We start from the raw sequence: 72089 nt of genomic DNA, 5'->3' as shown, positions 1-72089 counted from the left end.
TATTTGTATTGTGTGGTAACCGTATTATAAAAGCATTAAGGTACTCGAGGCTAGGGCTGTATCGTGAATAAGTCATCTTATTCACGATACAGCACAGCCTGTCGTACCTTATTGGTTACATACAGCGATGTGCATATCCGCAATAGTCACATTACAGGATGTGCGATGTCTAATACAGGGATTGTTTATCTTTATGGACCAATTGCAGAGTCTGACCATCATAACACAGTGAAAGTGTTCTCTTTTGCGTCTATTTGTGCCAGAACGGACATGCACACAAATGTCAAAAAGCCAGTCTCAGAAGGTATCCTTGTAATCGCAGTTGCTTATGTCTTCGTGTTTTAACATTCATCCCAATTGTTCTAGAATTATTCATTCTTTACAAATAGAGCTATTCAAGTCATCTCATGAAGTTCTTATCGCAAAATATATAAAATCACAATAAACATAATAGCAATAAATGTCAGCTTTCCAATATCCTACAGCCCTAGTAACAGATGTTTTAAATACTTACTTACCATGTGTATCAAGCGTTAACTGCCTACATTGTTCAGGCCCCTCAAAGATTTTAGCGTGCTGTATTGCCTTCATTAATAATCGGAAATATTCCCTGGAAGGACCTCCTTCATCTACAGCCCCCTCAGACACACCCTCCTTGTCAACGAAAATAATGTCTAATTTTCCACTTGGGTCAAAACGGCGTCGTTTAAATGCTTGCATGCTTCCATTTAAAATATGTTCTCTGCACACATTTATTTGATTGCTGGTGGGACATCTATTGAAATCCACTTTGCTAACCAGCTTCATTAAAATGGCCTGCAGATTAGCCCTGTAAAGAAAAAAGAAAAAAAATTCAGCAATGACATAAAATGTTGTAGCACTACTACAAAAGCCAATGTCATGAAACACATACAGAGAATCAGCTTCCTCAAATGTTTCATACACAGAATCATCTTCCTCAAATGTTTCAGAGGGAATGGATAAAGGGGACCAGTTTGGAGGTGTAGGAGACCAGCGAGAACCTGAGATGCCAGGAGATCCAGGAGGTGAAGGTCCAGGAGACCACTGTGCATGCAGGTGTGTATGGGTAGGCGAGGAAATTGACATGCGTAGAGGTGAGAGAGAATGTGAAGGGGCAGACGTGCGTGGAGGTGAAGGGGCAGATGTGCGTGGAGGTGAAGGGGCAGATGTGCGTGGAGGTGAAGGGGCAGATGTGCGTGGAGGTGAAGGGGCAGACGTGCGTGGAGGTGAAGGGGCAGACGTGCGTGGAGGTGAAGGGGCAGACGTGCATGGAGGTGCAATGGTGTAGTCCATCTGCAACTCCGATGGTACCTGGTGATGGGTAATAGAAGGTAAAGGCTAGTTTACAATACACAAAGAAATGACAACATCAAAACAGTTAAGGGTCCGTTTCACACAGTCTATTTTTGCTGTGCTTCTCAGAGAAGATTTACCCATTTAAAATGTAATTGTTCAGTTTATGATCGGTTTATGCAAGCATCAAGTTGGCATTTAGAATAAAAAAAAAGTGATTATCAGCTGAATCCGATCAGTGGACGTTCGTATTATAAGAAATGTATAATATAGGCGTTCATGCATTCTCAATATTTAGTACTTTAGCCTCACAGAAATTTCAAGGATGTGTTAATTTGCTTTTATAGGCAGGTATTTGTTCATTACCACAGAAAACCGCTTGCAAATCCACGTTGAATGCGCTTTGTGTAAAAAGTACCTGTACACAAGCATGATCGCAAGAAACGCTCGTAACTAAACATTAAGGCTTTTTTTATAATCGTTAAATTAAATGGATACTGTTGTTGTCGTCAAGTCAGCTTCAGTTACAAACCTATGCACTGCTCTATTGTGCAAGGCTGCCCTCGCGAGTGACTTTCACCTTCTTTGAGCCAACATCACCCCATTTGGAACATTTAGAACATCGATTTTAGAAGTTTGTGAATTTATTCAAATCGGCAGAAGATAGAATCACGATATAATATGATTCATATGTGAATTATTTGTTCAATCAATGATAAAGACACTGCAAATAAAATAAAACAAATCAAACACTGTACCTCTTCCTCAACTGCGGGAGTCCATTGAACATAGAGAGTTGAGAAACCCATTATGTTATGGTCCTCAATTGATCCTGACAGGACATTACTGTGAATCGGGATGCCTGATGTGACTTCTCTTATGTTAAAATGTTCAGTGGATGAGTCTTCTTGCCCCACAAAATCAAACAATGTCTGGGGGAAAATAAAATTTAAATAGAAAGAAAAAAAAGATATTACCATGAAATCAAAATGGATAGTTTTTGAAGTAATATTGTAATATTACAAAAACAGTAATATTGTCAACTTTTTAATAAATGGATGGGTGCTGAGGATTGAACAGGTTGTGAGAAGGACAGGGGGATCACCTCTAATAGTAAGTCTTTGAACTCTTCTAAAAATGTGCTGAAATCAGTAGTTTTATGTAATTTCAATGTCAGATTGGTGAATTTTTCAGAGATGTTTAAGTACCACAAACAAAACATCATACTTGACACATTACCTGAATTGATTCCGACATCATAAATTTTCTGGTTTTCATAAGTCCATTTGGGAATTTTAACCGAAGAGGCACACCATCAGAAGGCTCTGGGAACAATACCATCCTCTGTCGTCTTTCGGCGATTGCCTTCAACAAATCAATTATTATATTTTACAGCTTTAAGAATTAAAGTTTAAGACTGAATTACAAAGAAAACGGTTCTAGGAAACGGTTACCTTTAGGCGTCTTTCTTCCAGGGCCTGTAAATGTTGCCGTCTCATCTCCTAATGTAGGAAATTTAGTTGATAATGCGTTCTTTTAAATTAATTTATTTGAATGTACCATGTAAAATCATACCTTTTCTCTGTCTGCCAATAATGATGCGTTGTATTCAATATCCTGTTGCTCGCAAATACCCCTACGTTCCTCAATGGTCTAAAAATAAATTCAGTTTAGAAAGGAGTACTTAACTTTTTTTTAAATAACTAATGTTATTAAAATCACCTTGTCAACTGCTTATTAATTATAAATAAATGTATTTTAGTTACCTCAGTGATGCATGCGTGTTGTCTTGTTTCTTCAATTTGCTCTGAAGATGCAATGTCATCAGATCCCAATTCCTAAAGAAACATTGCCAATATTGGACCGTTCATAGGAGCAAATCACATGTTAAGAGACTACAGTTCCAACACAACTTGCTTGACATACCTGATATACCTCAGCCAAAGGTATGATATACAGTCTACTTTTACCAATGGCTACCTTCAGCTCCCTAACAGAGGCAACTTGAATTTTTTGGAGTTTCTTGCATCTGTCTGCCCTGGCCAACTCAAAGCCTACCAAATTTAGGCTTACTTGTGGGTAACTCTGGCAAATGTATTGATTAAATTCAGATAGACTCCAATTTAGATTCACTTTGGAGAACTGATTTTGCTGTGTTTCATGAAGCGGCCTCCCTATTGAAAAAAAGAACATTCATGAAAAAGAATGCTAAACCAACCCACTAGTCAATCCTCTTGAATTTATAAATACTGACAGTTTAGGAGTATGTCTGAGGAAACATTAAATTGGACATTTAAAGTCACATTATTAAAAAGTAATTTAAAGGCTACAGCTCAAATATTATACATAAATACGTAAAGGTAAACAGATTGCTCCAGGCATATATTGCTACAAAACCATACAACAAGCAAGTAGTAATAATTAAAGTTACCTAATCCATTTTGTGATTGTTGAGCACATTCACTGGCTGAAGGTAGTCTGAAGATGTCAGGTCCTGGAAGCAGAAAAATACTCACATGCCATGTCGGCCTCACCCTTCTTCCAGCAGGCTGACCTACACAACATAAAAATTAACCACAAACAAATATTTCATTACACCACCATGAATAATTTTAATAAAGCACACAACCATACAGTATCTTCAATTAAAAATTAAACTTAAGTAGCAACCAGACCGCCCACACCCTGGACATGCAAGTTATCTGGACATATCATAAACTGCAAAACTTCTGTCATCTCTCGTCTCATTCAATCACATAGGCACCTGTCATCATCAACCTTAAATCTGCAAATGTAACGGGCAGCCATCAGTCGCTGTGCAACCTCACTCCTCTGATAATCTCATTGAATTAAAGAGATTTATAACATCCTTTATCAAAATGGTTAATTATAAAGTACATTGTTGTTTGAATGCAAAGAGATGGACACACGCGGACGACATAATACGTTTTATTTATATAGCGCCTTTCCAGGGCTCAAGGACTTTTTACAATGAACAGTAAAAGTACAGTAAAGGATAATTATGTATATTACGGGGCATACAGCAGAATACAACCAGACACAACGAAATGTAATACAACTTAAGAATGGTAATATTCAGAAAAGTATGGGTGGAGCAGATTACAGAGATAGTACTATATAAATAGATATAAACTCAACCAGACATAGACGTGTGCTATCTAACGTTACATTACAGATAATCCATATTAATTCAAAATCAAACCAATTATTTAATTATTGCAGTCAACCAATAAATAATTATTGATAGGCCTATAGCCTACTTGTTAAAAGGGCTTTGTGTTTCACGTATTAGGCTATAGTCTACATTCACTAATAGGAAAAAAAAGAATGAACGAATTAATTAAAACGAATTGAATTAATAAATAAATAAATAATAATATTGACGCACATGCTTCTCTCTCTCTCTCTCTCTCTCTCTCTCTCTCTCTCTCTCTCTCTCTCTCTTTCTCAAAGCCGGGGACACACTTACTGTAAGGCCGGTTATATGAATGTAATTTGATCATAACGTTACTTACGTGACTGATCATGCACGCGTTTTCAGCGCGTTCAGTCTGTGTTCACAGCGGTGTTTAAAATCTGCTGCATTCACAGTCAGAGAATGTTTCTAGTGGTTAAGTGTGTTCCCAGCTATCAGTGGCTCAAACTTCCGTTACTAACTCTAAAATTACGTTTTGGAATTAGCAACGGAGCATGGGTTTAACGTTAGATGCCTACATACTTGAAATACATCATCTGAACAATATTTCAAGGTGTGGTAACTGTAGTATAAGGGGAATAATTGACGACATGGCCGTTGAATTATTAGAAAAATAATGCAGTGCACACCCGAGGTGTAACGTTAACGGCCCGGGTGTGCATTACTTTTCTAATAATTCAACGGCCTGGAGTCAATTATTCCTTACATATTCTAGGATTGATAACATTCATAAATAAGATGTAACGTTAATAATGTTTCTGGCTGATCTAAACAAAATCAGAAGTTTCGATCATCCATCAATTTTGACAGTAGGCCTAAGTTACTAACTTTAAGTGTACAGATTGAAATGTAATACACCACTAATGCTTTAGCCAATATAGCCAATGGCCTATAGAAAAGCGGGAGCCTGATCCTAGTTGAAAACATATGAATGAATCATGTTCCTACAGTTTAGACAGCACTGAGGGAACCATGACGTTTTTTTGTTAGTGTTGTTGCATCGAATTTTACCTCCACTTCGGGATCTGCGAAACAACTGTCTTGTAGATGACAAAATATTAGTGTCACCTCCTGACTGCTGCAACTCTTGTCGAACACGCGAAACTGCGCTTAAAACGCGATCAAATGCAGATAATGCAGCCTGCTGTGTTCCGTCGCCACCTTGTACTTCGTCCATTTTGATAATGTCTGTGCGCCAATTTTTCCCGCCTGCCTATTTATACCTGCCAGATGAATAAACATGAGGCACTATTATCATAATGAGATGGCACTGAATAGTGAGCTCTCTAATTCAACTGTTACTAGTAGGAATAGCTATTGTAGAGCTCTCTAACTGAATTGTTACTAGTAAGAATTTATTTCGAGAGCTCTCTAATTGTAATTATTACAATTTACAATTAGTAACAATTTAATTAAAGAGCTCTGCAATTGAGTTGTTACTAGTAATAATTGAATTTAAAAGCTCTGCAATTGAGTGGTTACTAGTAAGAATTTAATTGGAGAGCTCTCTAATTGTAATTCTTACTAGTAACAATTGAAATAGAGAGCTCTCTAATTGAATTAAAGACCTCTGCAATTGAGTTGTTTCTAGTAAGAATGCAATTGCAGAGCTCTTGAATTCAATTCTTACTAGTATCAATTACAATTAAAGAGCTCTACAATTCAATTATTACTAGTAAGAATGCAATTGTAGAGGTCTTCAATTAAATTAGAGAGCTCTCTAATTGAATTGTTACTAGTAAGAATGCAATTGCAGAGCTCTTTAATTCAATTCTTACTAGTAACAATTACAATTAAAGAGCTCTACAATTCAATTATTACTAGTAACAATTACAATTAGAGAGCTCTCTAATTAAATTCTTACTAGTAAGAATGCAATTGCAGAGCTCTTTAATTCAATTACAGAGCTCTGCAATTATACATATCTTTAATTCGTTTTTTTACTAGTAAAAATTCAATTAGAGAGCTCTGTAATTGCATTCTTACTAGTAATAATTGAATTGTAGAGCTCTCTAATTTTAATTGTTACTAGTAAGAATTTAATTGTAGAGCTCTCTAATTGTAATTTTTACTAGTAATAATTGAATTTGAGAGATCTCTAATTGTAATTGTTACTAGTAAGAATTGAATTGGAGAGCTCTACAATTGAATTCTTACTAGTAAAAATGAAATTACGACGAGTAATGCTGGGTACAATTTAAGCTAAAACGGCTTGCCATATATGTCCGTGGTGCTGAACTTGCTTCTCGTTTGATGACGCCCAACAGTCTTAATTTGTCGAGGAAAATAAATATTAGTACCTTATATATATATATTTTTTTTTTTGTTGTTGTTACTTTCAACATTTGTAGACAAACTGTACATTATATCTGCTAGCTTTAATAAGACTTCCAGAAAGCTAAAGTCAAAAGAATTTTCATATTTTTTCCATTTTCCTAAAATATATATTTTTTCTATGTAAACGTGTATCTTCACACGATGTCGCTGCACTAATGCTATTCACTTTCAGCGAGCATAACCCATGCTTTGCTTTCACAATGCTGTTGGACAGAGACTGTCAGAGCAGCAGTGAAGCTCAGATGAATCTGATCAGCGGGCGGGATCCACGGCACGGCGCTATATGGCGATGCTCTGCTGGATGCTTTTAAGATGCTTTCCAAATACCCGCTAACCTCCATTCGTTTTCGAAAACATTGCTATAATTCTTGCGAAAGACAGCGAAAGCATTGACGTGCGCTCTGCAATGGATCTAAGGAGGAGATGGCGTCTCGGTTTCGCAGTCCTCTCCGCGCTGTGGAGTCTCGCCTCGGCTGTGACAAGATACTCCATCCCCGAAGAAATGCCAGTGGGCTCCGTGATCGCAAATATCGCCTCGGATTTGGGCCTCGACGCGCACAGCCTGTTGGAACGAAAGGTAAAGCTGGATTATATTCATAGCAAGAAATACCTAGAAATAAATAACGACACCGGAGAACTGTTTATAGCTGAAAAAATTGACCGGGAGTATTTATGCCCGGCCAAAACATCATCGTTCTGTTTCCTCAAGATGGATGTGATAATCGAGAATCCAATACGCATATTTAATATCGAATTGGAAATTATGGACATAAATGACAACGCGCCTCAGTTTAGACGGGAGAGAATACCGCTCGATGTTTCGGAATCAGCAACACCTGGAGAGAGATTTTCTTTAACAAACGCGGTGGATGCAGATGTTGGAGAGAACTCGATCGAGACCTATTACCTGAGTGAAAGTAACGAGTTTACCATTGAAATCCAGACTGGAAGTGACGGGACTAAATATGTCGACCTGGTGCTAAAAGCTAGTTTGGACAGAGAAAAACAGGCCGTCCACACACTAACCCTCACCGCTGTGGACGGTGGCATACCTGCGCGGTCAGGCACGGCCAGCATTATCATTCAAGTGCTGGACATCAACGACAACGCCCCTCAGTTTGATCGACAAGTGTACTCGGTTGACCTCATTGAGAATGCACCTATAGGGACGCTGATTATGCAGCTGAATGCCACCGATTTGGACGAGGGTGTCAATGCGGACGTCATATACTCTTTCACTTTATACACATCTGAGAAAACACAAGAAAAGTTCTCTTTGGATCCTAGCAGTGGAGAAATAAGAGTAAAAGACGTGATCGATTTTGAAGAAGTGAAGAGTTTTGAGATGTACGTTGAAGCCAAGGACAAGGCAGTGAATCCGCTTTCAGGTCAGTGTAAAATATTAGTGTTCATCACCGATCTAAACGACAACCATCCTGAGATTACGATAAAATCTTCACAGAGTCTGATTAAAGAAAACGACCCTGTAGGAACGGTGATCGCCGTCATCAGCGTGAGCGACAGGGACTCTGGAGACAATGGCAAAGTTGTCCTCTCCATCCACAATGCTGAGATGTTACCTTTTGCACTTAATAAGTCATCGGAAGACTTTTTTGCGTTAACGGTCACCGAATCACTTGACCGTGAGCGCGTCCACAGTTATGACATCACTCTTCTCGTGACCGACAGAGGAAGCCCTCCCCTGACCGACAACGAAACGATCAGTGTTACAATTCAAGATGTCAATGATAACGGCCCAATGTTTCCTCAAACCCTCTATACCATTCATCTGATGGAAAACAACGAACCCGGAGCGTTGCTAGCCTCTCTAACCGCTCATGACCCCGACCTGCATGAAAATCAGTATCTGGTTTACTTCATCATAGAAAAGGAGATAGCCAACACCTCAGTGTCCATGCTGTTTTCCATCAATCCTGAAAACGGCAACCTCTACGCTTTACGCACGTTCGACTACGAAAGGGAGAAGGAGTTTCTGTTTCACATTGAAGCGAGAGATTCTGGGCTCCCTCCTCTCAGCAGTAATGTGACCGTACACATCATCATCCTGGACCAAAACGACAACACGCCCCTCATAGTTTCTCCCTGGCGCCCGCAGGGCACTGTCATAGAGCAAAAAATCCCAAGGTCGAGCGATAAAGGATCCCTGGTCACCAAGGTCATCGCGTTGGACGCCGACTCCATGCAGAACTCTCGCATAACATATCAGTTCCTGCAGATCACAGACACACCACTATTCAGCCTCGATCAGTACAACGGCGAGATACGAACCACGCGGATGTTCAGTTACAGAGACCCCAAAGATCAACACCTGGTCATCATAGCCAGAGACAACGGGGAACCGCCTCGGTCCGCCACGGTGACCATCAAGATCTCCACAGTGGACCAAGTGGTCACGCATTTAACCGAAACCACAGAGGTGCCTCTCGAATACGACCTGATCACCGATCTAAACCTGTACTTGCTGATCGGTTTGGGGTCGGTGTTGTTTATGCTGCTCATCACCATCCTGGTGATCATCGTGCTGAAATGTCAGGAGCCGAAGCCCTCACAAGCGGCTCCCCAGGGTAGGAACAGCATCCTCAGCCAGAGGAACTCCTCAACCATCGCTGACTCTACTCTCATCTCAAGTGATGCCTACTGGTACAGTCTGTTTCTGGCAGAGACTAGAAAAGGGAACGTGGTGGTGCGGCAGCCCCTTCCTAACGGAACAGGGTTTATTGTGTCAAGTATCCCAGGAAGTGCTGCGCTGACTGAGACCAGTGCATCAAGGTCTTCCACTCTACAGGTACTGGAACCACTATACATGCATATACAGTGACCCCAAAAAGTAATGAACACATAAAAAAGTCTGCATTAACATCAAGCCAAGTGCATTTATTTTAAATAAATATAGCTCAAGGACACTTTTTAAGCAAAACATTTAACCCTCTGGTGCTGTTCTGTCATTTTTGACGGAAACATTTAATGTTTTGTTTTTTTGAATTATTTTACTTCATCAGAGTGGTACGAAACTTGGTAAAGGTTTTGGCATTTGCTGTGTGAACAGAAAAAAAAAAAAAAAAAAAACATGGACATGATTCGAAAAGGTTAAATTGTCCTGAATAAATAGTCACACTTGTATTGGTTGCGCTCAAAAATAATCCCATTGGAAATTAATGATAGATGACTTTCATCTATTGGGTTCTGCGCACAAACAAATTCGTACTGAAAGCTCATTTTTTGGAGATCTCAAACTCAAATTTGGAATATATATTTATTTGGACTTTTTTAAGTTCACCTTTTTAAACTTCAGCAATAATCTGCCAAGTGTCTTCTTTAAAAACAGACCAATCTTTAAGTCTGTGCTCCAAAGCATTCAAGATCGACGAAAATTTCTAATTTCATTTTCAGGTCCATGCTCAAAAAGTGAATAAATGGATTATAAGTACTGCATGAATATGGTTTAGTACCACAAACCCCAAAATGGTAAATAAAAAACGTTATCAAACTAAAATATAGTACAATCATTTCATTGAAATCATTTTTGGGGTAATTTTTGACCCACATGCAAATATTACCATAGGGTTCAAATTAATAAACTAATATTGTTCAAAATCACTAAGGCACATTTTGAAGCCTTAGTGATTACAAGTGTAAACATGACTTCAAACATCCACTAAAAATGACTTTGGGCCTGTTTGTTAAAGTGTAAAAAGTGTAAAAAGCACTGTAAACGATAAACAGCAACAAAACAGATCTGTTTTTTTATATTTATTATACATAAAGTTGTTATATAAACGCATCAGTATGTGTCTAAATTTGGATGTGAGTGGGAGAACGAGTGACATGCAGTGATGGAGCTGTGAAGTAAAGAAAGACTGAGGCACTGACAGTGAGAATTTTCCACACTTTTAGGTTCCACACAAACCTAATGCTCCATGTTACTATAACATAAAAAAAAAAACTATTCAAGAGCTAGAGAAATGCATGATGTTCTGAATTCCTGTAGCTCAAACTAGCAATGGCAATGTTTGATTTCCAGGAAGTGCACAAACTTATAAAATGTAGATCTTTGAATGCAATGCAAGTTGCTTTGCCAAATGTGAAATGTAAACATTATGTTCTGCAGTCTTGACTGTTGGATTCATTGTGTTTCCTTCTATTGACAGGAGTCAAGCAGTGATTTACCGTGATCTGGACATGTTGACTGATGGTTTACAACCTTCCACACCAGGCTCTGTCCAAGAGGGACAGATTGAACTTCAGTTTAACCGTTTATCAGGGTTTCTTTAGATTCAAGACGTTGTGGTCAAGGATCTAACTTGAGTTTTTAAATAGCAACCTGTGTGTGTAGCTTCAAGAGAGCATTTTGAATATTCGTTCAAGTTTTATATTCGTTTATATAATTTGTCATTTCATTTTTTACCGTAATCACTACCGTACTATCACTTCTTCCTGTTCTTCACGTTGCCTTTTGGCCTAATTGAGGAATTAACTTCAATTCAAATTGACAGTTTCGGAGACCAAGACCAACATTGTGTCAGAGAAAGACATTAATTCAGCGCGGCTGGATCTCATATTTGTGGTGATTTAATGGTCTAAGAACTATATGCCAGCCATTTGTAACCACATTGAGCATGATTTTGCATGGCTAAGACAAACAAAGATGGACTTTTTGTATCTAAAATATTTCTATACAGACTCTTTGGCAGAAGAGAGAGAGAAGTGTTACTTCACGACTACCGGAAGAACCTGGACTTTCCCCCATTTGTGGTTCCAGTAAGATATGAACTTGACAAAGATGGATCAAGGTTCTGGTATCAATTATGCTCTATTTTTGTATATTTAAACGCGCCGATGAGAAATGCTGTGATCAGATGAGCACAAGCGAATGAGCTAGGCATTGTCTATACCTCAAAACATTTGGTTTGACATCTATGTAGTGCACATGTACACATACATTAATGTTTATTTTTCTCCTGCCCTGTAAACGGCTTAAAATGGATTTTCTCTGGCAAGAGCATTTTGAAAATTAAAGTATTTTAAATCAGACAAATGCTACAAAGTAATAATTACATCAGCATGGCAATTGCCATAGTGATGTGCCAACATTTTTACTGAAAACCAAGGAGACAAAAAATGTTCAAATAAAAAACAACAACAAAAAAACAAAACAAGTTACAAACAAGTAGCTTTTCGCAGACATATAGCCAGTGCCAGATTATTATCCTGCCACAAAAATGAATAACTGACAACAATAATATACAAGTTTTTTTTGTGCGAGAATCAACAATTGTATTATCAAATTGCTATTCAGTGTCATTTTTGGCCTTGTTTACTGAAGTTTTTGAAGTTTATATTGTTTTGTATTATGAAAACATGAAAAAAAAATGCTTGTTAATGTATTTAATGCTGCTTCTTTTATGATGACAGTGCAATGTTTTAAGAAATGATTATATGTGGTGAGATATTTGGCAGTTTCGTTATATATCATTATTGTGTAGACCTAATTATATCATTACAGAAATCAAAACTACATCCCTTTCCTTATATTGAAACGATTTGTCGCAGAAGGAGTGGGAAGGTGGAAAGGAGTGAGGATAGTGCAAGAAAATGTGGTGTAGGAGGAACAAGGAGAAAAAGAGAGGGGGAAAAAACAGCAATATAGGTCACTTGAAACATATAATCTGTATTTAGATTGACACATGCTGTGACCAGAACACAGAATGACACTCAAAGTTACCATTACAGTATTGAAAGCCACGTAATTCAGTTGAAATTACTTTGCTGAAAGGTGACAGCTCAAATTGGAGTTAACAGCAGATATGAGAATTTAGAGATCAATGACAAGTAAAAAAAAAAAAAAAAAAAACTCCTGGGTGCCTTAGGGCAGAGAAAAGTGTGCCTGAAATTTAAAACAGCAAAAACTGAATGAAGTTTAGTATTGTAATACTATTAGCAGACTCATACGTCACAATCTCATCGACATGCCTTGGGTTGCTCGTTTCGGTATTTGTATTTACTTTCTGTTGCCTTACTTGCGAAATGTCCTTATGCAAACAAAGTAAACAATGCCTTTGTGTCCTTGCTGGACTTTATGATTTGCCCTTTGCTTGTAAATTCAGCTGTAAATAAAAGCTTTTACAGTATATTTCTGGAGTTTCAGACTCGCTGTCCTGAATTGTGAGAGTGTGTGTGTGTGATCACATAAGGACAAAACGCACCGTCTCATTGGTGCTGACCTAGGCAGCACTGCCTCCATGGAAACCGTCACCATGACAACACCTCCATCTCTTCAGATTCAGAGAAGCGCACGGTTTTTTAACCTCCCCAACACATACCGTCAAACTGCCTGTTTCTCCCTCTGCCCTTTTCTTTCTAAAACACACATGCAGGTCCAGGCCTTGTTACGTGATATGCTTATACTGTGATTCAGAGTATAGATCTGAGTATCGCATCAAACATCTAACTGAAGCGATAGTTATAAAATACACATATTTATGTTGGTGTGCTTCTATAATTTGTCTGTATTTCTTCAGGATTGAGATCTTTTTGACTTGGGAAGTCAAGGATATACACACAACCTAATAAATGGTGATCTAGAATTGAATAGGCAGGAGAGAAATACTGCTGACACTGTCTAGATGCGTTATGCATATTTCTGCCACTAGTAGGGGTTATTTAGCACGCAAAAGCTTGACACAGCAGTTCTGTCACACAGTATCTCACCACAGGCACACTTCAGCTGGTCTGCGGCTTCTGTACTGGAGCACGTAAAGTCTCTTACTTGACGTGACAGACAACATAGTGTTTTTCTTTGTTAGAGATATAATACCACCCGAAGCTCCAAAACACAGGAATGCCATTTAAACTGTTCTAAAGTTTCATTTTTCATTCCTACATTTTTAATTTAGACAATCCTTTTTAATCAGACAAAGGCTACAAAGTAATAATTACATCAGTATGGCAATAGCCATTGTGATGTGCCAAAATTTTGCTGAAAACCAAGGAGACAAAAAATGTGCAAATCCTTTAAAAAAAAAGAAGGTATGAATAGCTTTTTGCAGATAGTCAGTGCCAGAATATTATCCTGCCACAAAAATGAGTAATTGACAACATTATTAATAAACACTTTTTTTTGTACGAGAATCAACAATTGTATTATTAAATTGCTATTCAGTGTCATTTTTGGCCTTGTTTACTGACGTTTTTTAAAGTTTATATTGTTTTGTATTATAAAAAAAAGAAAAAAATAAGTTTTTTAATGAGTGCACAATCTCTGTTCTGAGGGCAAATACACATTTATATATCTATAAAATGTATACATCTCTTGCCCTTACAAACAAGAATTGCATCCAAGTGTGAATTGGTATACGTCTTCTGAACTAAAAATAAGAAAGTATACTTTCAGTCTACTTTTTATGTTCACTACCGTTCAAAAGTTTTGGGCCAGTAGGATGTTTTATTTATTTTATTTTTTTAGCGGAAATAATAAAATAAATCAATACTTTTATTAATCAAGCATTAATTAAATTGATCAAAGGTTACAGTAAAGACATTTATAATGTTACAAAATATTCCATTTCAAATAAATTCTACTTTCTATTCATCAAAGAATCCTGAAAAGAAATTGTGCACGACTGTTTTCAACATCATAATAATTAATGTTTTTTTTAGCATGAAATTAGCATATTATTGTTAAATTGTTCCTATACTTAAAGTGAAAAAATAATATATAACTAGTAAACTATAAGTATGATGTTAAGTTCACTTAAAAAAAATATAATATAACACTTAATATACAGTAATACAAAATATAACACCTTTTGTTGCAAAGACACTTTCAGTTCATCCAAGCTGACATTTGAAATATCACACAGTAATTTCCCACTAAGATCGGATGTTTGTTGTCATGCAAGCACATACATTACATGAAGTACAATTATTTGCCGTGCACCACCTACTTTAATTCACTTATTTTTTGTTGTTATAATTGCAGTTACTTTTTTCTGCATGGATGACACATTTTAAATGAGTCTGGTTTCATCACTTCAAAGCTTTATTTTAAAAAATGCAACATTACAAAAACATAATGTCAAATATACAAAAGCAAAGTATTAAAAAAATAAAACACGTCACATGTATGTCATCGTGTTGCAGAGATAATATCCTCTATTGATGTTTACATTGTTCCAAATAAACATATATTTCATGTAAAGAGTTATTAGGGAAATCTTTTTAGAAACATTTTGCTTCTGCTAGTTACAAGGCAGTTTTTTGGACTCTCCAGACCTCCATGTCCTCCATCACCAGATCAGCATTAGACTTTCATTGCTGTGTGAGTTCTTAGATGATAATTAACATTATATAGGCTGATGGCTTCTCACTCATTTGAGGTTGTACTGGTCATATTGGTTTTGGACTGGTTTGTTGTCTGGTCTATCTCATTCTTGAAGTTGCCAATCGTGCTCAGTAACTTGTTTTCATTATCTTTGAGTACGGACATCTCATTTTTTAATTTATCTCTCTCTTTCTCGAGGTCTGTATTATTCCTTAGTAATTCTTCTCTCTCTTTCTCAATATATGTAGTCTTGTTTAGTAATTCTTCTCTCTCTTTCTCAATATATGTAGTCTTGTTTAGTAATTCTCCTCTCTCTTTCTCAATTTTTGTATTATTGTTTAGTAACTCTTTTCTTTCATTGTCAAGGTCTTTATTCTGGTTTAGTAACTTTATTCTCTGTTGTATGAGGGTTGTATTATCCATCTGATGTTGGTGAGTCTCTGCATTGAGCTGAACGCGTAGCACTATGATGACAGTCAGCAGAAGAACACACAGCAGCACCAAACACACCAGACCTGCTCCGTGCATTCTGTTCCACACGGAATCACTTCCTAAACATGACAAATATGACATATTTTTTTAGCTTACAATTTTCAACATGTTCTCTGTGTGTGTTCGTGTTCGTTATCATAATGAGGTGAGTGTGTATACCTGCGCACGGAAGTCTCTTTGCATCTGAGTCCTCCGTCCCTGTTCTGACATCATCATAGACGTCTGCATTGGCATAGATCACACTCTCTTCTTCATCGGCTCCGTTCATCTCTTGTGATTCAGTGAGGTTCATATTGAAATAAGCACTTTATCTCAGATGAATACAAGTGTCCCTGTGGTTGTCTTCAGGAGGACTGCACTACTCTGTGCTCTTCTGCCTTTTTATGTTCTATAAGAAGAAGTTGAGGTCTAAGTGTCAACTTTAAACACGCAACATCAAGTACAAAAACTGCATTTTAAAACATTTTTTTGTTGTTGATTTAATGACTCGATTTGAAACACCAAGCCTTGTAAACAAGTAAAAAATATATTATATATTTTTTTAAACATACTTTTCTTCACAAATACATTTTTAAAAAAATCTAAATTTTTGAATAAATCTCATTTTCTTACTCAATTTTATCTCTCTGACAAGGGGGCGAAACTTGACTTGTGTCGGGATCTGAACAGAGGATTCAAACGCAGAGGTAATGTGAACAGTTTATTAGAACCTTGGGAAATACAACCTCCAAGGTTAGTGACAAGTGCTCAAATGTTAAGGTGAAGTGAAGGATCTCACAAGTGAAGCTAATGAACTCAAAGGAGACAACCCTGAGAAGCGAGAATCCAGCAAAAGACTCAATATAAAACTCCTATTGCTATATAAGAGTAAATTTATAAGAGTATAAGCTGTAAGTGTGTATATTTCACTTAAAAAAAAAAAAGTATGTATAATTTCTGTTACAGGTTAGTTCTGTGTAAAAGGTGACTATTTAGTGTTTGGGTCAAACACCATAATGTTTTTATGATAAAAATGACATTGCAAAGTAAGTTGTTGAACAAAATGTTCAGTTCCGTCTGGTGTTTTTAGCACCTAAACCGAGTGATGAAACCATCTGAATGTGTGAAGTCCAAGATCACACAACACACACAAGTTCTAGAATAGTTTAGATAATTCATTAAGAAGTTTTTCACAGTCCACAAAACATTTATTAACAATTGCATTGCTTTCACTCAATCTTTCTCTATTGTCTGAGTACGAGAATACTATTATGTGGGAGGCATAAGATATGATTTATAAATTGTTTTAAAATGGATAGTCATAGATTGAATGTATAGTCATAGATACTGAATAGATAAAAACAATGAAGCTGGAAGCCTCCAGCTTATTAATTATTACAACATTGTTCTGATTTGACATTGCATGCTGAAGAGAAATTCTGCAGCCTCTTCAATATTAGTAAAGTAATACATCGCACTGGCACTAGTGGGGGCTATTTAGCAATCTTTAAATGGCAAATTCTGTCATCGTTTATTCACCCTCTGAGTCTGACTCTCATGTAGTTCCAAACCTGTATGACATTCTTCTTATGTGGAACAGAAAAGACAATATTTTATAGAAAGTCTCACTCTTTTTTTTTTTCAAAATCAAAGTCAATGGGGTCCGATGTTATTTTGGATCCAACTGTCATGGATTCAGCCAGCACACCTCAGCACCAGGTATAAGCACCACATATAAGCACCCAGTTCACATGCACTCGTTGTCTGTTCTCGTCACATGAGCACACGTCACTTACCTGACGACTCACCTTCGTATGCCTACCGTCATCGTTTGCTTCCAGAGACTACCTTGGACTTAACTCTCTAAATCGTGTTTGTCAGTAACCCTACAAGCTAAAGACCCCATCAGCAAAGTGTGACTGTCAAGTGAACTGCTTATGATCATCATTCATCTGTCAAGATAATCACCAACGCTTTAATAAATAGCTGTTACTTTTACCTTCGTGTCTCCTCTCCTGTGTTGTGACACTGACATTGTAGGCAAACTTTTGATAATTTGCTTTCTGTGTGTGTGTGTGTGTGTGTGTGTGTGTGTGTGTGGACAGTAATGATAACCAATTCTAATGGTTAATTTTTTGTCCTCTCATAAAAAAACATTTATAATGTTTCAGAAGCTGACAAAGTAACAGTATATTTCAGCCCGATCTCACGAAAGTGCGTATCTATACCACGAATGTTATTTCTCGTGCCATTTATATGATACGCACTTTATGGCGTGTAATACGCACGCACTCCCCACCCCTAATCCTACCCAAGGGTTTTCAGTGCGTAGTAGCCTATATGCACCCAAAAGCCATTTTTTGGCGTATAAATGGCAGGATAAATAACATTTGTGGTATAGACACACACACACAAAATATGTGTACAATACAAAACATACTAATACCAAAATTAATTTTAGATAAAGAAGCAAATTTATCCAAGCTAATAAACACATTATGTGACTTTATCAGCCCACCATTTAAAGTAGCTGTGAACCCATTGACTTCCATAGTAGAACATAGTACTATGGAAGTCACTGGGGGCCAGCAACTGTTTGGTTTCCCACATTCTTCAAAATAACTTTTATTTTCAACAGACAAAACTTATTTGGGTTTAAAACAACTTGAGAGAGTAAATTATGACAATTTTCATTAGTTCTGTCCTAATCAGGAGTTGAGCAGGTGAAGCTCCTGATGCTAATGGCGTAGTTCTGTAAGCCATACATGCTTTGTGAGGATCCTCACCTTTACTCAGTAGTGTTTTAACAGTTCTCACTGCTCTTTCCGCTTCTCTGTTGCTTTAAGGATAGTGCGGGCTGGTCAGGGATGATGGAAATCATAGTTTTTTGGCAAAGTCTGATGCTGCGAACTGTGGGCCATTGTCTGTAACTAGGACCTCTGGGACCCGGTGGGGAGCAAACATCGCTTTGAGTTTCCCCATCACATTTCTTGATGTTGTTGAAGTGAGTGAAGAAACCTCTATGTAAAAATAGAGTAGTCTATTAGCTGAGCAGCAAAGTATCAGCAGAAAGTCTAAAGTAGCAGAACATAATTACCCTCGTTCCAATGGAAAACATCTGCTGCCACTCTCTGCCATGGTTGTGAAGGTAAAGGAGTGGTCAACAGGAGTTCTGGGTGACTGTAGCTGTTTTGGACACATGTTTCACACTGACTTACTTTGTCTTTGTTATATGGCCTGACATTTGTGCTCTTGCCAAGCATTTAGTGATGCCTTGATGTCCCTGGTGCAACTTAGGACTTCTTTTTGCATACTGCCAGGTATCACCAGTCTTTTTCCTTTCATCAGCAAACCCTCTGCAATGAGGTCATGTCTGTCTTGCCAAAATGTGCTAGGTGTGGTGGAACAGTCTTTTTTTTTCCATCTCAGCCTTTGCGCACAAGAGAACTTAGCTGGCTGCACACTTCGGCCTCTTCCTGAGCCCTCTTTATTTGAGCAAGCTTGGTAGGTGTTGCTGGCAATTGTTGAATGACATGAACAACACACACTTTTACCTCTTCCTCTCTTTTTAGGTCTGCTTCTGATGGGTTTTCTTTGAGTGGAGCTCCGGAGAGTGTGTCTGCTATGATCTGATTTTTTCCAGAAATGTACATGATCGTGTAGGACAGGGGTGGGGAACGTCGGCCCTGGAGAGCCACAGCCCTGCAGAGTTTAGCTCCAACCCTGAAAAAAAACTCACCTGATTGTAGCCTTGATCCTAAAGACATTGATTTGCTGGTTCAGGTCTGTTTGATTAGGGTTGGAACTAAACTCTGCAGGGCTGTGGCTCTCCAGGACCAACGTTCCCCACCCCTGGTGTAGGAGAACCGCAGGAGTCGTAGATGAAATCTTAATATGCGTGGAGTTAGGGCATCTAGCAGTCTCGAGCCTAGTAGACTTACTAGTGGCTTGTGGTCAGTCCTGACCACAAAATCCAGTGCAAAAAGATAGGTTTGGAATCTTTCACAGGCCCAAGGTATTTCTAGGGCCTCCTTCTTAATTTGTGCGTACAGGTCTTCAGGTCTCCATTCACCTGTAGGCTGCAGCTGAGATAGTACTCCTCCTAATCCAAAGAAAGACGCATCAGCTGAAGCTTTGGTATGTCGATCTGGACAGTATTGTGCTAATACTGCCGAAGAACTGAGTTATTTGAGCTTTGAGCAGGTCTCTGATGGGTCCAGTCAGCTCTGCAATGTTGGTTGAAAATGTTCTGACGTAATTCATGAGGTGATGCCGAGGCGTGTGATGGAGGACAGAGGTGGAGCCGGAGGGAAGGAGAAACCCGCTGAAGCCATAGGGGTGGAGAGCGGAAGGCTCGTAAGTCCGTTGCGTAAGATGAGTGACAACTGACCAGGGTGGAGCTAAGGGAACCCAGTGGAGCCGCAAGGCCGAGGGTCTCTGGTGGAGCCCAGGGTGGGAGCAGCCAAAGTGGAGTCTACAGATTGATGGGCCGAGGTGGAGTGAAGGGATCAGAGGCTTGAGGCAGATTCAAAGGATCCTCTCGGTCAGGCGAGGTTGGTGGTGGTAGCATGATCTGAGGCTTCACGTCTCAGAAAGTCATCACCGGGGAAGGTGAAGGGCTGCAGGCTACAGCTTAGGTGGGACTGGTGAACTGGCTAATAAGATGGGACAGTGAGGTATTGCATCCCACTCTGAATTAATAGTTTCTTCTTCATCATTGCTACTGATGTCGCTGGCTCACACCCCAGGTTAGACTCACTCTGGGGCTCCGGCTCTGGGGCGATGGTCGGCGCTGTCCTCTCTTCGTTGGCCTCTGGCTCACTCATCGTGGTGGACGGACACTCTCTGTGGGGGGCTCTAGCGAAGTCTCCGCGGTCGAGGTTGGTGGTGGGCTGGGCTCTGGGTCTGGCTGTGTCCTGAATTGGGGATAGACACTCTCCAGACACCTGATGATGGCCTCCCTCCAGTCTAGTCCTGAAGGTGTCTGGGAGGTCTACAGGACAGTGATAGTTAACCCCGATCCAGAACAGTGATTTGATGGTCTTGTCGTCAAGGCTCGTCTTCATGGTGATCCGGCAAAAACATCTGCATAATCCAAAAAAGTTAAGCCGCTATGGGCTAAAGCAGTAAATATGCGCTGTGTAATCCATATCTAGGTCCGGTCTTCTGTCAGGAGGAAGGAAGAACTTAAGTAGTGGTGGAAACAAGGTCATTAAAGTAACACAGCTGAACTAAACAAACTAATGGCATTAGTAACCATGACAACACAAGAGAGTGGGAAAGGAACAAAGGAACACAGGAAACTCAAGAATACAAACTAAAAGTACATGAAAATGAAACTAAGAGCAAACACAACTGATAATATGTAACAGTGATGGACACTTTATTATCCCATGAGGCTACAGGAGAAAATTCGTAAATGGCAGTAAAGTGACGTAACCGACGCTGGTAGGTCACATTATAATTGGCAGCATGGCAGATGTAGTATGTCCGAATTACGTTCACAGTACACCCATTCAATCTTTTTATCGGTTGTAAAGTAATTATTTATTCAAAATAAGTACTTAAAGGAGCATTTCACCCGTGGGAACATTCCATTCATCTTTATTGAAAGTGGGTCATATATGTAGTCGAACTGTAAAATAATTTTCGAATTTGGTGCCTTCTTGACCGAGAAAAGACAGAAAGTAACTTTAGGGCGCGTTTGTATGAAAGACAACAACTCCCGCAATGCACCACATTGCAAAGCTACGGAAGCCACTCCCACTAATCCAGAACAGCGCGTATGAGGTATCCGCCTATCAGAGAAATCACTCTTCCGTCTACAAAGCTAGCTAACCACCAGAGCTTGAAATAAATTTCACACAAACATTAAAGTTAGTTGGCGAACTCATTACTGAATTACTCCTTGTTTGTATTTCTTTCGAAATGGTGAATTATTGCATGGTACCGGGATGTTCAGTCAGAACATATGCGGTGCGGAACTATGATGGTTCACAACACAATAGTCCATGTCCTCGTCTGATTTAGAGATTTCGTCCAGGAGAAATTGGCATCGTTGATTTTCTTTGCAGCAGACGGACTCTATCTCTGTGTCCGATATGCGCACAGGCACCACCAGTCCGCCCCAGCTCGAGCCAGTCCGGGCTTCTCGTCCGCGACAGGCAGGTCTTCTGCCTCGGCTGCAGAAGCCGCCGGCGTCTCCTGTTCCTCCATCAGCCTCAGCTGCTCTTCGCTATATTGCGGCTCGTAAAAGTAGCCACGAACTTTCTAAATCCTCTTCTTCCATATCATATTGAGTAAGTTACCTTCCGCCATTGTCGTAACTTCACATCTGGCTCCATAGCGCCTGTTAGCTTAGCTTCCAATCAAGATGGAGGATATTGCTTTTAGTTTCTGCAAGTGAAGTCCCACCTACTGATCTGTAATAGGTCTGTAGCGTGAGTGGGTCCCTCCCCCTGGATAAACGAGGAACGAGTGTTTGTAGTCTCAACCACTCTACAAAGATATTTGACTTCCTGCTTAGAATGACGCAAAATGGCGATTTTTACATCATTATAAGCAGGAACTGCAACACTGAAATCCTTATTTCTCCCTTCTCAGGGGAAAATGAGGGAATAATGCATGACCATTCAAAAATATGACTGGGTTTCTAACGATACAAAGCTTAATGCAAATGGGTGAAGTGTCCCTTTAAGAGAGTATGCAATTTCAGATGGAGCCTCTGAGTGTTCGACTTGAAGCGTCGCTGTGCAGACCGATCTGTGTATGACATCAGAGAACTGCTTTCAAAGTACAAAGTACTATCAATGTACATGACCCCTTCAACTAAGGCAGTATGAAAGTTCACATTTCAGCTTTAGGATGCATAGAAACTGCCTCTAGAGGGGGGACGGACATAGCATTGTGCCAAGGTAAACAATTTGTAATGAAACTCACTTGAAGGGGTGTGCATAAGACTGACATGACACCTTCATAATAATGACATGACACATGTCATGAATATGAAGGAGGTTTTATGCATTTTATGACAACTGTCATTAAGTGTCATTCGCTCAATTATGACATTTTTAATGCAAATTTGACATTGTTTGAAATGTCTTTGTTATGACAACTTGACATAAACCAATACATCATAACCTGTCAGTGTCTTGGTAATGACAACCTGACATTACCAAGACAACATAAATTGTCATAAATATGTCATAAACATGACATAGCAGATTAATTATCAAACTTGAGAAACCACTCAGCTTTATGGGTTAACATTACATTAAACTGTCATGTGGTTGGTTTTGACATTGGCTGTCATGAGGCCATTATAACTGTGTCATGAATGTTTTTTTTTACCTCAACTACAGTGGTACAAATTTAATTTGTCATTACAATGTTATAATGGCTTCATGACAGCCAATATCAGCCAACTAAAATATACATACACTTTTAACATGCATACATAATTGTCATACAATTGAAATAAGGCCAATCAATGGATAGTTGTAATTAACACACCAAAGTATGTGATTGAAATTAACATGATGTGGATGACAATGATTTATGTATGAAGCCAATAGTTATTCCAGTATGGCTTTAACTTTACATGTATGCAAAAAATCACAGTTATTTACGTAATGGTGATTGTACGTAATGCACTTCTATTGTCACTGTCTGATTTGATCTCTACAATTTGACAAAATAACATGAGCAAAATGGCCTTGCAGATGTTTGATCAACAATCCAGCTGAAGTTATGGTGGAACAGGTTGCTGAACTCAATATGATCGCGGGTCTTTTCTCATCTAAATGGAAAAACTGCAAGTGAGACACTTTGGAATAATTTGAAGCTTTTTTAACAGTTGAAGTTTCAGCAACTTTCTCCAGATCACATTATGTTTTGGTATTGATCATGGAAGTTAGCTTGCATTTAATCAGTCTATTAATTATTTGGCATCAACTGTCAACATCTCAGGCTGATAGAAGACTGTTTGGGTACCAAAAAAACAACAGTTTGTTAATGGGTGTCTTCTGACGGGATATGATAAAGAGACTGGATCTTCTGGGTTGGAGATCAAAATAATTTTATATAGCCTTCTTTTTTATATGTTGGAACACTTAATTTGTTATATCATCTTACCGTTTGTTTGTTTATTAGCTTGCATTATTGACAAACTGTAGCCTTATGTTGCCTTAGTCACTTCAGTACCATGGACAGCGGTAATGGCGTTTTATATTTCTTCTCATACATAGTTGTTGTAATATACAAATCATTTTTTTTTTAATGACTGTGTAGTTAATGGTTGACTTTATGAAAATGGTGATACGTTTTGTTCACTTTTTGTTTTTATAGAGTAACATTCCATGTTTTGTCACTTTTACAACACGTGGTGGCACTGCAGACCAGGACTTTGAGAGTCATGAGCTCCTCCTTTACAGCAATAGAATATCCGTAAAAGGCTGCAAATAACCAAGGCTTGTAGTAGCTTCTGCGTCGTGATTTCGGATTGTATTGAGAGAGGTTTATTTAGTTGCTTTAATCGCGTTAAATCGTAGGACATTGACTGCACAATCATGGATGTCACAGAATATTATGGTTTCTGGATCATTTTATTTCTGTCTTTATGGAAATCTTCGCTTGGCCAGATTGTCTATTCCGTCTCCGAGGAGGTAAATAAAGGAACCGTGATCGGGAATATTGCAAAAGACCTCAAGATCAGCGCTCAGGAACTGGAATCACGCATGTTTCAGATTATGCCTGGATCAAATGCAAAGTATTTTGATGTTAATGTGAAAACGGGGTCGCTGTTTGTCAAAGACAGGATTGATCGCGAGGAGTTGTGTGGCTCTAATCAGAAATGCACATTGAATTTAGAGGCTCTTGCTCAGAATCCGCACAGACTTTATCGGCTTGAAATTATAATTGTGGATGTGAACGACAATGCTCCGTTTTTTATTGACACGACGTATGTTATCAATGTTACAGAGGATGCAAATGCGGGGGAAATATTTCCTCTTCCAATCGCAAAAGATTCAGATGTCGGCAGTAATTCTCTGAAAGATTACAAACTCAGTTCAAATGAATATTTTTCTTTAGATGTCCATAGCGGGCAACAGAGTATATCTGCTGAGTTAGTACTACAGAAAGCTTTAGACCGAGAGAAACAAGCCGTTATTCACTTAATATTAACCGCTGTTGACGGAGGAAAACCTCCCAAATCTGGAACATTGAGTATTGTTGTTGACGTCATGGATGTAAACGACAATAAGCCTATTTTCAGCAAACCTTTATACAAAGTTAAAGTGAAGGAAAACACACAAATTGGAACCAAAATAATTTCTGTTTCTGCCACTGATATGGATGAGGGCATCAATAGTGAAATTCAATATTCATTTCTTGGACATGGAAATACAGATGATCTGAACCTGTTTAGCATTAATTCTAACTCCGGGGAAATTGTTGTTCAAGGACACATTGATTACGAAGAACAGCCTGCAATTGAACTCCGTGTTCAGGCAAAAGACAAAGGAAGCCCTCCAAAAAGTGCACACTGTAAAGTTTTAGTAGAAGTTGTGGACGGGAATGACAATGTGCCACATATAGTGACGACTCCTCTGTTGGAAAATGTGAAAGAGGACGCAAAGTCAGGAACTGCAGTTGCTTTAGTCACAGTGTCTGATAAAGATGGAGGTAAAAATGGCATTGTTCACTGTGCGCTGAAAGGCTCGTTTCCTTTCAAACTGGAGACGTCATATAACAATCATTATTCTCTAGTGGTAGACGGACCTCTGGACAGAGAGAGTGTTTCTCAGTATAACATCACAATTACAGCTTCAGATGAAGGAACTCCGGCTCTTTCCAGCAGCACTGTTATAACTGTACATATCTCTGATGTTAATGACAATGCCCCACATTTCCCAGCACCCGTTATTAACGCTTTTCTAAGTGAGAATGGTCAAGCTGGAGGTCTCGTGACAAAAGTGACAGCTGATGATTCAGACACTGGTGAGAACGCAGAACTTTCATATTCACTGTTAGACAGTTCCAGCTCCAGTGTTCCTGTAACAACACTGATCAATATAAACTCTTTGAGTGGAGAAATATTCAGTTTACAATCATTTAATCACGAAGAAACAAAAAGATTTCAGTTTGAAGTGATGGCAACAGACTCTGGTGTTCCTCCTCTGAGCAGCAATGTGACTGTTAATGTGTTTATTCTGGATGAGAATGACAACAGTCCAGTTATTTTACCGCCTTATTCTGATCCTGGATCAGTTAATACTGAGAACATTCCCTACTCTGCTGAAGCGGGATACTTTGTAGCCAAGATCAGAGCTGTTGATGCTGACTCTGGATATAACGCTCTTCTGTCTTATCATATAAGTGAAGCCAAAGGAACGAATCTCTTCCGCATTGGAAGCAGCACTGGAGAAATAAAGACTAAGAGACGAATGAGTGACAATGACTTAAAAACTCACCCACTTATTATTACAGTGTCTGATAATGCAGAGCCATCACTCTCAGCGACTATGTCCATGGATGTTGTGGTTGTTGAGAGTCTGGATGACATAAAGACATCATTCAGAGAAGTTCCTGTTAAAGAGGAGAGTTTTTCAGATCTGAATGTGTATCTGTTCATCGCTATCGTCTCAGTATCAGTCATCTTTTTACTGAGTTTCGTGGGTTTGATAGCTGCTAAATACTACAGGACAGACGGCAGTTTCAGCAGGTACAGCGCTCCAGTGATCAGCACCCATCCAGACGGAAGCTGGTCCTTCTCTAAATCTACTCAACAGTATGACGTGTGTTTTAGTTCAGACACAATAAAGAGTGATGTAGTCGTTTTCCCCTCGCCGTTTCCACCAGCAGACGCGGAGTTGATCAGCATTAATAGTGGAGAAGACACTTTTACGCGCACCCAAACACTTCCTACCACCGAGAAGGTAAGACACTGGTGATTTCTCCTCACGTAATATTATTTATTTGAAAGAATTTTTCAAGCAAAAATAAATTGTTTAGTTCTCATTACATTTGTTCTGGAATTTTAATTATGTCCATTACTCTATGCATTGTATGTTATTGTTTATCAACTGGTAGAAGAACAAATATGCGCACACATAGGCTACACTTTCTTCCATCGGAATGAAGATACTTATAGCTATATCTACTTATTTGTGGTAAAAGCTCACTGTTGACTTTTGTATTACCTTTGAAGATATTTCAACATCCAGAGCCACTTGTTTAATAGTTTCTGGAATCCTGATAATCCACGTTGCATTTTGCTACTGCATATTCAAAGATGATCATGTGCTAACATTTTGCCATGGAGGATTATTTTATTATTATTTCCATTTTCCATTAATAATACAAACTAACTTTCATTAAAAATTAAGTCTTTTTTTTCTATTTCAGCAAATAGTCCCTTTTTGAAAATGTAGACCGTTAACCTCAAGAGGTCAAGCTACATTTTAATGTGAGCTGTTATATATATATATATATATATATATTAAATTGTATATTTAGTTTGCAACCTAAATGTAGGACTTATTCACAAAACCTATGCAAAAACCGATTCACAATGATGGTGATGGTGATTATTGTTATTATTATTTCGTGTTTGATCTTTTTTGAGTATCAGGTCAGATTTCCTAAAGCAGAATTTCAGAACTGGACAGCGACGATTGCGCTTATTGAGTGTAACATTCCTTTTATAGCTGCCATTTTTTTTATCATAACAGTTTTGTTAATGATTCAAACACGAAGTTAAAGTCTTTCCTCTTTACGAATGTGCATTTATTTTTTCAAAACATCTACACGAGATTATGTGATGGCTATTAATTGTGGAATGGACATGGATATTCATTGTGGAATGTGATTAAACAGTTTATCTGATATTTAAGATATAATGCCGCAAACCCTTCCTCTCCTCTCTGTTGTATTTTTTTCGTGGAAGTGAGTTTTAAAAATCTAAATCACACATTACAGAGCTTTTATTTCCTTACATTTAGAGGTATTCCTGGAGAAACTTTAATATTGTACTGCGATTCCATTATAAACCACCTGGAGCCGCTGTTAACCGTGAAAATTCAGAGCACCATAAATACTCGCGTATTTGTATATCTCCTCCTTCCAAAGCTCCATTCTTTAACCATATCATATCAGCAGTGTCGTCTGCGGTTGTGTAGTGAACCACAATTCAGCTGGTCTCATTTTTGATTAAATATTTGTTTGTTTCTTTTAGATTTTGAATTGTTGGTTTTGAGCAGAGATGAATCAATATGTTGGATCTATATGGACTGCGATTCTGCTGTCTTATTGTTGGACTTTATCCTCCGGTCAGATTGCCTATTCCGTCTCAGAGGAAGTGAATGCGGGAACCATTGTCGGTAATGTAGCAAAAGATCTTCAAATCAATGTGCTGGAACTGGAACCTCGTATGTTTCAGATTGTATATGGAACCAACAAAAGGTATTTTGGGGTGAATTTAAAGACTGGCACTCTGTATGTGAATGATCGAATTGATCGAGAATCGCTTTGCTCTGCTGATGAGAAATGCACGATGCTTTTAGAAGCGATGGCTCATAATCCACTCAGTCTATATAGAATAGAAATAAATATAATTGACATCAACGACAACGCGCCATCGTTTCCGATTAGCAGTCAGGTACTGAACATAACAGAAGTCTCCTCTCTTGGAGAGAAATTTTCTCTTCCTTTGGCTGAAGATCCGGATTCAGGCAACAATGCGGTTAAATCCTACAAGCTTAGTCCCAACGAACACTTTTCTCTGGATGTGCAGAACGTGGAACAGAGTGTTACTGTCGAACTGGTGCTGATTAAAGCTTTAGATCGAGAAAAACAGCCTGTCGTTCATCTAACACTGACTGCTGTTGATGGAGGGAAACCTGCAATGTCTGGAACATTAGAGATAATAGTCAATGTTTTGGATTTTAACGACAACTCTCCAGTTTTTAGCAAATCTCTTTACAAAGTGAAAGTGAACGAGAATATCGCTCTGGGGTCCCAAATCATCTCCCTTTCCGCATCTGATTTAGATGAGGGAATAAATAGTGATATAACATTTTCTATTGTCAAGCAAGGCAGTAGCAAAGCGTCAGATTTGTTTTCAATTGATCCAGATAGCGGACTTATAACAGTTAAAGGTAATATAGATTATGAAGAAAATGCTGCTGTTGAGTTGAGGGTGGAGGCTAAAGATAAAGGCCAGCCTCCTAAGAGTTCACAGTGTAAGGTGTTAGTTGAAGTTGTGGATGTGAATGACAATCCGCCCGAGCTGATGGTGACTTCTTTGGCCAGCACTATTAAAGAGGACTCAAAAGTCGGAACAGCTGTGGCTCTGATTACAATCTCTGATAAAGACGGAGGTAAAAATGGAATAGTGCACTGCAGTATTGTAGGTCAGGTGCCGTTTAAGATCGAGTCCTCTTATAAAAACTACTACTCTTTAGTTGTAGATGGAGCACTGGACAGAGAAGAAATTGCCCATTTTAATATCACAATAATAGCTTCAGATGAAGGGACCCCTTCACTCTCTAGTACCAGTGTTATCACAGTTCATATATCTGATGTGAATGACAATGCGCCACGCTTCCCAGAAGCTGTGATGAACGTGTTTCTAAAGGAAAACAGCCCAGCAGGTGCCGTTATAGCGACAGTGACCGCGCAGGATCCAGATATCAACACGAACGCTCATATTTCCTATACTTTAATTAGCAGAGACAAAACTGTGATTCCATTGATCTCTATGATTGACATAAATAGTGAGAGTGGAGACGTATACAGTAAACAATCATTTAACTACGAAGACCTTAAATCATTTCAGTTTGAAATTCAGGCGACAGATTCTGGTGTTCCATCACAAAGCAGCAGCTTGACAGTAAATGTTTTTATAAAGGATGAGAATGACAACAGTCCAGTTATTTTACCGCCGTATTCTGATCCTGGATCAGTTAATACTGAGAACATTCCCTACTCTGCTGAAGCGGGATACTTTGTAGCCAAGATCAGAGCTGTTGATGCTGACTCTGGATATAACGCTCTTCTGTCTTATCATATAAGTGAAGCCAAAGGAACGAATCTCTTCCGCATTGGAAGCAACACTGGAGAAATAAAGACTAAGAGACGAATGAGTGACAATGACTTAAAAACTCACCCACTTATTATTACAGTGTCTGATAATGCAGCGCCATCACTCTCAGCGACTATGTCCATGGATGTTGTGGTTGTTGAGAGTCTGGATGACATAAAGACATCATTCAGAGAAGTTCCTGTTAAAGAGGAGAGTTTTTCAGATCTGAATGTGTATCTGTTCATCGCTATCGTCTCAGTATCAGTCATCTTTTTACTGAGTCTCGTGGGTTTGATAGCAGCTAAATGCTACAGGACAGACGGCAGTTTCAGCAGGTACAGCGCTCCAGTGATCAGCACCCATCCAGACGGAAGCTGGTCCTTCTCTAAATCTACTCAACAGTATGACGTGTGTTTTAGTTCAGACACAATAAAGAGTGATGTAGTCGTTTTCCCCTCGCCGTTTCCACCAGCAGACGCGGAGCTGATCAGCATTAATAGTGGAGAAGAAACTTTTACGCGCACCCAAACTCTTCCGAACTCAGATAAGGTAAGATTGCAACTTGCTTGTGTATTGCAATGACTGCTTGACTTGCAAAATTACAATTTTAGAAACGATTAAGTTAAATGTTTGGCTTTTATAAACTCTCATTACAATTCATTTTCCAGTTTACATGTCTATGGGAATAATATAAAAAAGGAAATATAGTTTTTATTTCATGTTCTATTTTATTACGCGCATCCTATATAGGCCTATATGTACTCAATATAATACTTATACTGGACTACTTTGACAAATTGGAAATATTATTTAAATTTCTCACTTGTTAAGATGATACATTTTAGTTTTGCAAATTAGTTCATTATCTCGTGACTTTGGAAATACAGCACTGGAATAATGACCTTATCATACTGTTTGTATTGTATTTATTTAAGGTTTAACTGTAGCCTATTTTGTATTTAAAGAGCAAAATAACTTCAGTACCATGGACAGCGTTATTGGCGTTGTATATTCCTTCTCAATATTTGTATTTGCTGGAATACACAACACACCATTTTTTTTTAAAATATATTTCGTAATGATTGCGTAGATGGTTTAGTTTGGAATTTATGAAGACGCAGATACGTTTAGTTTGCTCTTTGTTTTATAGGAAAGTGTATGAAGTAATATATCATTGTTTCATCACTGTTACAACACGTGGTGGCACTGCAGACCACAACTTTGAGTCATCTGAGCTCCTCCTTTACAGCAACAGAATATGCGTTGAAAGGGTGCAAATAACCAAGGCTTGTAGTAGCTTCTGCGTCGTGATTTCGGATTGTATCGAGAGAGGTCTGTTTAGTTGTTTCAATCGCTTTTATTAAATAAATCGCAAGACATTGACTGCACAATCATGGATGTCACCGAAAATTTTGGCTTCTGGATCATTTTATTTCTGTCTTTATGGAAATCTTCGCTTGGCCAGATTGTCTATTCCGTCTCCGAGGAGGTAAATAAAGGAACCGTGATCGGGAATATTGCAAAAGACCTCAAGATCAGCGCTCAGGAACTGGAATCACGCATGTTTCAGATTATGCCTGGATCAAATGCAAAGTATTTTGATGTTAATGTGAAAACGGGGTCGCTGTTTGTCAAAGACAGGATTGATCGTGAGGAGTTGTGTGGCTCTAATCAGAAATGTACATTGAATTTAGAGGCTCTTGCTCAGAATCCGCACAGACTTTATCGGCTTGAAATTATGATTATGGATGTGAACGACAATGCTCCGTTTTTTCCTGACAGCATGTATGTTGTAAATGTTACAGAGTTTACAAATGAGGGGGAAAGATTTCCTCTTCCAATTGCAAAAGATTCAGATGTCGGCAGTAATTCTCTGAAAGATTACAAACTCAGTTCAAATGAATATTTTTCTTTAGATGTTCATAGCGGGCAAAAGAGTATATCTGCTGAGTTAGTACTTCAGAAAGCTTTAGACCGAGAGAAACAAGCCGTTATTCACTTAATATTAACCGCTGTTGACGGAGGAAAACCTCCCAAATCTGGAACATTGAGTATTGTTGTTGACGTCATGGATATAAACGATAATCAGCCTATTTTCAGCAAACCTTTATACAAAGTTAAAGTGAAGGAAAACACATCAATTGGAACCAAAATAATTTCTGTTTCTGCCAGTGATATGGACGAGGGCATCAATAGTGAAATTCAATATTCATTTCATGGAAATACCGAAGAAATGAAATTGTTTAGCATTAATTCTAACTCTGGGGAAATTGTTGTTAAAGGTCAAATTGATTACGAGGAAGATTCTGCAATTGAACTCCGTGTTCAGGCGAGAGATAAAGGCAGCCCTCCAAAAAGTGCACACTGTAAAGTTTTAATAGAAGTTATGGATGAAAATGACAATGCACCAGAGATAGTTACGACTCCTCTGTTGGAGAGTGTGAAAGAGGACGCAAAACCGGGAACTGCAGTTGCTTTAGTCACAGTGTCTGATAAAGATGGAGGTAAAAATGGCATTGTTCACTGTGCGCTGAAAGGCTCGTTTCCTTTCAAACTGGAGACGTCATATAACAATCATTATTCTCTAGTGGTAGACGGACCTCTGGACAGAGAGAGTGTTTCTCAGTATAACATCACAATTACAGCTTCAGATGAAGGAACTCCGGCTCTTTCCAGCAGCACTGTTATAACTGTACATATCTCTGATGTTAATGACAATGCCCCACATTTCCCAGCACCCGTTATTAACGCTTTTCTAAGTGAGAATGTTCAAGCTGGAGGTCTCGTGACAAAAGTGACAGCTGATGATTCAGACACTGGTGAGAACGCAGAACTTTCATATTCACTGTTAGACAGTTCCAGCTCCAGTGTTCCTGTAACAACACTGATCAATATAAACTCTTTGAGTGGAGAAATATTCAGTTTACAATCATTTAATCACGAAGAAACAAAAAGATTTCAGTTTGAAGTGATGGCAACAGACTCTGGTGTTCCTCCTCTGAGCAGCAATGTGACTGTAAATGTGTTTATTCTGGATGAGAATGACAACAGTCCAGTTATTTTACCGCCTTATTCTGATCCTGGATCAGTTAATACTGAGAACATTCCCTACTCTGCTGAAGCGGGATACTTTGTAGCCAAGATCAGAGCTGTTGATGCTGACTCTGGATATAACGCTCTTCTGTCTTATCATATAAGTGAAGCCAAAGGAACGAATCTCTTCCGCATTGGAAGCAGCACTGGAGAAATAAAGACTAAGAGACGAATGAGTGACAATGACTTAAAAACTCACCCACTTATTATTACAGTGTCTGATAATGCAGAGCCATCACTCTCAGCGACTATGTCCATGGATGTTGTGGTTGTTGAGAGTCTGGATGACATAAAGACATCATTCAGAGAAGTTCCGGTTAAAGAGGAGAGTTTTTCAGATCTGAATGTGTATCTGTTCATCGCTATCGTCTCAGTATCAGTCATCTTTTTACTGAGTCTCGTGGGTTTGATAGCAGCTAAATGCTACAGGACAGACGGCAGTTTCAGCAGGTACAGCGCTCCAGTGATCAGCACCCATCCAGACGGAAGCTGGTCCTTCTCTAAATCTACTCAACAGTATGACGTGTGTTTTAGTTCAGACACAATAAAGAGTGATGTAGTCGTTTTCCCCTCGCCGTTTCCACCAGCAGACGCGGAGTTGATCAGCATTAATAGTGGAGAAGACACTTTTACGCGCACACAAACTCTTCCTACCACTGAAAAGGTAAGACATTGCAACTTGCTTGTGTATTGCAATCACTGATTGACTTGCAAAATTAAATTTTTAGAAACGAAATTGAATGTTTGGATTTTATAAACTCTCATTACAGTTCATTATCCAGTTAACACGTAAAGGAATAATATAAAAAAGGAAGTATCGTTTTTATTTAATTTTCTATTTTATTACGCGCATCCTATATCCTATATGTACATAATGTACTCAAGATGATACATACTGGACTACTTTGGCAAATTATTATTTTAATTTCTCACTTTTGTTAAGATGATATATTTTAGTTTAGCAAATTCGTTCATTATCTCGTAACTTTGGAAATACAGCACTGGAATAATGACCTTATCATACAAACTGATTGTATTGTTTTTATTTAAGGTTTAACTGTGGCCTATTTTGTATTTAAAGAGCAACATAACTTCAGTACCATGGACAGCGTTATTGGCGTTGTATATTTCTTCTCAATATTTGTTTTTGCTGGAATACACAATACAACATTTTTTTTTTCTATTTCGTAATGACTGCGTAGATGGTTTATTTCTGAATTTATGAAGACGCATGCGTTTAGGTTGATCATTTTATAGGAAAGTGTATGAAGTAACATCTCATTGTTTCATCACTGTTACAACACGTGGTGGCACTGCAGACCACAACTTTGAGAGTCATCTGAGCTCCTCCTTTACAGCAACAGAATATGCGTTGAAAGGGTGCAAATAACCAAGGCTTGTAGTAGCTTCTGCGTCGTGATTTCGGATTGTATCGAGAGAGGTCTGTTTAGTTGTTTCAATCGCTTTTATATTAAATAAATCGCAAGACATTGACTGCACAATCATGGATGCCACCGAAAATGTTGGCTTCTGGATCATTTTATTTCTGTCTTTATGGAAATCTTCGCTTGGCCAGATTGTCTATTCCGTCTCCAACTCAACTCAACTCAACTTTATTTATAAAGCACTTTCAACACCACAAGTGGAACCAAAGTGCTGTACAGAAGGTATAAAAGAGAAAATAAAAACATAAAAACAATGCAGACATACACAACTTACAAAGCGTTATCAAATGCTAAAGAAAACAAATACGTTTTAAGCGCACTCTGAAAAGCACCCAACGAAGGACAGGATTTTATAGACAGAGGAAGGTTATTCCAGAGCCTAGGAGCTGCAACAGAAAAAGCTCGATCACCTTTACATTTTAAACGGGATCGTGGAACCATGAGACACAATTGGTCGTTTGAGCGCAGAGATCTGCTGGATTGACAGCGAATGATTAAATCAGTAACATACTCAGGTGCTAGACCATGCAGAGACTTAAAAACATACAACAACGCTTTGTATTGAATTCTATATTGTATGGGTAACCAATGTAGTTTAATTAACACCGGAGTAATGTGCTCTCTCTTCTTAGTACCGGTTAAAAGTCTGGCAGCTGAGTTCTGAACAAGCTGCAAACGGGAGAGTGAAGCCTGACTCACACCCAGATACAACACATTACAATAATCCAAACGGGATGACACAAAGGCATGAACAACCTTCTCCATATCGTCAAAAGAAAGGATAGATTTCAATTTAGATATTGATCTAAGATGGAAGAAACTATTCTTAACGACAGCATTGATTTGCCGGTCAAATTTAAGCTCAGAGTCAAAAATGACACCAAGGTTCCTCACGCTAGACAGTTTTTTCCCAGGAAACAACCCCAGGCAGTCATCAGCCACACAGCCCTTATTTCCAAATAAAATCATCTCGGTCTTATCCTCATTTAGTTGGAGAAAGTTTTTCGCAAGCCAACACTTAACTTCGGCCAAACATGCATGAAGAGACTGAATGGCACATTTATGCCCATGTTTCAGTGGTAAATAAATTTGAGAATCATCCGCATACAGATGATACTGAATCCCAAATTTTTCAAAAATCGAACCTAGAGGGAGCATATAAAGCGAAAATAAAATTGGTCCCAGTATAGAGCCCTGTGGAACCCCACACACAAGAGGGGCAACGGAAGAAGAATAATCCCCTAAATTGACTGAAAAAGACCTATCCTTCAAGTAGGAAGAGAACCATTTCAGGGCCAAGCCCTGAATACCAACCTGATCCCTAAGACGATCAATGAGAATGTTATGATCAACCGTATCAAATGCCGCTGAAAGGTCTAATAAAAGCAAAACAACACGGTTTCCAGAATCAACACTTCGTAGGATATCATTAGAGACCCTCAAAAGAGCGGATTCTGTACTATGACCAGCTCTAAAACCTGACTGGAATCTATCTGAAATGTTATTCCTCATTAAAAAATCATTAAGCTGTGCATTCACAATTTTTTCCAGTATCTTAGAAATAAAAGGCAATTTTGAAATCGGACGAAAACTACTCATGTCAAAGGGGTCTAAGCCATTCTTTTTTAAAAGGGGCTGAATAACCGCATGCTTAAAACTAACCGGAACAACACCAGATGACAAACTAATATTCATAATAGACAAAATACTAGGGCCAATTGAATCAAGTACCTTCTTAAACAGAGAAGAAGGGAGCACATCACCAGGAGACTTGGTGGGCTTCATATGAGCAGTTATATCATTAAGCTGATGCAAAGAAACAGGCATAAAACTGGTCAATTGGTTCAAAGGGTCAAAAGAAGCAATACAATCATTGCCAACAGAAGAAATCTGAGATCTAATTCCATCAACCTTGCCAATAAAAAAGTTTAAGAACTCTTCACACATGTCAGCGGAAGGAATGAGTGAAGGAGTAGCAGTAGGATGAAGAACTGCATTTACAGTGGAGAAAAGTACTCTAGAATTATTACAGTTTCTGGAGATGATAAATGAGAAATAATTTGATCTAGCCAATTTAACAGCTCTTTGATACTCGTTCAAACGGTTCTTCAAAATCTCATAAGAGACTTGTAATTTATCTTTAACCCATTTGCGTTCAGCCCTCCTACACTCCTGCCTAAGAGCACGGGTAGTACTGTTCAACCAGGGCTCCGATTTAACTTTTTTTCCCCTGACTTTGACAGGAGCCACAACATCTAAAATCTCTAAACAAGAAGAGTTAAACTGATCGACCAACTCTTCTAAACCCATACAGGGAGAGTGTGACTCAGTCAATGAAAAAAAAGAAGAGACATTAAAACCAGCTGAAAAATTACTAGCTGTGCATGGATTGAGTATGCGAGATGAAACCGAGGCAGGAACAGTATTACCCGACGCAACACAAGGAAAGTTAGAATTTAAAATAACAGTCTTATGGTCAGAAAAGACAGTATCAGCAATCTTCACGCTATCAACAGAGAATCCCAGAGATAATACAAGGTCAAGCGTATGACCACGTTCATGAGTTGGACCCGAAACGCTTTGTAAAAAATCAAATGACTCTAGTAAATTTAAAAATTCTTTGACGAGGGGCTTTGAAGGGCAGCACACATGTATATTAAAATCCCCCAAAATTAAAATATTGTCAAAAGAAGAGACAATACCAGATAAAAATTCAGAAAACTCCTGTATAAAATCCCCATGAAAGTTTGGGGGTCTATAAATCAATACACATAGCACAGATTTAAAAGAATTCAGTGTAATTAACTGAGATCCAAAAGTGCAAAAAGACGCAGAAGGTGAAAGTCTACACTTAAACTTGTCTTTAAAAACAACTGCAAGACCCCCACCACGGCCAACAGACCTAGGGGTACTAAAAAAACTGCAACCAGGAGGAGAAAGTTCAGAGAGAGAAGTCATTTCACCAGTATTAAGCCAAGTCTCAGTAATAAATAAAAAATCTAGTTCATGAGAAAGAAAAAGATCGTTCAAAATAAAGGTCTTATTTGCCAGAGATCTCGCGTTAATCAACGCCATTGTCACTGGAGTGGGAGTGGTATCGGAAGAGGATTGCAGAGAGGAATCATAAAATGTTACCGGACTCCCGTCACGTAAAGAGCGAAGATTCCGATGATTAACTCCTCGATCTGCAGACTGTCGCCTTACGTAAACCATCCGCGAAAACTGAGGCATCAACGCCAAAGACGGGAAGACAGGCACAATGTATGAACATCTCAGGTTCACGACCACGGCCTCCGCCATCGAAGAAGTTGGTCCGATGACTGGAAACTTCCCGATCCTCTTCCCGATCCTCTTCGATCTCACAAGGACTCCAGCACGCTTCCCACGCTTCCTTCGCCGGTTCCTCCACATGCACAGGCATCCCGGCAGGTAACACATTTTCCTCAATGCGACTGGCACATAATGCGAGTGCTGACGCCAATCATCTCTGGGATCGCGAAATAAACAATCGGACACAGTCGATCGAATATTAAATAGGGTCATGCGATCATAAACCAGAGGGGAGCAAACAGAGCGCGCGATAAAACAAACAAGAAACATTACAAATAAAAGAGACACGGACAGACTGTGGCAAGCCGGCAAACATCCTGGCGCCATGACTGACAACTGACAACCTGTAGGACTGACTAACTTCTGTGAAACGTAAAAAATGCTGGACTCCGAGGAGGTAAATAAAGGAACCGTGATCGGGAATATTGCAAAAGACCTCAAGATCAGCGCTCAGGAACTGGAATCACGCATGTTTCAGATTATGCCTGGATCAAATGCAAAGTATTTTGATGTTAATGTGAAAACGGGGTCGCTGTTTGTCAAAGACAGGATTGATCGCGAGGAGTTGTGTGGCTCTAATCAGAAATGTTCATTGAATTTAGAGGCTCTTGCTCAGAATCCGCACAGACTTTATCGGCTTGAAATTATAATTGTGGATGTGAACGACAATGCTCCGTTTTTTCCTGACAGCATGTATGTTGTAAATGTTACAGAGATAACAAATGTGGGGGAAAGATTTCCTCTTCCAATTGCAAAAGATTCAGATGTCGGCAGTAATTCTCTGAAAGATTACAAACTCAGTTCAAATGAATATTTTTCTTTAGATGTTCATAGCGGGCAACAGAGTATATCTGCTGAGTTAGTACTTCAGAAAGCTTTAGACCGAGAGAAACAAGCCGTTATTCACTTAATATTAACCGCTGTTGACGGAGGAAAACCTCCCAAATCTGGAACATTGAGTATTGTTGTTGACGTCATGGATATAAACGATAATCAGCCTATTTTCAGCAAACCTTTATACAAAGTTAAAGTGAAGGAAAACACATCAATTGGAACCAAAATAATTTCTGTTTCTGCCAGTGATATGGATGAGGGCATAAATAGTGAAATTCAATATTCATTTCATGGAAATACCGATGAACTGAAACTGTTTAGCATTAATTCTAACTCTGGGGATATTGTTGTTAAAGGTCAAATTGATTACGAAGTACACCCTGCAATTGAAGTCCGTGTTCAGGCGAGAGATAAAGGCAGCCCTCCAAAAAGTGCACACTGTAAAGTTTTAATAGAAGTTGTGGATGAAAATGACAATGCACCAGAGATAGTTACGACTCCTCTGTTGGAGAGTGTGAAAGAGGACGCAAAACCGGGAACTGCAGTTGCTTTAGTCACAGTGTCTGATAAAGATGGAGGTAAAAATGGCATTGTTCACTGTGCGCTGAAAGGCTTGTTTCCTTTCAAACTGGAGACGTCATATAACAATCATTATTCTCTAGTGGTAGACGGACCTCTGGACAGAGAGAGTGTTTCTCAGTATAACATCACAATTACAGCTTCAGATGAAGGAACTCCGGCTCTTTCCAGCAGCACTGTTATAACTGTACATATCTCTGATGTTAATGACAATGCCCCACATTTCCCAGCACCCGTTATTAACGCTTTTCTAAGTGAGAATGTTCAAGCTGGAGGTCTCGTGACAAAAGTGACAGCTGATGATTCAGACACTGGTGAGAACGCAGAACTTTCATATTCACTGTTAGACAGTTCCAGCTCCAGTGTTCCTGTAACAACACTGATCAATATAAACTCTTTGAGTGGAGAAATATTCAGTTTACAATCATTTAATCATGAAGAAACAAAAAGATTTCAGTTTGAAGTGATGGCCACAGACTCTGGTGTTCCTCCTCTGAGCAGCAATGTGACTGTAAATGTGTTTATTCTGGATGAGAATGACAACAGTCCAGTTATTTTACCGCCTTATTCTGATCCTGGATCAGTTAATACTGAGAACATTCCCTACTCTGCTGAAGCGGGATACTTTGTAGCCAAGATCAGAGCTGTTGATGCTGACTCTGGATATAACGCTCTTCTGTCTTATCATATAAGTGAAGCCAAAGGAACGAATCTCTTCCGCATTGGAAGCAGCACTGGAGAAATAAAGACTAAGAGACGAATGAGTGACAATGACTTAAAAACTCACCCACTTATTATTACAGTGTCTGATAATGCAGAGCCATCACTCTCAGCGACTATGTCCATGGATGTTGTGGTTGTTGAGAGTCTGGATGACATAAAGACATCATTCAGAGAAGTTCCGGTTAAAGAGGAGAGTTTTTCAGATCTGAATGTGTATCTGTTCATCGCTATCGTCTCAGTATCAGTCATCTTTTTACTGAGTCTCGTGGGTTTGATAGCAGCTAAATGCTACAGGACAGACGGCAGTTTCAGCAGGTACAGCGCTCCAGTGATCAGCACCCATCCAGACGGAAGCTGGTCCTTCTCTAAATCTACTCAACAGTATGACGTGTGTTTTAGTTCAGACACAATAAAGAGTGATGTAGTCGTTTTCCCCTCGCCGTTTCCACCAGCAGACGCGGAGTTGATCAGCATTAATAGTGGAGAAGACACTTTTACGCGCACACAAACTCTTCCGAACTCCGATAAGGTAAGAAGACGGTTGAATATTTGTGTAAATTTACATCTTAATTTTTTCAATTATTTCGTATGGTTGTCACATCTATTGCTTTGGTTTTCACAACGTCGTTGTTTCACTTGTTTACAATTTACGAAGTTGTCTATGAATTCCTTTAATCTGCAGTTTTACTAATACTATGATTAATCTTGTCCAGGATGCAGGATGTTTTTCTGTTTGTTTTTTTGGCCATGTATCCAAATAATTAGTAGAAAAACTATGTCAAGCAAATATAACAAAATTAGAGACGTACGTTACAGAAATTATGCAATAAAAAAAGAGAAAAAATAAACGAAATAATATTAATAATAATAATAAGTCCGGACCTAAATGCAGATTGGTCAATAGGCTACAGCATTCCAACCGTATTATTTTCCAACTGCTTTGACCTCTTCAATATCTCTCTGTGCAGCTCCCCAAGAGGATCAATATTTTTTTGCATAGCAGTTTTCCTCTGTCGTAATCTGCCTTTAGGAGATTTTTTTAGCCAGAGTCTTTTTGACGTTTTTTTCTGTTTGTTTGCAGTCTAATTAGCAGCATTAAAAGTGAATAATATATATATACCCTAGTGAAAAACGTATACTTTATTGTATTTGAAATATATTCCCTTTGCAATAGTACATTGCAAATATACTGACAAAATATGTACTATCTTTAAATATATTAAAAGTATATTAGCATTATGCTTTTACCTATTTTCACAATACAACTTTTAACACACTTTAAAATAATTGTACTTTGGTATATTTTCTAAAAAAATATTTTAGAAAAATATACTTGAAGTGAAAATTAAGTTTATTTTTTAAAAGTGTATTCATTTGCACTTTATTAAAAATATGTTTGAGGTATATTTTAACTGTGTGCTGGAAATGATCATTGTAACAATGCATTGAAAGTATACTTTCAACAAACATTACAGTATACAATAGTATTTTGTACAAAGTATAGCTAAGTTTTATTTGTCTAATAATGTACATTTGTTATTGAAGACAAAGTATTCGATGTGTAGTACTTGGGATAAGCCAAAGGTATAAATGAGCCTATACTTTTTACTCACATATGTTATTCCACGATAGTCTCGTGGGCAAGTTCGCTGACATGTGCTTCGGGGGACCCAAGTTCGACTCCCGGATTGTGGACCTTTCCTGATGCCGTCTCTTCTCGCTCTCCCACCTCACTTCCTGTTTAGCTACTGTCCTATCCTAATAACAGGCGAAAACGCCACAAAAAAAAGAAAAACACCCATATGGTACTATATTGCGTGTATGTTTCGAAGACACTCGTAATAAATTTGTAATGTACTTGTAATACAAATAAAGTACACTTTAATATCACTAATCAACTTAATCAAGCATGTAATTATTCCCTCACGACTTTAAGTATACTTGAAGTTGGTCCAATTTAGTACACAAAATAACACAAATACACTTAGAGTTATGCGTTTCTACAATTTAATTACAACTAAAATATACTTAGTACAAAATTAGTTGTTTCAAAATAGCACACTTCAAGTTAACTAATCACAAAACACACTTGAAGTATGCTGATAGTCTGGCTGCAAGAATACGTTTACTTGTTTTTCACCATACAGCGGTGCTTTTCATTGTTGGATTACTTTAAAAATGGCTGTTGTTGTCTCCAAGCATTTTGTTGTTCCTTCAGCTGTTTTGGTTATGGTTATTCCTGTTATGGCATAATTTCAGCACACGGTGTCACTGCAGACCGTCAGTTAAAGGTTTAAAGGATTTATTCTGAAGCCTCTCTCAGAATCTTGGTGTTATAGTGTGTCTGTCGTTGAGACATGATGCTTTCTGTTCCGTCTCGTGTTGTCTGAATGCAAAGAAGAAATACATTCTCGTGCGTTTATTTTTATTTTTGACTTTCATTACGATAGCTGTGATTCACCATTATGGCATTTGTGGGATATTTCGAGTGTGGATTTATATTTCTCATTTCTTTGCTGGATTCTGCGTTTGCTCAGACCGTCTATTCCGTACCGGAAGAGGTAAATAAGGGAACAGTTGTTGGCAATATAGCGAAAGACCTGAACATAAATGTTCACGACCTGGAATCTCGCATGTTTGAGATCGTGACTGGATCAAATAAGAAGTACTTTGACGTAAATCTGAAAACTGGCGTGCTGTTTGTTAATGAAAGGATTGACCGTGAGGAGATATGTATGTCGAACCAGAAATGCTCTTTGAATATAGAGGCCCTCGCTAAAAATCCTCATCGTCTTTACAGGGTGGAGGTTAAGATCTTGGATATAAACGACAATGCGCCACATTTTCCTGTTAAAGTGTTTACTGTAAATATTACTGAAACAGCCAATCCTGGCGAGAGATTTCCTCTCCCTGTGTCCGAGGACTCCGATGTTGGCAGTAATTCACTGAAAGAATACAAACTGAGTCCGAATGAACATTTCAGTCTCGATACACAGAGTGAAGACCAGAGTGTGTCTGCAGAGTTAGTGCTGAACAAGCCTTTAGATCGAGAGAAGCAAGCGACTATTAAGTTAGTTCTCACCGGGACAGATGGAGGAAAACCACCTAAATCAGGAACTTTAAATATTATTGTAAATGTCATGGATGTTAATGATAATAACCCAGTGTTCAGTCAACCTCTTTACAAAGTCAAAGTAAAAGAAAATGTTGCTGGTGGTACTAAAGTTATCTCTGTCTTTGCCACTGACTTGGATGAAGGAATAAACCGTGAAATTGTGTACTCATTTGTTGGTCATGGAAAAAAGAAAGATCTATTTACCATTATTCCAGAGACAGGAGATATTTTTGTAAAAGGGCAAATTGATTACGAAGAGAATCCAGCTATTGAGTTACGAGTTCAGGCAAGAGATAAAGGAAGCACACCAAGGAGCACACATTGTAAAGTTTTAATAGAAGTTGTGGATGAAAATGATAATGCACCAGAGATAGTTACGACTCCTCTTTTGGAAAATGTGAAAGAAGACATAAAGTCAGGAACTGCAGTTGCTTTAGTCACAGTGTCTGATAAAGATGGAGGTAAAAATGGCATTGTTCACTGTGCGCTGAAAGGCTCGTTTCCTTTCAAACTGGAGACGTCATATAACAATCATTATTCTCTAGTGGTAGACGGACCTCTGGACAGAGAGAGTGTTTCTCAGTATAACATCACAATTACAGCTTCAGATGAAGGAACTCCGGCTCTTTCCAGCAGCACTGTTATAACTGTACATATCTCTGATGTTAATGACAATGCCCCACATTTCCCAGCACCCGTTATTAACGCTTTTCTAAGTGAGAATGTTCAAGCTGGAGGTCTCGTGACAAAAGTGACAGCTGATGATTCAGACACTGGTGAGAACGCAGAACTTTCATATTTACTGTTAGACAGTTCCAGCTCCAGTGTTCCTGTAACAACACTGATCAATATAAACTCTTTGAGTGGAGAAATATTCAGTTTACAATCATTTAATCACGAAGAAACAAAAAGATTTCAGTTTGAAGTGATGGCAACAGACTCTGGTGTTCCTCCTCTGAGCAGCAATGTGACTGTAAATGTGTTTATTCTGGATGAGAATGACAACAGTCCAGTTATTTTACCGCCTTATTCTGATCCTGGATCAGTTAATACTGAGAACATTCCCTACTCTGCTGAAGCGGGATACTTTGTAGCCAAGATCAGAGCTGTTGATGCTGACTCTGGATATAACGCTCTTCTGTCTTATCATATAAGTGAAGCCAAAGGAACGAATCTCTTCCGCATTGGAAGCAGCACTGGAGAAATAAAGACTAAGAGACGAATGAGTGACAATGACTTAAAAACTCACCCACTTATTATTACAGTGTCTGATAATGGAGAGCCATCACTCTCAGCGACTATGTCCATGGATGTTGTGGTTGTTGAGAGTCTGGATGACATAAAGACATCATTCAGAGAAGTTCCTGTCAAAGAGGAGAGTTTTTCAGATCTGAATGTGTATCTGTTCATCGCTATCGTCTCAGTATCAGTCATCTTTTTACTGAGTCTCGTGGGTTTGATAGCAGCTAAATGCTACAGGACAGACGGCAGTTTCAGCAGGTACAGCGCTCCAGTGATCAGCACCCATCCAGACGGAAGCTGGTCCTTCTCTAAATCTACTCAACAGTATGACGTGTGTTTTAGTTCAGACACAATAAAGAGTGATGTAGTCGTTTTCCCCTCGTCGTTTGCACCAGCAGACGCGGAGTTGATCAGCATTAATAGTGGAGAAGACACTTTTACGCGCACACAAACTCTTCCTACCACCGAGAAGGTAAGACATTGCAACTTGCTTGTGCATTGCAATCACTGCTTGACTTGCAAAATTACATTTTTAGAAATGATTAAGTTGAATGTTTTAATGGTAGGAACTCTCATTACAGTTATTTTTCCAGTTTAATTATGAAAAAAAAGGAAATATCATTTTAATTAAATTTTCTATTTTATTACGCTCATCCTATATATAACTCAAGATTATACGTATACCGAACTGCTTTGACAAATTAGAACTATTATTTAAATGTCTGACTTGTTAAGATGATACATTTTAGTTTTACAATTTAGATCATTATGTAGTGGCTTTGGAAATACAGTTCTTGGATAATGACCTTATATACAAACTGCTGTTTGTGTTTGTATTTTTTTTTTTTTTTTTAAGTTTAACTTTAGCCTATCTTGTATTTAAGGAGCAAAACAACTTCTGTACCACGGACAGCGACAATGCCGTTATTCCTTCTCAATATTTGTATTTGCTGGAATACACAAGACAACATTTTTTTTCCTATTTCGTAATGATTGCGTATGAAGGTTTGAATTTGAATTACAGATACGTTTAGTTCACTCTTTGTTTTATAAGAACATTTATGAAGTAATATATCATTGTTTCATCACTGTTACAACACGTGGTGGCACTGCAGACCACAACTTTGAGAGTCATCTGAGCTCCTCCTTTACAGCAACAGAATATGCGTTGAAAGGGTGCAAATAACCAAGGCTTGTAGTAGCTTCTGCGTCGTGATTTCGGATTGTATCGAGAGAGGTCTGTTTAGTTATTTAATCGCTTTTATATTAAATAAATCGCAAGACATTGACTGCACAATCATGGATATCACCGAAAATGTTGGCTTCTGGATCATTTTATTTCTGTCTTTATGGAAATCTTCGCTTGGCCAGATTGTCTTTTCCGTCTCCGAGGAGGTAAATAAAGGAACCGTGATCGGGAATATTGCAAAAGACCTCAAGATCAGCGCTCAGGAACTGGAATCACGCATGTTTCAGATTATGCCTGGATCAAATGCAAAGTATTTTGATGTTAATGTGAAAACGGGTTCGCTGTTTGTCAAAGACAGGATTGATCGTGAGGAGTTGTGTGGCTCTAATCAGAAATGTACATTGAATTTAGAGGCTCTTGCTCAGAATCCGCACAGACTTTATCGGCTTGAAATTATGATTGTGGATGTGAACGACAATGCTCCGTTTTTTACCGACAGCATGTATGTTGTCAATGTTACAGAGAATGCAAATGTGGGGGAAAGATTTCCTCTTCCAATTGCAAAAGATTCAGATGTCGGCAGTAATTCTCTGAAAGATTACAAACTCAGTTCAAATGAATATTTTTCTTTAGATGTTCAGAGCGGGCAAAAGAGTATATCTGCTGAGTTAGTACTTCAGAAAGCTTTAGACCGAGAGAAACAAGCCGTTATTCACTTAATATTAACCGCTGTTGACGGAGGAAAACCTCCCAAATCTGGAACATTGAGTATTGTTGTTGACGTCATGGATATAAACGATAATCAGCCTATTTTCAGCAAACCTTTATACAAAGTTAAAGTGAAGGAAAACACATCAATTGGAACCAAAATAATTTCTGTTTCCGCCAGTGATTTGGACGAGGGCATCAATAGTGAAATTCAATATTCATTTCATGGAAATACCAATGAACTGAAACTGTTTAGCATTAATTCTAACTCTGGGGAAATTGTTGTTAAAGGTCAAATTGATTACGAAGAAGATTCTGCAATTGAACTCCGTGTTCAGGCGAGAGATAAAGGCAGCCCTCCAAAAAGTGCACACTGTAAAGTTTTAATAGAAGTTGTGGATGAGAATGACATTGTGCCAAAGATAGTTACGACTCCTCTGTTGGATTATGTGAAAGAGGACGCAAAACCGGGAACTGCAGTTGCTTTAGTCACAGTGTCTGATAAAGATGGAGGTAAAAATGGCATTGTTCACTGTGCGCTGAAAGGCTCGTTTCCTTTCAAACTGGAGACGTCATATAACAATCATTATTCTCTAGTGGTAGACGGACCTCTGGACAGAGAGAGTGTTTCTCAGTATAACATCACAATTACAGCTTCAGATGAAGGAACTCCGGCTCTTTCCAGCAGCACTGTTATAACTGTACATATCTCTGATGTTAATGACAATGCCCCACATTTCCCAGCACCCGTTATTAACGCTTTTCTAAGTGAGAATGTTCAAGCTGGAGGTCTCGTGACAAAAGTGACAGCTGATGATTCAGACACTGGTGAGAACGCAGAACTTTCATATTCACTGTTAGACAGTTCCAGCTCCAGTGTTCCTGTAACAACACTGATCAATATAAACTCTTTGAGTGGAGAAATATTCAGTTTACAATCATTTAATCACGAAGAAACAAAAAGATTTCAGTTTGAAGTGATGGCCACAGACTCTGGTGTTCCTCCTCTGAGCAGCAATGTGACTGTAAATGTATTTATTCTGGATGAGAATGACAACAGTCCAGTTATTTTACCGCCTTATTCTGATCCTGGATCAGTTAATACTGAGAACATTCCCTACTCTGCTGAAGCGGGATACTTTGTAGCCAAGATCAGAGCTGTTGATGCTGACTCTGGATATAACGCTCTTCTGTCTTATCATATAAGTGAAGCCAAAGGAACGAATCTCTTCCGCATTGGAAGCAGCACTGGAGAAATAAAGACTAAGAGACGAATGAGTGACAATGACTTAAAAACTCACCCACTTATTATTACAGTGTCTGATAATGCAGAGCCATCACTCTCAGCGACTATGTCCATGGATGTTGTGGTTGTTGAGAGTCTGGATGACATAAAGACATCATTCAGAGAAGTTCCTGTTAAAGAGGAGAGTTTTTCAGATCTGAATGTGTATCTGTTCATCGCTATCGTCTCAGTATCAGTCATCTTTTTACTGAGTCTCGTGGGTTTGATAGCCGCTAAATGCTACAGGACAGACGGCAGTTTCAGCAGGTACAGCGCTCCAGTGATCAGCACCCATCCAGACGGAAGCTGGTCCTTCTCTAAATCTACTCAACAGTATGACGTGTGTTTTAGCTCAGACACAATAAAGAGTGATGTAGTCGTTTTCCCCTCGTCGTTTGCACCAGCAGACGCGGAGTTGATCAGCATTAATAGTGGAGAAGACACTTTTTCGCGCACTCAAACTCTTCCTACCACTGGAAAGGTAAGCTACTGCTAACTTATCTGTAAATATAAATTCACTGCAATTAAATTACACGCAGCAATTTGTGTGGAACGTTTCAGAGACACACTGCTCCTTACTTATTTGGGTAATGAAGTACCTTAAAAATCTTAATAAGTTTACAAAAATCCCATCCAGACATTTGTATCTGAAAACTAAACATATAAATTGATGCGTAAATTGATATCGTGGGTTTGATAGCAGCTAAATGCTACAGAACAGACGGCAGTTTCAGCAGGTACAGTTTTTAGTCCCCCTAAATTTCCGCCCAGCCCCCCTAAAAACTTCCAATTAACTCCGTAATTCCACTAATTCGTTCTCGCCTCAGTCCCCTTTAAAACTCATATGAAACCAGCGACAGGTTTCGGCTCATCGTATTTTAGTCTGCGTTATTTAGTGTGTTCTTCAATCTTCATCGGCGCAGTGCGTCAGAAGCAGAAGACAACGTGTTTTGCATTTATTGATAGATTATGATATCTGCATCTACGTAGTTCTTTGTCATAAATCGAGTTTATATGATGCGGGAGCAAATCAAGAAGGTTTCCCATCACTGTAAAATATGGGCTTTAAAAAAAAAAAAAAAAAAAAAAAATTAATTCCTTTAATATACATGGCATGAGACTTTGTGAATTTTCCTACTCTTGCAATACTTTATAATGCAGTGCAATAAAATTGCTAAAAATGTGTTATGGATTTTATCTGGATATTTAAAATGATTAGAAATGAATTCAATATTCAGGGATTGACTTGATAGAACATGCTGTATTGTTCATGCCTAGTGTAAGCAATATATTACATAATAATAATAAAAAAAGCATATCCTCATTGGAGGCTGAGCCACCCCTAAAATTGAAATCCTAGAATCGCCCCTGACTAATTGCTATAAAAATGTACCCTTATACAGACGTGCGACTCACGTCACTGGATGGGAGTTCACGCGCAGTTTGCGATGTTTAGTAATTACATTAACAGTAGCCTACTAACAACATTAGTAGCCATTTAACAATAAATGAATTGACATTTTGAAATATGTATGTAGCTACTTGTGTGTTTTTGTGTTTATGGCTGACTGGTTTAATGCATCCTGCTGTTAGTGTGTTGCGACTGCATCGACCAGTACCATGGAGAGCAGCACAATAATATTAGTTCTAGCGTGAAAAATTTACATTTCTGAGGAATTTGAACATAAGCTTCTCTGTTTTTTTTGGCCATTTAAAATTATTATAATTTATACGATGTATCAGAGTCTTGTTTTTTAGTGTTTGTGATATGTATTTAGTGGTGTAATTTCATCTCAAACGCGTCATGTGTTTCTTCAGTGGATTTGGAAATATACTATACTTGTAATGGCATAATTTCAGCACATGGTGTCACTGCAGACCGTCAGTTAAAGGTTTAAAGGATTTATTCTGAAGCCTCTCTCAGAATCTTGGTGTTATAGTGTGTCTGTCGTTGAGACATGATGATGGTTTCTGTTCCGACTCGTGTTGTCTGAATGCAAAGAAGAAATATTGGCTTCTCTCGCGTTTATCTTTTTTTTAGCTATCTTCAAGACATTTGTGAATCACCATCATGGCATCTATGGGATATTTCGAGTGTGGATTTATATTTCTCATTTCTTTGCTGGATTCTGCGTTTGCTCAGATCGTCTATTCCGTACCGGAAGAGGTAAATAAGGGAACAGTTGTTGGCAATATAGCGAAAGACCTGAACATAAATGTTCACGACCTGGAATCTCGCATGTTTGAGATCGTGACTGGATCAAATAAGAAGTACTTTGACGTAAATCTGAAAACTGGCGTGCTGTTTGTTAATGAAAGGATTGACCGTGAGGAGATATGTATGTCGAACCAGAAATGCTCTTTGAATATAGAGGCCCTCGCTAAAAATCCTCATCGTCTTTACAGGGTGGAGGTTAAGATCTTGGATATAAACGACAATGCGCCACATTTTCCTGTTAAAGTATTTGCATTAAATATTACAGAAAACGCAAGCCCTGGCGAGAGATTTCCTCTCCCTGTGTCCGAGGACTCTGATGTTGGCAGTAATTCACTGAAAGAATACAAACTGAGTCCGAATGAACATTTCAGTCTCGATACACAGAGTGAAGACCAGAGTGTGTCTGCAGAGTTAGTGCTGAACAAGCCTTTAGATCGAGAGAAGCAAGCGACTATTAAGTTAGTTCTCACCGGGACAGATGGAGGAAAACCACCTAAATCAGGAACTTTAAATATTATTATCAACGTTATGGATATTAATGATAATAACCCAGTGTTCAGTCAACCTCTTTACAAAGTCAAAGTAAAAGAAAATGTTGCTGGTGGTACTAAAGTTTTATCTGTGTTTGCCTCTGACTTGGATGAAGGAATAAATAGTGAAATTGTGTACTCGTTTGCGGATCATGGTAAGAAGCAAGACACTTTTACCATTATCCCAGAGACAGGAGATATTGTTGTAAAAGGGCGTATAAACTTCGAAGAGAACCCTGCAATTGAATTGCGAGTTCGTGCAAGAGATAAAGGCCATTCGCCAAGGAGCACACAATGTAAAGTTTTAATAGAAGTTATGGATGAGAATGATAATGCACCAGAGATAACACTGACTCCACTTCTAAAAACTGTGAAAGAAGACATAAAGTCAGGAACTGCAGTTGCTTTAGTCACAGTGTCTGATAAAGATGGAGGTAAAAATGGCATTGTTCACTGTGCCCTGAAAGGCTCGTTTCCTTTCAAACTGGAGACGTCATATAACAATCATTATTCTCTAGTGGTAGACGGACCTCTGGACAGAGAGAGTGTTTCTCAGTATAACATCACAATTACAGCTTCAGATGAAGGAACTCCGGCTCTTTCCAGCAGCACTGTTATAACTGTACATATCTCTGATGTTAATGACAATGCCCCACATTTCCCAGCACCCGTTATTAACGCTTTTCTAAGTGAGAATGTTCAAGCTGGAGGTCTCGTGACAAAAGTGACAGCTGATGATTCAGACACTGGTGAGAACGCAGAACTTTCATATTCACTGTTAGACAGTTCCAGCTCCAGTGTTCCTGTAACAACACTGATCAATATAAACTCTTTGAGTGGAGAAATATTCAGTTTACAATCATTTAATCACGAAGAAACAAAACGATTTCAGTTTGAAGTGATGGCAACAGACTCTGGTGTTCCTCCTCTGAGCAGTAATGTGACTCTAAATGTGTTTATTCTGGATGAGAATGACAACAGTCCAGTTATTTTACCGCCTTATTCTGATCCTGGATCAGTTAATACTGAGAACATTCCCTACTCTGCTGAAGCGGGATACTTTGTAGCCAAGATCAGAGCTGTTGATGCTGACTCTGGATATAACGCTCTTCTGTCTTATCATATAAGTGAAGCCAAAGGAACGAATCTCTTCCGCATTGGAAGCAGCACTGGAGAAATAAAGACTAAGAGACGAATGAGTGACAATGACTTAAAAACTCACCCACTTATTATTACAGTGTCTGATAATGCAGAGCCATCACTCTCAGCGACTATGTCCATGGATGTTGTGGTTGTTGAGAGTCTGGATGACATAAAGACATCATTCAGAGAAGTTCCTGTTAAAGAGGAGAGTTTTTCAGATCTGAATGTGTATCTGTTCATCGCTATCGTCTCAGTATCAGTCATCTTTTTACTGAGTCTCGTGGGTTTGATAGCAGCTAAATGCTACAGGACAGACGGCAGTTTCAGCAGGTACAGCGCTCCAGTGATCAGCACCCATCCAGACGGGAGCTGGTCCTTCTCTAAATCTACTCAACAGTATGACGTGTGTTTTAGTTCAGACACAATAAAGAGTGATGTAGTCGTTTTCCCCTCGCCGTTTCCACCAGCAGACGCGGAGTTGATCAGCATTAATAGTGGAGAAGACACTTTTACACGCACCCAAACTCTTCCTACCACCGAGAAGGTAAGAAGATGGTTGAAAATTTGTGTAAACTATTTACATCTTAATTATTGTTCTCAGCTGTTCGCAATTATTTCTTATGGTTGTCATAAATGTTGGTTTGATTTTCACAACGTGGTTGTTTCACTTGATTTTAAAGTTGATGTGCTAAATTATGAATTTGTTTAATCTGCAGTTTTACTAACATACTATGATTAATCGCAACTCGGTCCCACTAAATGGGTCATTCCTGGTATGCGATGACACTTTGGCTTCTTAAGTGTTGGGGGAAAAAGTACATGATTTTCATGTTTTTAGCATTCTACCGAAATAGTGACATGTTTAACTGGAATACATATTGGTTAATCTCAGGGACTCAAAAAATAATAATATTGGGTAGATTGTTTAGACACTGTCCATTAAAATATTCCACCCTGTTAGGGACATATACATTATCACAACATGTTAATAATGTAAATGTTAAACAATAATGAGATATTCTTGGATAGTATATGTGCCTTGTGCCATCTTAGAATTTATTTTCTTCTTGAAACAAGCAAAACTATTTTTGATGAATAGTATATGACTTGATTATTAAAAACAGGTAATTTTTGTGCCCATTTTTGCAAATAGGATGGTAAATAATATTTTTTTTGGCTCAAAAAGATATATATGCTGTTAGTGCTCCTCACCTCACAAAATAAGACAAAAGTATGCCAAACAATTAACGTTGCTGTCAAATTATTATTTTAAATGACTTGTCTAACAGGGTGGAAAGGAGCATAACAGAGTGGAACACCAGTGTTAACAGGTTCAGTGGATGTGTGAAACTGCACCTATATAATAGCCTATTGTTTCAAAACAATAATAATACAAATTTAAAAAATCCAAATTTCCTTTGGGGGAGGGACACACAAATAGCTGGTTCCTTATCACAATCAATCATGGCGGAAAACAATTCTCTCTTCAGATGGCTAGAGAAATATTTATAAATTATAGAAGACAGACATAATAAATTAATTTTTTATTTATTTATATTTGATTAAAAATAAAGATGCTATAATTCATTTGAATTAACTACATTAACAAACAAATACAAGGATCTGCATCTCTCTTTGCCATAGCGACGCTACATCTCAGCTGGAGAAAGTGGTGATGCCATTTCCTAACAAATATTTTTATTTTGTAATAATTTCACAGTTACTAATCACTGATACTAATACTGGCACTGATGTTTCTATGAAAATAGTGAAATAGATTATTTATATTCTTTACATTATAGACATTCAGTTTACAGTATAACTGCGATCAATTTCAACATTTATTAGACTTTGCAAATAACTTTTTTTAACTCTAAGTTCTAAACAGTACCATATTAGGGTTCTTCGGCTTGTAACAATAGCAGAACCCTTTTTTGGCGCTGAATAGAACCCTTTTTCTAAGGTTCCATGCTTTGAAAGTTCTATGTGGGACTTAATGTTATAAATAACCTTTTTAATAACAGTTTATTTTCATTAATCAGTATCTTTATATTATTATTACAATTTGACAGTTAAAATTTTAACAAATTTTAAGAAATAAATAATTTACATATTGAGAGTACGTTGACAGTCTGTCATGAGCTCCAGAAAACCAGCAATGATGTGGCTTTGAGTTACAGATTGAAAAGCAAAAAGAAGAACTTTAAACTCTAATGGAAAGAATCATCTCAGCATATGGACTATAAAGAACCTTTATAGATCAATCTTTGATGCTGAGTGTAGGAACATATTTATTTAGTAATAATATATATATATATATATATATATATATATATATATATATATATATATATATATATATATATATATATACAGTACATAGAATTAGCTATATACACTAAATACTCATTATTCTATTAGAATTTCCACCCTGTTAGTTTCACATTTCACATAATATAGACCTAACAGGGTGGAACATTTTGAGCTAAGTTAGCCATAGCTCTTTGAATGATCAACATTTAGCTAGCTAGCCTTCTACAGATGAACAGAACTTTTATAACTATGTCAGATTTGTTTTTACATTTTTTTTTTTTTTTTTTTGATAGGGCAAACATTCTCCATAACATAGACTTACAGGGTGGAACTTTAAGGGTGGGACAAGCAGGATAACATTTAAAAAACTTAAAAAAAAAAAAAGTTAGGAGTGAGAGTCGACGCTTACCTCAGTTTGTACAGTTGAATTTCAGCGAGAAAAATAAATAATGTCACTTCTTGAAAATGGTCTCAATGAAATTGCAGTCGGTTTTGGAAGGTGAAAAAGTATATACTAACAGGGTGGAAGATGACTTCAGGGACACAGTAATTGAAGGAAATTGTGGGGAAAAAAAACCTATATTTTCACATGATTTATATGTATGATTAGAGGCAGTTTAGCCTACTCTATAACATAATTTTAAAATATTTTGAGGTTTTTCTCATTTCATGGTTTATACTTCTTGCGGAAGTTGATTACTTTGCACTGAGGACATGATAAAATTGAATGCATACATCAATAAAAAGGTGTGTAAAATACAAAATAGCCTAGTATTTTGAATGTCTATTATCTCTGTTTAAATGTTAAAGAAGACTTAAATCTACAATTTAAGCCATTTATTATAAAATATGTGACTCATTTTAGAGAAAATATGAGTATATAAATCATTGGGACAGGAAAGTCACCGCATACCAGGAATGACCCAAATGCGTCTCTATAAAACGCATTGTGTTTATCGTGCAATTTATACGCGAAAATTAGTTTTTACGTGCATATCCGCATGGGTAGGTTTAGGGTAGGTTTAGTAGTGGTGTGGCGTGCGTGTGTATTACACACAATAAAGTGCGTATCAAAATACGCGAAAACTGCGTCATAGCTAAGCACGTAAAATCTAATTTTCTCGTATAAATTGCGATAAACACAATCCGTGCTATAAAGACGCATGGGTGATGGGTGTTTTTTGTTTTGTTTGTTTTTTAAGTAGGCTATCAAACAATATGTTTAAAAATAATCTAATAATCGATAGTTTACAAAACAGAAAAGCGATATAAAGCAAATGTAACAAAGTTAAACAGACGTACAGGAAATGTTACATTAAATTGCGAAAAAGAAACGTAATAATACTACAGTAATAATAATAATTCCGATCCTAAATGCCAATTGGTCAATAGGCCTACAGCATTCCGACCATTTTATTTTTTCATGATATAACTGGTTTGCAGTCTTATTAGCTAATTAGCATTATTAACAAGTGGATTATATCTATCTATCTATCTATCTATCTATCTATCTATCTATCTATATATTTTTTTTTTTTTTTTTTTGCGGTGCTTTTTATTGTTGAATTACTTACTTTGAAAATCAATATCTTTGTTGTTTGTCTCCAAGCATTTTGTTGTTCCTTCAGCTATTTTTGGTTATACATTCCTGTTATTGCATAGTTTCAGCACATGGTGTCACTGCAGACCGTCAGTTAAAGGTTTAAAGGATTTATTCTGAAGCCTCTCAGAATCTTGGTGTTATAGTGTGTCTGTCGTTGAGACATGATGATGGTTTCTGTTTCGTCTCGTGCTTCCTAATGCAAAGAAGAAATATTGGCTTCTCTCGCGTTTATCTTTTTTTTTAGCTATCTTCAAGACATTTGTGAATCACCATCATGGCATTTATGGGATATTTCGAGTGTGGATTTATATTTCTCATTTCTTTGCTGGATTCTGCGTTTGCTCAGACCGTCTATTCCGTACCGGAAGAGGTAAATAAGGGAACAGTTGTTGGCAATATAGCGAAAGACCTGAACATAAATGTTCACGACCTGGAATCTCGCATGTTTGAGATCGTGACTGGATCAAATAAGAAGTACTTTGACGTAAATCTGAAAACTGGCGTGCTGTTTGTTAATGAAAGGATTGACCGTGAGGAGATATGTATGTCGAACCAGAAATGCTCTTTGAATATAGAGGCCCTCGCTAAAAATCCTCATCGTCTTTACAGGGTGGAGGTTAAGATCTTGGATATAAACGACAATGCGCCACATTTTCCTGTTAAAGTGTTTACTGTAAATATTACTGAAACAGCCAATCCTGGCGAGAGATTTCCTCTCCCTGTGTCCGAGGACTCTGATGTTGGCAGTAATTCACTGAAAGAATACAAACTGAGTCCGAATGAACATTTCAGTCTCGATACACAGAGTGAAGACCAGAGTGTGTCTGCAGAGTTAGTGCTGAACAAGCCTTTAGATCGAGAGAAGCAAGCGACTATTAAGCTAGTTCTCACCGGGACAGATGGAGGAAAACCACCTAAATCAGGAACTTTAAATATTATTGTAAATGTCATGGATGCTAATGATAATAACCCAGTGTTCAGTCAACCTCTTTACAAAGTCAAACTGAAGGAAAATGTTGCTGCAGATACTAAAGTTGTATCTGTGTTTGCCTCTGATTTGGATGAAGGAATAAATAGTGAAATAATCTACTCATTTGCTGGTTACGGAAAGAAACAAGACACTTTTACCATTATTCCAGAGACAGGAGATATTGTTGTAAAAGGGCAAATTGATTACGAAGAGAATCCAGCTATTGAGTTACGAGTTCAGGCAAAAGATAAAGGCAGTCCACCGAGGAGCACACATTGTAAAGTTTTAATAGAAGTTATGGATGAAAATGATAATGCACCAGAGATAATTGTGACTCCTCTTTTGGAAAATGTGAAAGAAGACATAAAGTCAGGAACTGCAGTTGCTTTAGTCACAGTGTCTGATAAAGATGGAGGTAAAAATGGCATTGTTCACTGTGCGCTGAAAGGCTCGTTTCCTTTCAAACTGGAGACGTCATATAACAATCATTATTCTCTAGTGGTAGACGGACCTCTGGACAGAGAGAGTGTTTCTCAGTATAACATCACAATTACAGCTTCAGATGAAGGAACTCCGGCTCTTTCCAGCAGCACTGTTATAACTGTACATATCTCTGATGTTAATGACAATGCCCCACATTTCCCAGCACCCGTTATTAACGCTTTTCTAAGTGAGAATGTTCAAGCTGGAGGTCTCGTGACAAAAGTGACAGCTGATGATTCAGACACTGGTGAGAACGCAGAACTTTCATATTTACTGTTAGACAGTTCCAGCTCCAGTGTTCCTGTAACAACACTGATCAATATAAACTCTTTGAGTGGAGAAATATTCAGTTTACAATCATTTAATCATGAAGAAACAAAAAGATTTCAGTTTGAAGTGATGGCAACAGACTCTGGTGTTCCTCCTCTGAGCAGCAATGTGACTGTAAATGTGTTTATTCTGGATGAGAATGACAACAGTCCAGTTATTTTACCGCCTTATTCTGATCCTGGATCAGTTAATACTGAGAACATTCCCTACTCTGCTGAAGCGGGATACTTTGTAGCCAAGATCAGAGCTGTTGATGCTGACTCTGGATATAACGCTCTTCTGTCTTATCATATAAGTGAAGCCAAAGGAACGAATCTCTTCCGCATTGGAAGCAACACTGGAGAAATAAAGACTAAGAGACGAATGAGTGACAATGACTTAAAAACTCACCCACTTATTATTACAGTGTCTGATAATGCAGAGCCATCACTCTCAGCGACTATGTCCATGGATGTTGTGGTTGTTGAGAGTCTGGATGACATAAAGACATCATTCAGAGAAGTTCCTGTTAAAGAGGAGAGTTTTTCAGATCTGAATGTGTATCTGTTCATCGCTATCGTCTCAGTATCAGTCATCTTTTTACTGAGTCTCGTGGGTTTGATAGCAGCTAAATGCTACAGGACAGACGGCAGTTTCAGCAGGTACAGCGCTCCAGTGATCAGCACCCATCCAGACGGAAGCTGGTCCTTCTCTAAATCTACTCAACAGTATGACGTGTGTTTTAGTTCAGACACAATAAAGAGTGATGTAGTCGTTTTCCCCTCGCCGTTTCCACCAGCAGACGCGGAGTTGATCAGCATTAATAGTGGAGAAGAAACTTTTACGCGCACACAAACTCTTCCTACCACTGGAAAGGTAAGAAGACTTTTATTGTGTAAAATTTGTGGAGTTTGAATTCTTTTTTGTAGTTGTCAGTGAAGTTGTGTTGGTATTTGCAAACAATTTTTTATCGTTTCTTTTTATTGATTTCGCTGAACTGAATATTAGTTTTTTCGTTTCTTTTTTTCAATGACAACAAAGTCAAGGACAAATACAGATGCTAAACAAAAAGCAATAAAATGCGATTTATAATGAACAAAGACAATAAAATAGGACGGTGACAATAATACTAATACTACTACTACTACTAATAATAATAACAATACATCATATATGCATATTATAATCAAGTTCTTATGCTGTTTATATTAAACATTTATAAACTTAAGGGTACTTCGATTCTTTTTTGAGAGAGGGGGTCTTCAGCACCATTAACACCTCATATCCTCGATTTTCTTTCCGTACATTTTGGTAATCTTAGATTTAAATATATATTTTTTAATTTGCTTCCTTATAATTTACGTATTATAACAAGTGCTGCATATATTTATCCAAAAATGTGTCTTTTTATTTGCATTCATACTTTGCAATTTACTAATTCATTCTTTTGAAACATTAGCCTATATATTTGAAGTGTGGAATATTGCACTCTAAATAAAATATCTCCATTCAGCATGCAGTTAAAACGCACGATGTCGTTGTAGACCATGAATTTGAAGCACTTCTCGTATTAAAATGAGGCTCCTCCCCTACAGTGGAAGAGCAACCGCCTATTTTTGCCATGAGCAAATGATAAGGTATTATACAGCCTTCATGCTTCCGAGACGAAGAGCCTGGCCGCAACGAGACACACATTTACGTTTTTTTCCCCCCAGATGATTAATCTTTGAAGCGCTGAAGAAACAACGATGGAAATCTTAAGATCTCTTTTCGTCATTACAGCTCTTCATTTTGGTTTATGGCAATTTTCATTCGGCAAGATTATCTATTCTGTGTCGGAGGAAGTAAACAAGGGAACTGTTGTTGGAAATATAGCAAAAGATCTCAAGATCAGTGTTCAGGAGCTGGAATCTCGTATCTTGCAGCTTGTATCCGGATCCAACAGAAAATATTTTGACGTGAATTTGAAAACGGGAGCGTTGTTCGTGAATGAAAGAATTGACCGGGAGGAATTATGCTTCGCTAATCAGCAATGTGCTCTTAATTTGGAGGCTGTTGTTCAAAATCCTCATAGTCTTTATCGAATTGAAATTAATGTTCTGGATGTTAACGATAATGCTCCATATTTTGTGGACAGCGTTGTAATGATAAACATTACCGAGGACGTTGTTCCAGGGGAGAGATTTCATCTTCCTGTAGCTGAAGATAACGACATTGGCATTAATGCACTGAAAGACTACAAACTGAGCAAGAATGAACACTTTTCTGTTGACGTGCAAACTGAAGAGCAAAGTGTTTCTGCTGAATTAGTGCTCCAAAAACCTTTAGATCGTGAAAAGCAATCGGTTATTCCCCTTGTACTGACAGCTGTTGATGGAGGAAAGCCTGCAAAGACAGGCACATTAAGTGTAATAGTGAATGTTATTGATATAAATGATAACAAGCCTGTCTTCAGCAAACCATTGTACAAGATCAAGGTGAGAGAAAATGTTTATCTTGGTTCAAAAATCATCTCTTTGACTGCTACTGATTTGGATGAGGGCACCAACAGTGAAATTATTTATTCCATAGCTGAACATGGAAACATAAAAAAGCAAAGTCTATTCACTGTGGTTCCTGAAACCGGGGATATTGTTGTAAAGGGTCAAATAGACCATGAGATAAATGCTGCAATTGAATTGCGAGTTCAGGCGAGAGATAAAGGCAGTCCACCAAAGAGCACCCAATGTAAAGTTTTAATAGAAGTTATGGATGAGAATGATAATGCACCAGAGATAATTGTGACTCCTCTTTTGGAAAATGTGAAAGAAGACACAAAGGCAGGAACTGCAGTTGCTTTAGTCACAGTGTCTGATAAAGATGGAGGTAAAAATGGCATTGTTCACTGTGCGCTGAAAGGCTTGTTTCCTTTCAAACTGGAGACGTCATATAACAATCATTATTCTCTAGTGGTAGACGGACCTCTGGACAGAGAGAGTGTTTCTCAGTATAACATCACAATTACAGCTTCAGATGAAGGAACTCCGGCTCTTTCCAGCAGCACTGTTATAACTGTACATATCTCTGATGTTAATGACAATGCCCCACATTTCCCAGCACCCGTTATTAACGCTTTTCTAAGTGAGAATGTTCAAGCTGGAGGTCTCGTGACAAAAGTGACAGCTGATGATTCAGACACTGGTGAGAACGCAGAACTTTCATATTCACTGTTAGACAGTTCCAGCTCCAGTGTTCCTGTAACAACACTGATCAATATAAACAGTTTGAGTGGAGAAATATTCAGTTTACAATCATTTAATCACGAAGAAACAAAAAGATTTCAGTTTGAAGTGATGGCCACAGACTCTGGTGTTCCTCCTCTGAGCAGTAATGTGACTGTAAATGTGTTTATTCTGGATGAGAATGACAACAGTCCAGTTATTTTACCGCCTTATTCTGATCCTGGATCAGTTAATACTGAGAACATTCCCTACTCTGCTGAAGCGGGATACTTTGTAGCCAAGATCAGAGCTGTTGATGCTGACTCTGGATATAACGCTCTTCTGTCTTATCATATAAGTGAAGCCAAAGGAACGAATCTCTTCCGCATTGGAAGCAGCACTGGAGAAATAAAGACTAAGAGACGAATGAGTGACAATGACTTAAAAACTCACCCACTTATTATTACAGTGTCTGATAATGCAGAGCCATCACTCTCAGCGACTATGTCCATGGATGTTGTGGTTGTTGAGAGTCTGGATGACATAAAGACATCATTCAGAGAAGTTCCTGTTAAAGAGGAGAGTTTTTCAGATCTGAATGTGTATCTGTTCATCGCTATCGTCTCAGTATCAGTCATCTTTTTACTGAGTCTCGTGGGTTTGATAGCAGCTAAATGCTACAGGACAGACGGCAGTTTCAGCAGGTACAGCGCTCCAGTGATCAGCACCCATCCAGACGGAAGCTGGTCCTTCTCTAAATCTACTCAACAGTATGACGTGTGTTTTAGTTCAGACACAATAAAGAGTGATGTAGTCGTTTTCCCCTCGTCGTTTCCATTGTCGGATGCCGAGCTAATCAGCATTAATGAAGGAGACACTTTTAATATGACTCAAACACTTCCAAGCACTACCAAGGTAAGATAAAACTTATATCTTACAGTTTGAAAATATATACTGAACAGACTCTTGGTTGCATGGATTAGTTATGAGAGTGAATGTGTGATTTTGTGACATGTGGCGTTGTTCATTTTCACATATCATGCTAAGGACAGTTGTAGCCTATATGGGCAGTTGTGTTCAACATAGACATATACACTGATTTTTTCAGCATTCTTTACTCCAAGGTTACATTAATCTCTCAGTCCCATTTTTCTAATGTATCTGTTATGTTGGTAGAAGTATAACATGGATTTAGTCCAATTGTAGGCTGTCAGTGCAAGGGATAAAGTGTCAGCCATGGTGTAATGGCAAACAATTTCTTAATATTGAATATTTGTACTGTTCTGAGAGCATCTCGTGTCTACCGTTCTTTTCAGGTCATGTAGTTTGTTCCAGGGAGAGTCAAAAAGAGGCTTGTTGTTGGAAATGTGCATTGTTGGAAGATTATCACATATTCCATAAACTACATAAAGGACTGTGAAAGTAAATCTGAAAACAAGTGTTCTGTTTAAGTAAACAGAATGATAAATTACCATAAAATAGCCAGTTGTAATGAAAATCTGTCATTTGTTGTAGCAGCCCTTGGATCCAAAAAGAGAGTCTCGACTGATGCATAAACAAATTTATATCAAGTATTAAGGAAAACTATTTCTTTCTAAAAAAAAAAAAAAAAAAGTTTCCCTTTCTTTAGCTGATTTTCCCCCTAATCATAGTTTCATGTTAGGTTTACAATACAGTTACATATCTGACTCTGCATTAGTGTCCATTTTCAGCGTTAAAATTTCAAGAACAAATATACGTTTTCGATGTTTTTTTTATTCATATTCATATTCATTTATTTTATTTTATTTTTTTTTACATATTTTAGCTTTGTATAGACTAACAAAGCTTTTTTTTGTTAACTTAATTTCCTTTTGTGTGCTGTTTTGTGTACAATATGTATGTGGTTTCGTCTCACGGAACCGCACGTAATCCGCGTGGTGTCACTGCAGACCGTGAAACTTTAATAATTTCAATATAGCCTCTGAACTCCGCCTACAATTTAACTGAGTGACGTGCTATAACCGGGCGTCACAATCTAGACGCTTTTCGCGTGCATGTTTCCGTGTGTGTCATTCTTTATTCTGGGTGTTTAGAGTTTTGATCACCGGTGTACTGTTTTGATAACGTTGGCGTCTCACGCGGAAGGATGGAAGACATGAAGGACTTTACGTTCCCGCATATAATTTTCCTCTGGCTCGTGATGTGTGCTTCAGTGCCTGCGTATGGTCAGATTGTCTACTCCGTGTCCGAAGAAGTAAATATCGGAACTGTCGTCGGGAATGTGGTAAAGGACATGCATTTAAACGTCCAAGATCTGGAATCACGGGCGTTTCAGCTTGTATTCGGCACGAGGACGAGGTATTTCGATGTGAATCTGAAATCTGGCGTCTTGTTTGTTGCTGAAAGAATTGACCGCGAGCAGCTATGTCCTAATACTCCATCCTGCTCATTGAATTTTGAAGCGATAGTTAACCACCCTCTTAGTCTGAGCCGAGTAACAGTTAATGTTAACGATGTGAATGACAATTCTCCTACATTCCCTGTTGAAACTCAAGTTTTGAATATCTCTGAATCAGTGCAGCCAGGAGCTACATTTTCCTTGATCAGTGCATTGGATGAAGATGTTGGACCTTTCTCTGTTAAAAGCTATAAACTGAGTCCTAGTGAACATTTCTCATTAGAAGTGCACCCGGGTGGTGAACACGGCATGTCTGCAGAGTTAATCCTTCGAAAAGCTTTAGACAGAGAGAGACAACCTGTAATTCGACTAGTCTTGACCGCTTCCGATGGAGGGAAACCGTCAAGATCCGGGACATTACAAATTGTAGTTAACATTTTAGATACAAATGATAATGCTCCAGTGTTTAGCAATCCGCTTTATAAAGTCAGTGTGACAGAGAACACACCACGAGGAACTAAGATAATCAAACTCAATGCTACTGACATTGATGAAGGTCCAAACGGGGAAGTAACATATTTGTTTAGCAGTCATGGTCAGGAAAAAAATCTTGATGTTTTTGTAATCAGTCCATATTCTGGGGAGATTGAAGTAAAAGGAAATATTGATTTTGAAGACAAAGCTTTTTATGAACTTAGAGTAGAGGCCCATGATAAGGGTCTTTCCCCCATGACGACTAATTGTAAGGTACTAATCGAAGTCATAGATGTAAATGATAATGCGCCAGAAATAGTAATAACGTCCCTGCTCTCTTCTTTAAGGGAAGATGCAAAAACCGGCACTGCTGTGGCTCTGGTCACTGTTTCAGACAAGGATGGTGGAATGAATGGGAAATTGAGTTGTAAGCTGCAAGGAAATTTACCTTTCAAACTTGAGTCTTCCTACAAAAATTATTACTCTGTCGTTTTAGAAGGCCAGCTTGACAGGGAAAAAATCTCCAAGTATAATGTTACCCTAATAGCAGTGGATGAGGGAACCCCAGCTCTTTCCAGCACCAGTGTGGTTTATGTTGATGTTTCAGATGTGAATGACAATCCTCCGCAGTTTAATGGAAAAATAATTAGTGTCTATGTAAAAGAAAACACGCCACCAGGAACACTTATTCACACAGTGTCAGCAGTTGACAGAGATTCAAATGAAAATGCTGACATTTCTTACTCTATTGTGGATAACAAAGCAACAAGCAAACATTATGTTAGTGTTAACTCATTGACGGGCCAGTTGTATAACCTACAGTCTTTCAATTTTGAAGAACAGAAAACCCTTAGTTTCCATGTTCAGGCCATAGACTCTGGTGTTCCTCCTCTGAGCAGTAATGTGACTGTAAATGTGTTTATTCTGGATGAGAATGACAACAGTCCTGTTATTTTACCGCCTTATTCTGATCCTGGATCAGTTAATACTGAGAACATTCCCTACTCTGCTGAAGCGGGATACTTTGTAGCCAAGATCAGAGCTGTTGATGCTGACTCTGGATATAACGCTCTTCTGTCTTATCATATAAGTGAAGCCAAAGGAACGAATCTCTTCCGCATTGGAAGCAGCACTGGAGAAATAAAGACTAAGAGACGAATGAGTGACAATGACTTAAAAACTCACCCACTTATTATTACAGTGTCTGATAATGGAGAGCCATCACTCTCAGCGACTATGTCCATGGATGTTGTGGTTGTTGAGAGTCTGGATGACATAAAGACATCATTCAGAGAAGTTCCTGTTAAAGAGGAGAGTTTTTCAGATCTGAATGTGTATCTGTTCATCGCTATCGTCTCAGTATCAGTCATCTTTTTACTGAGTCTCGTGGGTTTGATAGCAGCTAAATGCTACAGGACAGACGGCAGTTTCAGCAGATACAGCGCTCCAGTGATCAGCACCCATCCAGACGGGAGCTGGTCCTACTCCAAATCTACACAACAATATGATGTGTGTTTTAGCTCAGACACAATGAAGAGCGACATGGTGGTTTTTCCTTCACCATTTCCGCCTGCAGAGGCTGAACTGGTCAGCATTCATGGAGAAGACACTTTTACACAAACCCAAACTCTTCCTACCACTGGGAAGGTGAGCATTATTTAAGACCTTATACGAAGTAGCTGAATTTTCACCTATATGGCCTATTCACATATTCACTATACACATGCTTTTCTTTTTTTTAGCTCTAATTTATTTACTAGAAAAATATAGAAGTGAAGCAAAACAACAACTCTGACCTGCAAAGCTTGTATGTAGTTTAGTTTCAGCACCACCAGTGGTGGACAGCACCACCTCACTGATGCACAGGCACACCAAGAGCTTAGTACTGCTCTCATATTGCACTCAAGATTTAATGATTTGATTATTAATTAATCACAGACATCTGTTTTAATTATAACTCTTTAATTACATTAAACTGCAGTTTCAAGCAGGTTGCGACAGCTACTCCCCAGTCTTCAAAGAGAATTTAAATGATGTTTAATAAGCTTCACTAACCTACTGCTTAGAATACAGAATTGAGTTAGTGATTTATTTAAGAGTTTTTGTATAACTTTAGTTTTGTTACTGCGTTTTGCATGTTAAGTCACCAAATGCTTTAGTTTTACACTTTGTGCACTTTTTTGTGCATGTCTGCTACATGCATAAATGTAAATATGTATGTTTAATGTGAGTCGGTTGATCTCAGTCATATGCTCCATGTTCCTTCGTCTCATAGTTAGTCTTGCCTCTTGAGTCTTTTTTTCCTTTAGTCCTTGAGAGAGGACAGGGATCAGGGCCCGTGTAAATTTCTGTGCAATTGGGTCAGTACTGGGTTCTGCTTTGCCCGGCTGGTTGAGGGAGATAGATGGATTAGAAGTCTGTGGGTCTCTGGGCTGCTGGAGTGCTGCAGTCCCACCTGCATTATATCAAATTATCTCATGCCCTCTCTCACTCAATGCATAATGAGTGGGACATGCTGCAGACTATGAGAAAAAGACACAGCATTATTTATGCTGTTTAAAGAAACTGATCCTCTCTTCTCTCTATGTGCAACCCATTTCATGCTGCTGTGCTTACAGTGTTTTTATTATGTTCATATTTGTTTAAATAATTCATGAGTTTGTCACTTAAATTACATTAGTTTGGTCTATATGGTATTAATCTCTAACTACATTTTGGTTCTTGTTGTTTGAATGTCTCATTCCACTGATCCCTCTACATGTCAGATGGAATACATTCTTTAGTGACACCATGGCATTTTACTTTCAACCCCTGTGAGTTTTCACATGAGACTGCGCTATTAAATTGTTAATTTATTATGACACATTAGGCTGCAGTTTATTGTAATTTGTCATATTAGTGGCCAAAAGTGGCCTGGAAGGGCATAGTTCAATTAAATCATCAACAATATGAGGAAAATATTGTATATATATTTTTAATATTTTAAAACACTAAACTTGGTTAAGGTATTTTTATCTGACAAAAATACAAGAACAAAAAGCTGACTACAACATAATCAGTTATTGATATTTAATTGGTTCTCTCTTGTTTTTGCATGGGTTCATAATTACTTTCTATGACGGCCTGGCCAAAAATTGTCTGCACAATTTGCCATGTTTTATTTTATTATCACAAAAAAAACTATTGACTCTAAGGCAAATATATTTTAAATTTTAATTAATTTAAACTGCAGACAGATAAATGACAGAAGACAGTGATATATTAGTGTTTATATGTAGTATATATAGTATATATATATATGTGTGTAATATATTTATACACATGCAAATCAAGGTTTAATAGAATATTAATTTCTCCTCAGTCTGTGTGCATAAATGCCTCCTGCATTGTCTTCCGCACAAGGATCATGTTTCAATTATGACATTACTGCTTCAGCCAGCTGTGAATTTGTGGTTAATGTGCAAACTTCAAGTCTATTTGCAGAGTGTAATGCTATGAGGTTAACCCAAGAAAGTGTAAAGTCTGTTTGTGCTTGTGTATGTTATTCATTAGAATATAAGCTTGGCAGAACCATGGAATTGAGTCAATGCTTAAGCATTGTGACATACTATGAGTCATGGTAAAGACAGACACTATCATTACTTCAGTGTTATTTATCGTGAACTGACTGTAAACTGTTAAGCTGTTGTCTGTGCGCTGCAGGACATAAACTGTGTGTCCGCTGGCTTGTGTTTCTATCAGACAGAATGACCTGAGCCTTTTGTTAAGGTCACACTGGGATTTCTGTCCCTCTGGATGGATGTATTTTTACCCTGAAATGGAGGTTCAGAGCACAATAAACAGATTGCCATGAATGACAAATGTTCCTTTCTTGGTTTTCACAAATTCCCCATTTGTCTCCGCAGGTCCTGCGGGTTCTCTAAATTCCCTAAAGCTCAAATTAGATGTGGATCTGCATCATTTCTTGTTGCAAGGTTATCAACTCTGCAGAATCGCTTTCACTGAAAGTGTCAGAACGTTCAAACCACATGCGATTTGTATCTTTGCAGTGATCCATTAGGTTGTCATTAGATGAAATGCTAATGCATTCAGCAAAGCATTTTAGGAGCAATTATAATGCTATAAAATATATTGGTTTATGTCAGCATTTATTTGCTTATGCTGGTTTGCATATATATTCTGTTCAGTTGCCTCTCTCGGGTTGCTGGGTCTGGCAGTAGAAAGAACAGTCGATGATTCCCTGCAGTGTATCAGTGAGAGGATGGGTGGGTCATCTCTGCAGAGGGCTGCAGGTGGCAGAATGAGTCAAGCAGAGAGAGAGAGAGAGAGAAAGAGAGAGAGAGAGAGAGGGGGGGGGGAGAGATAGATAGAGAGAGAGAGAGAGAGAGAGAGAGAGAGAGAGAGAGAGAGAGAGAGAGAGAGAGAGAGAGAGAGAGAGAGAGAGAGAGAGAGAGAGAGAGACGCTCTGGATGGCTTGCTAGTGCCCTCTGTTGGTTGCAGAGCTGGGCATGGCTTCCAGAGTGTGGGATCCTCACTATAAAGTGTTTATTTCCAACCTCAGCCAGTAGAGGTCTTACACCATCCTTTTCAAGCATCCTCTGTGCCCAATCCTTTCAGATACCCTATCTTTCTCTCTATTTTTTACTGTCTCTTTGTGTTACGCACAACATGCCTTCTGCGTCATAAAATAATTTCAGGAACTAGTATCTAGGAATTTTGCAAGTGTCTTTTGCAACACAGATTAAGCAAACAAACATGAACAAAAAAGGTTGTCTATACATCATTAACAAAACAGGGCACTGCCAAAAAAAAATGTTTATCTTGTTTTTCAATAAAACATCTAAAACAATCCTTTAAACAAAATTAATTTACTTTACAATTCACAGGATTAATTTACTAATAGACAGCAAATTAAATACTAAGACTTGTATCTATGTATCTTAAGTGTATTCTGTCTCACTCGACAGCAGCTTGTCGTACTTGTTTTTGACCTGTTTGTTCTTAAAATGTAAAATCTACAAGCTGAAAAATCTACAAGTGCAGTAAGAAAAACAGATTTGCATTAAAGACCCACTACCAGTGTGGGGTCAGAATAATTTAAAAAAAGAAAGAAAATCAGCAATGTGACAGTTACGGCATGTATAATCAGGCCATGACATTCACTTTTTAACAATAGACACTGTGGCTAGTGGTTTTCCAAAGTTACTAGCCACTCAGCATTTTCACTGGCCACAATTTTGACATTGATACCATAGGGATATTTTTTAATATAGATATTTTTTAATATCATCTCATAATTTGGCAGCCGGTATAGGCTGCTGTCACTTTAGGCCTGATGCACGGACCATATATAGCCAATATATTTGTCTTTATGTGCGCGCACTTTGGGTGAGTGCACAAAATCTGCTGTAGTAAAATTATGCACAATGTTTTCAACATTGATAATAATAAGAAATATTTATTGAGCAGCAAATCAGCATATTAGAATGATTTATACAGAATGATCATGTGACACTGAAGACTGGAGTAATGATGCTGAAAATTCAGCTTTGCCAACACAGCAATAAATGACATTTTAAAATATATCAAAATAGAAAAACACTTATTTTAAATTATAAAAATATTTCACAATATTACAGGTTTTACTGTATTTTTACGTTTATGTTCTCTGAAAAAGAATCTTAATGTCTTATACAGTGTTGCTTCTTAATTAGTAAATCAGTATGTTTATATAGACCAACATACTCTGGGCCTGTGAAACTTGAGACTATGTTGTCCATTCTGGGAGTTGGTTCATAGCCAATATATCTACCATTCAGTAGTGCAAGGAAATATACGACTCTAATTTTACCATTCGGTTCTATGACCTACATCATCAACACCAAATATAGGCCACAACTGGCAGAGTAGAGAGAAAGAGTGAGAGAAGACGACTGCAAAGATTGACTGCAAAAATGCCTGCAAAGAGAGTGGGAAAGAGAGGACATGAGAAAGAGAGATTTTTTTTTTTTTTGTGCACACTGCGGTGAGTGGTGTGACTCTGGATGCCCTTGCTGAGGGCACTGTTGGTGCAGGCTGTCTGTGCGGTGTCTCTCAGATGGGTGCATCCTTTTTTAAAATATGGCACACTTATGTAAGTAGGGTCAGGGGAGGAGGAGTACCACTTGTAAATGGCTCTCTGCAATGCCAAAGTTCACAAGTCAAAGCTCAACACATGCAGTGTAATATATTTTCAACTGTTTAGCTTTGTCTTTGTGACCACAAATGACATCAGTCTAGCTTTTTATATTTATATGGTGACATAATAAGATAATTTGTTGATTTTTTAATCCGTTTATTTTCTCGATTCTCTTTATACATTATAGCCTGCTAAATGTTGTCAATTAAGGATGAAGGGAGACATTTTGGCTCTACATTTCACTTATGTAAAAAAAAATATCTAAAAAATCATCCGGTTTTCTCAGGAGCCATTTACACCTTAATCAGTCTCCCTAGTGCAATTAGTCTGATGCTCCCTAGTGTGATTAGCCTATCACAAATAGACAACACAATGTTTGAGAATTTGACTGTTGTTCTTAAAAGCCTTGTTTTTGGGGGATGTCAATTGGCAGTATTATACTCATCCCTTTTTCTCTATCATTCACAACTTTACACAACACACTCAGTTCCCCAAGGCTACAACTCACTTCTGCAAATGTCAAGACAGTCTTGTTATTGCACACTGACAGTGAAAGTACATGCATGAGGCCTGGTTGCCTTTACATTTCCTGGTTTGCTGAAGCAGAGACCTAGAATTAATAGATCTAAGAACATGGACCAAAAGCAGCCAATTCCATCGTTAAAAGACTTGATTTTTTTTATATTAGACTGCTTTCACCATATACAACATTTTAAAAGATATATATCTCTTTTTCAACTATGTTGAACCCAATAGCGATACACAGAGGACAGGGAGGAAAGAAGATATGGAAGAGGACGGAGTGAAAGCAATGAAAACTGCTTGTATTAAGTCTGTATTTTTTTTGTCTCTGTAATGAAGTTTCATTTTGACATTCATGCATGTGCAAAATAAAAATTTCAGTTTTTATAATACAATCAAAAATGCTGTAATCGGTTTGTAAATATGTCTGGGTAATCTTTATTGGCAATTAAATGTCAATAAACACATTGTGTGTGTGTTCAGGAGAGACAGCAGGTGGGGTCAGAAACTAAATCTGGATTGTAGATCTGAAAGTCAAAACAAAAGTAAACATGTGCATCTGACCCAGTGGCTTACAGTGCGTTTTGTGCTGCCAAACATGTGGTATCACGCACAGTACTTTCCAAAAAGATAAAATACATTATGAAAACAATGCATAAACATAGTGTTTCACATATACACGTATACTGCCTATTCATCATGTTGTTTCATCTAATACTGGCAGAGAACAAATAAACACAGCAGCCAGCACCACCTGCTGTTCTGTGTTCCAGTGACCCCACTGAAAAAAAAAAAGTATGGTTAGAGTTAAAATTTGTTGTGAACTTTGACATACGAATGGCCCATTTGATTATATTGCACGAACAACATATATTTAAACAGCAATAATAATCTAATACAAATAAAAGTATTTGATTATTATTTTTATTTCAAAATTAAACGAATTCTCATCTGAAAGAAGATTGTTTTCTATTGCTTTATTTGGTGATGACATGAGGCGACCCTAATGCGACGGGTTTACGCTGACAGTCTGCCCTGGCTTAGTTTATGTCATCGGTTTCAGAGTGACACGCTCCTCACTGTGGCGCATTTTGACGGATGCACAGAGATCGCGCCCCAGGCGCGCACGCCCGAATGACCTGGTCTGTCTGAAGTCAAAGCCACAGACGGGGAGAGGGAGGCGGAAAGAAAAAACGCATTCTGGGGCAATGATAATTATAGCTTTTTTTGATGCATATAGACCTTGAGTAATCAATATAGAATAAAGGTATTTTGTATTTTGCCAAAACATAAGCAATATTTTTGTGAAACAATTGAGCCGCTTGGTAATAATGATTTGGATTGCCGTTGGGAGCGCAACGATCATGTTTGAGAAGTCGCAGCCTGTCATGACAGTGCGAGAGATTGTCAGGCTATTTATTTGACAGCAACCTAACGATTATTAACACGGTACAAATAGGGTAAATTTACCATATAATATTTATTTTTACTGTTAAATATGGTAAACATGCCAAATTTGCTTACCACCACATTGATACAGTAACTGATACTTTGTTGCAATATTTAACAGTATAAATACATTTATATGATACATTTATCCATTTTTAACGTGTAAAAAACTTTTTAAATAGATTTTTTTTTTATCGTTTAAATAAAATTTTGTTTCATAGGTACCCAGTTGCTTTTTATTTTAGCTTTTTGCTGCTGCTTTAGATTTTAAACACTTACACCATTTTCCCTTTTTTATTTAATATATATATTTTTTTTTATTACAGTGTGGGGAAAGTATCACGGCCACTCATATTAAGAACTCACAGCAGAATCCAATCTCTTACAGAAAACCACTTAAAACGCATTCAATTTTGAGTGTTTTTCCTCATCCGACTCCCTTAAAGTGATGAACGCACTGTCCTAGTTAAGGAAACGATATTAATATTTTCCAAGTACGTGTAGCTTTTTTGCTTCAAATTACCATAAACCTGATAGGCTAATTTGATGGCAATGCATAGGCTATATTTTGCTTTGTGTCGGCTTCCATCAAGCTGTTATATTTTCTTACAAGGTCTCGAATATCATATCAGAATGCATTATATTTGAGTAGGCAGCCCCTCCCCCGGTGTGCCGCACCGACACCATCGAACTGAGCCATGAGGAAGAGGAGGAAAAGGAGTAGAATGGGAGGGGTGGCTTGAAGCGGAGGGAGAAAGAGAGAGAGAGAGCGCGCACGGCGAAATATGCAGCACCAGTGGCAAGGAAACACACCCGTCAGCGGCGCGCAGAGGGAAAAAAAGGATAAGCGCGGACAAAGGAAACATGGACGCATCTGAGAAGTATCCGTGCGCTTCTAGAATGGAATTGACAATTAGGCCATTGTGCACATAAATGAAAAACCTTTAATGCTGAAGTGGGAGGCAAGATATTGCAAACTGACAAGGCGGAGTGCTGTTTTTAATCCGTCTG

At 38.2% G+C, this 72089-nt stretch overlaps 6 protein-coding genes and 1 long non-coding RNA gene across 7 annotated transcripts in view; 6 read left to right on the top strand and 1 right to left on the bottom strand.

Annotated features, from left to right (window-relative positions):
- Positions 1–12927, top strand: part of LOC306991359 (uncharacterized protein) — a 28052-nt gene extending 15125 nt beyond the window's left edge. Inside the window, exons 8-11 of the mRNA XM_079599093.1 lie at positions 264–304; positions 948–1295; positions 7246–9674; positions 11038–12927. Of these exons, the coding sequence (XP_079455219.1) occupies positions 264–304; positions 948–1295; positions 7246–9674; positions 11038–11061 (2842 nt within the window). The 3' untranslated portion in view covers positions 11062–12927. The remainder of the gene's footprint in view (positions 1–263; positions 305–947; positions 1296–7245; positions 9675–11037) is intronic.
- A 1986-nt stretch (positions 12928–14913) lies between these two features.
- LOC306991140 lies at positions 14914–16416 on the bottom strand. Its single transcript, XR_013796042.1, has 3 exons — positions 16314–16416; positions 15861–16089; positions 14914–15760 (listed from the first exon to the last, which is right to left on the bottom strand). It is a non-coding gene; the product is annotated as an uncharacterized lncRNA (long non-coding RNA).
- A 7829-nt stretch (positions 16417–24245) lies between these two features.
- LOC306991358 (protocadherin alpha-8-like) lies at positions 24246–26632 on the top strand (the record flags this gene model as incomplete). Its single annotated transcript, XM_079599092.1, has 1 exon — positions 24246–26632. Exon 1 carries the CDS (start codon positions 24248–24250, stop codon positions 26630–26632), a length of 2385 nt encoding a protein of 794 aa, XP_079455218.1. The 5' UTR covers positions 24246–24247.
- A 1310-nt stretch (positions 26633–27942) lies between these two features.
- On the top strand, positions 27943–33559 carry LOC306991357 (protocadherin alpha-2-like; the record flags this gene model as incomplete). Its single annotated transcript, XM_079599091.1, has 2 exons — positions 27943–29025; positions 32234–33559. 2 exons carry the CDS (start codon positions 27943–27945, stop codon positions 33557–33559), a joined length of 2409 nt encoding a protein of 802 aa, XP_079455217.1.
- A 4451-nt stretch (positions 33560–38010) lies between these two features.
- LOC306991356 (protocadherin Fat 4-like) lies at positions 38011–57814 on the top strand (the record flags this gene model as incomplete). The annotated part of the gene is made up of 6 exons (XM_079599090.1): positions 38011–40296; positions 42305–44596; positions 45496–47787; positions 49450–51741; positions 55460–57537; positions 57805–57814. 6 exons carry the CDS (start codon positions 38011–38013, stop codon positions 57812–57814), a joined length of 11250 nt encoding a protein of 3749 aa, XP_079455216.1.
- Positions 57815–58623: 809 nt separating this feature from the next.
- LOC306991354 (protocadherin alpha-2-like) lies at positions 58624–60999 on the top strand (the record flags this gene model as incomplete). The annotated part of the gene is made up of 1 exon (XM_079599088.1): positions 58624–60999. One exon carries the CDS (start codon positions 58624–58626, stop codon positions 60997–60999), a length of 2376 nt encoding a protein of 791 aa, XP_079455214.1.
- A 10932-nt stretch (positions 61000–71931) lies between these two features.
- The window catches only part of LOC306991353 (uncharacterized protein), a 167004-nt gene continuing 166846 nt past the window's right edge, over positions 71932–72089 (top strand). Inside the window, 1 exon segment of the mRNA XM_079599087.1 lies at positions 71932–72089. This exon segment is cut by the window's right edge and continues 2539 nt beyond it. The gene's annotated coding sequence lies outside the window, so the exon portion shown is untranslated.

This window comes from Phoxinus phoxinus (genome assembly GCF_949152265.1).
Source record: "Phoxinus phoxinus genome assembly, chromosome: 23".
NCBI classification, from domain to species: Eukaryota; Metazoa; Chordata; class Actinopteri; order Cypriniformes; family Leuciscidae; genus Phoxinus; species Phoxinus phoxinus.
The sequence above is the reverse complement of the archived record's forward strand: the minus strand, read 5'-3'. Positions and strand labels throughout refer to the sequence as shown.